At 40.0% G+C, this 72,089-nt stretch overlaps 1 protein-coding gene and 1 pseudogene across 1 annotated transcript; one reads left to right on the forward strand and one right to left on the reverse strand.

Moving 5' to 3' along the window:
* The first annotated feature begins 9,127 nt into the window (after window positions 1–9,127).
* Window positions 9,128–31,354, forward strand: LOC112413296 (ferritin light chain pseudogene; annotated as a pseudogene).
* A 10,898-nt stretch (window positions 31,355–42,252) lies between these two features.
* On the reverse strand, window positions 42,253–55,753 carry CDK1 (cyclin dependent kinase 1). Its single transcript, XM_024765231.1, has 8 exons — window positions 55,662–55,753; window positions 53,519–53,580; window positions 51,046–51,202; window positions 50,102–50,225; window positions 46,971–47,141; window positions 45,631–45,794; window positions 45,379–45,520; window positions 42,253–42,595 (listed from the first exon to the last, which is right to left on the reverse strand). The coding sequence occupies exons 2-8, from the start codon at window positions 53,553–53,555 to the stop codon at window positions 42,497–42,499; spliced, it is 894 nt and encodes a 297-aa protein (XP_024620999.1). The 5' UTR covers window positions 53,556–53,580; window positions 55,662–55,753; the 3' UTR covers window positions 42,253–42,496.
* Window positions 55,754–72,089: the final 16,336 nt, after the last annotated feature.

Here is a 72,089-nt window from a genome sequence, read left to right on the forward strand (position 1 = left end):
AGTCTTTTACACATAGATCTAGATTATTACACACACAAATGGATCCTGATTTAATTCAGTGGCAACTAGAAGAACAATGAACACTAGAATTGTGAGTAGTGTTTTTTAAATTTAATAAGATTAAATTAAAATTTCAAAATTAATTTAAAACTTAAGCTATATTATATATCTTTGATTTATCATTTTTAATATTAACTATAATATGTATTTTTATTTTATTTTAATAGATAATGTTAAAATATTAAAAGCTAAATAACTTTGAAAACATACAAATATTGTTATTTTTTTAATTTACATTTACCTGAATTCTATATTTTTTGATGAAAATATGTTCAAATTTCATTTTTCAATTTATTCAATCATTACTGTCAGTAGAATATAAGTTATGTGAAAACCTTGATAATAAAATAGTGATTTTTGCTGATATAAATAAAAGGAAAATAAAGCTATGGAATAAGTACATAATTTGTGGTGTATGTGTGTGTGTGTGTGTGTTTATTTAATTACTAATTACTTATCTAATCATCACCAGCCCACTAACAAAACACCCAATTATGCTCAGTCAAAATTTAATTCCTTTGTCATTGGGTATTTGACAGTGTTCCATCATATAAAACCCACTGTTTTATGCATTTTGATTCTGTCATAATGAAGGTGTATTTGTCATGGTAGAAGGACAGAATATCTCATTAACCACCTTGGTACCTTGGTTTATAACTTCATCATTTTTAGATGTAAGGCATGACCTTGATCTGTGCCCTTGCCACAGCAGCTCTGCTGTCCGTGGAGGCTCTGCTTCCCAACCCACCAGCTTCCAACACAAGCCACAGCTGAGTCTCTTTGGCTCTGATTGGGTCATGTGACCCTGAACCCCTGAACCATTCTCTCCAACCAATTAAATGCAGTGTAGCATAGGCCAGCCCTCAAACACCTGCCCTTGTAGAGTCTGGAATGGACCCAGCTCCACTTGAATGTCATAAAGTGAGTGTGATAAGAAGGGTGGTTCTCAGAGGCAGATCAAGTTTTGTGAGTTATAACATTTTTTCAACTGGGGGGCAGGGGGAGCTTTCTAAGAAAAAGACAGAAATTACAAACTCAAAACTTCAAAATTAGATATTGAAAGAAAATATTTCAAAGAAGAAAAAACAAACCCCAAATCCCCCAAAACAAAAGAAGGTCACCATTATCACAAAATCCTCCCTAGAATATCTCTATTATTGTTGTTTTTTTTCCTACAGTTTTTGGCTGAATACTCTTCAATCACTTATTCATACAACAATCACTTCAAAATATCTTTCACTGTTGTGGCCTCTCCCGTTGCGGAGTACAGGCTCCGGACGCGCAGGCTCAGCGGCCATGGCTCACGGGCCCAGCCGCTCCTCGGCACGTGGGATCTTCCCAGACCGGGGCACGAACCCGCGTCTGTTGCATCGGCAGGCGGACTCTCAACCACTGTGCCATCAGGGAAGCCCCAAAATATCATTTTTTTAAGGAGAATAGAAAGATAATTCAGTCCTTATTCTACTATGGTAGAATAACATTTTTTGAAATCACTGATAACTTTAAAATGTACTTTCAACTTCATATTGTATTGGTAATTTTCTGTGTATTTTATGCCAAATTATTATTATATTATTATCATTGCCAAATTTGGGACTTTTTTCACATTTCTCCTATGAACGTGCTGGATGATTTCAAGATATTTCCATTTTTCTTCACAAAATTTGACTCATCTTAAATACTCTTCAAATTGACGACACTCATTAACCAGTTTGCTGTCAATGTCCTCTTGTCATATCAGATCAGTCACCGCAGTGGGCAGTAGTGAGTATTCCTGGAAGTCATTAGGAAGACATTAGGATGCCAGCAAACACTGAACTATAATCGAGTGACTATGAACCACATAAATTTATCTGTTGAAGCACAAACTCAACTTCCCCTTAACTGGACTCAAAAATATGCCTTCAGCCCTTCTAATACTTTAAATACAAGGGGAAATGTGAATGAGGAAGGTCAGGGTGGAAAGATAGAGTCATGCCAATGAGAAGCTTGGAGGCTTAGGCTTCGGTAGCTTCACAGTATACCCACCTCTGGTGGTTCCCCAAGGAAAATTCTGAAGCTATTTCCTGAAGAAGGGGGAATGGATTCTGGCAGGCCAAAATAGTAGCTGTCCACTACAATCATGTTGGCTTTTAGTCCTTCCACCACTAAGTCCACTTTTTTCCCCATGAATAAATATACCTTCTACAAAAGATTTTTTGCTGCCCTCAATTAAAATGACACTTTGTTTTTTGCTTTTGCTTTTCTCTCCCTAGAATATCCTGTACCCCATCTTTATTTGACCTAGTCATTCCCATCTTACAGGGCCCAGCCCAAGGGCTGTCTTTTTTACCTCTGATCTCCCTACCCCAGAAGTGTTCTATGGTCAAACATTGGGGAGAAGTTGCATGACTTCTCTCTCTCTCTCTCTTTTTTTTTTATTTCTCACAATTGAATTTTATTATTTTCTTTTTCTAAAAATTTGAAGTATAGTTGATTTACAATGTGGCGTTAGTTTCAGGTGTACAGCAAAGTGATTCAGATATGTATATATATATATTCTTTTTCAGATTCTTTTCCCTAATAGCTTATTACAAAGTACTGAGTATAGCTCCCTGTGCTGTATAGTAGGTCCTTGTTGATAATCTATTTTATATATAGTAGTGTGTATATGTTAATCCCCAAATCCTAATTTCTCTCTCCTCCCCCCATCCCCTTTGGTAACCAAGTTTGTTTTCTACGTCCCTGAGTCTACAAATAAGTTCATTTGTATCATTTTTTTCAGATTCCACATATAAGTGATATCATATGATATTTGTCTTTGTCTGGCTTACTTCGCTTAGTATGATAATCTCCAGGTCCGTCCATGTCGCTGTAAATGGCATTATTTTCTTCTTTTTTGTGGCTGAGTGATATTCCATTGTATGTATATATCACATCTTCTTTATTCCTCTGTCAATATGCCTGTGAGTACTTTGGAACTTGAGAAGTTCCGCTCTACAAGAATAATCATTACTGAGAGCTTACGCTATACCAGGCTGTTCTCATTGCTGTACATGTCGTATCTTATTTAACCCTCCCTACTTACTCTACAGAATACATTGATTTTACTGATGAGGACACTCTAGGGTTAAATAATTTGACCAAAATTGCACTACTGATAAGAGAAAGATCCTGGTTTTCAGCTCAGACACTCTTAGCCATTTTACTATACTGCTCATTTACTTTTGTTTAAGCGGGGCTTCGTAACAAATTTAATCAACAGGCCCCCTCTCTGCACAACCCTTATTAATTCACCCATAAAAATAGGCTACACCCCATGCACCTAAGTTGCACCACTCCTGGGCCCTATCCCCTCTGCATCCTAGCAGAGACATTTGTGTATCCTTCTTATCTCCTCCAGTAAGTCATGAAAACCTCTAAAGGGACCTTCATTTTAATCATTTTATCCCCCAAGTCTCTCACAGTATCTGACACACAGTAGGTATTCAATAAATATTTGTGGACTTAATACATATTGATAGCATTTTAAACTTCCCCAACCTGTATTTAATTTCAAAAAGAAGAAGTAAATCCAATAAATTAAATGCTAGAAAACGGAGACTAGAACGTTTTATACAACTTTTCCAAATCCTTTCATATTTTTCCACTTCTGCTGTTTACTGAGTGAATAAGGAAATTAAAAAGCAGCGGCAGGCTGTTTAAATAGTCAGACAAATTCAATTTGGAATCAACACAAAGATATATTATTTTTGAAGGTCCTTAACTGAAAAGGAATGGAAAATAAATAAAGCTCAGAATCAGTCGTAGCTTGATATGTGCAGCTTTGAAAGAGGAAAAACAACATTCTTAATAATGTCTAATAATTCTCATAGCACAGGGACACAAAAAAATTCATTCTGAATGACAACATGTCAATTCAGCTTCTTGTCCTTCAACCTGGAATAAACAAGGAGCACCCTCTGAATGTCCTATTGTTAAGAGCGACAAATGCAGAAGGGATTTTAATTTCCGAAGATTCAAGTTCAAATCATGAGTCATCTTCTCCATTTCAATCACAATTCTGGTATACTTTTTATTAGCTAAAATGAACATTTCTTACTGCAGGGGAAAAGGAATAGAATCTAAGCAAATTGGCCCACTCACTGTTGAAAACTTAATCCAAACACATTTTGCTACCAACAGAAATAAGCCTCACCCAATTTTGCAGTGTCTTTCAAGACAAAAAAATGGCTTATCTTAAAACTCCCTTAACCATATTATGAATATATCGCATATCACCAATCCTTTTTACATTATTTTGATTCCAATAAGCCAGTCCAAATATTTAATGTGGATAGTTCTGAAGAGCAAAATTCTCTGCAGGTAACAACATGTGGACCAGAGCTGCCTGACAGGTAGGATCCCAGCTGTGAAACCAAATCCGATCCTCCACGTGACCTCCAGAAGTTTCCTGCCCCTGCCTTGCTTTTAGCCATTCAGTGGCTCTCCAGTACCTTCAGAAGAAAGGGTAGACCAGCAAGGCCCTCCAAGACCTGAATTCTTCTTTGCTCTTTAACCTTATTTATCACCACTCCCCATACAGAACCACTTCAAGTTTCCTGCACATGCCTTTTTATTCCATACCTCCATGGTTTTGCTCAAAATGCAAAATACCTTCCAATTCTCACCCTCCTTCTTCCTCCCTCCTCTGACCCTCCCTGCCTCTTCAACCTAAAACCCTAATCTTTCGAAACAGTGCGTAGCCATGCAATTCCACTCCCAGGTATACACACACGAATGTTCATAGCAGCTTTATTCATAATAGCCAAAAAGTGAAAACAACCCAATTGTCCATCAACTGATAAATAGATCAACGAAATAGGGTGTATCCATACAATGGAATATTATTTGGTACTAAAAAGGAATGAAGTAGTAACACATGCTATGACATGGATGAATCTTGAAAACATTATGCTAAATGAAAGAAGCCACATACAAAGGACCACATATTGTATGATTCCATTTATGCTAAATGTCCAGAATAGGCAAATCTATAGAGACAGAAAGTATATTAGTGGCTGCCTAGGGATGGAGGGGTTGGGGGAAATGGGAAGTGATCGCTGATGCATACAGACTTCTTTTTGGGGGGGGGTAACGAAAATGTTCTAAAATTGATTGTGGTGATGGTTGTACAACTCTGTGAACATACTAAAAGCCACTGAATTGTGTACTTCAAATGAGTGCATTATACGGTATATGAATTATCTATCAATAGCTGCTATTAATACAATGCTCAGGGGCTTCCCTGGGCTTCCCTGGGCTTCCCTGCTGGTGCAGTGGTTGGGAATCCGCCTGCCAATGTAGGGGACACGGGTTCGATCTCTGGTCCGGGAAGATCCCACATGTCGTGGAGCAACTAAGCCCGTGCGCCACAACTACTGAGCCCACGTGCTGCAGCTACTGAAGCCTGCGCACCTAGAGCCCGTGCTCCGTAACAAGAGAAGCCACCACAATGAGAAACCTGTGCACTGCAATGAAGACCCAACACAGCCAGAGGAAAAATAAAAAAGGTACATACATATGAACACTAAGACCTTATTAATTTTGATTATCCAATGAAGACTGGAATGGTCCAGTCTGAAACTGACCTATGAATTTTCTCTGAGGGTATATTTTGCCAAGCAAAATAACAGCATAAACAAAACTTGTAGGAGTTTGTTTAACCTACTTAGCAGGAAAGAAAAAAATTAAGGGCTTTATCGACTCTATTATTTCTTTTTTCCTTTTTTTTTTTTAGAAGATGTTGGGGGTAGGAGTTTATTAATTAATTTATTTATTTTTACTGTGTTGGGTCTTCATTTCTGTGCGAGGACTTTCTCTAGTCGTGGCAAGTGGGGGCCACTCTTCATCGCGGTGCACGGGCCTCTCTCTATCGCGGCCTCTCTTGCTGCGGAGCACAAGCTCCAGACGCGCAGGCTCAGTAGTTGTGGCTCACAGGCCTAGTTGCTCCGCGGCATGTGGGATCCTCCCAGACCAGGGCTTGAACCCGTGTCCCCTGCATCGGCAGGCGGACTCTCAACCACTGCGCCACCAGGGAAGCCCTGGTTTCTTTCTTAATTCTTTTGGAGTTAGTATTTTCCTGATTTTTAATAGGGAGCATATATTACTTTTAAAATCAGGACAAATAAATAAAGGTCATTGAAATGAAAACAGTTTTTTTTTTCCTCCAAAACAATTCTTTTTTGAGGCCACAACAGTGAGAGGCCCGTGTACCGCAAAAAAAAAAAAAAGAAAGAAAGAAACCAAATCACCGGGATTGCATCACCAGCTCAGGGCATTTACTTAGAAGCCTCTGTACCCTCAGCTGGAGCTCCCGTAGCATCTGTAGCCCACGGGAGAAGCTGGGTCCTGCCTGGTCCTTTTTGATCAGCTCCCAGAAATTTGTACTCAACCAGGTCACCAGAGTTGGCACTAGAAAAGGCAGTTTTATCTCGTGTAAGCTCAGAGGGCTTTTGGAAGCCCAGACTTATATTTCCACCCCCTCATCACTTAGGGGGTACCACGCCTCCCGTCTGTTTCGAATCCAGTGGCATTTCCTGGAATTCAACTGCCTTCCTCTCTCTACAGAGGAAGTGAACAGTTTAGAAACCTAGGCTCTCCAGAATGGGAACTCAGTTATTGGCATAAATGTCTTTATACTGCTTCCCACGAGTGTAATTGTCAAGTACCTTCTGTTTTGCTTCCGGTTTGTAGTACTTCGTGTCAGACGTTTGACTCAGGTCAAGTTTCTGACCTTTTCCTTTTTTCTTTTTTACACTTTTATTGGCATATAGTTGATTTACAATGTTGTGTTAGTTTCTGCTAACACAGTTATACATATACATATATACATATACATTATACATATACATATATTCAGTTATACATATACATATCTCCACTCTTTTTTAGATTCTTTTCCCATATAGGTCATTACAGAGTATTGAGTAGAGTTCCCTGTGCTCTACAGCAGGTCCTTATTAGTTATCTATTTTATATATAATAGTGTGTATATGTCAGTCCTAATCTCTCTGACCTTTTCTTATATAACTTAGTTTTCCTTGGACTCAGACAGCTTTCAAACTAATTTGTCCTTGGGACACAGTACGGTGCAGTGGCTGTGAGTCTTATGACAGCACGCTGTGTGAGCGCTGCAATGGTGAAATAGGCACTTCGGTACATAGCTGGTGGGGATGGTAAAGGATCCAGGTCTCTTGGAAGGTAATTTGGCACTAGCTATCAAAATTACAAATGCATATAGCCTTCAATTCAGTAATTCCATTTCTGGGAATGTATCCCACAGACAGACCTGCACACAGAGGAAATGAATGGGAGCTTCATCCTCATTGTAGCATTTACACTATTATTATGTTATTTATTATAATTATATATTATAGTACAATAGTATAATTGTATATTACAATATAATAATATAAGTATACATTATACTCTATATTCTATTGATACTATTATTGATATTTATTGTAGCATTCATATTATTATTATATTACTTTGTTATAATCATACATGATAATGGTATATTATATTATGGTATGTTGTATATAAGTGTATATTATTCTATTCTATATTATTATTATTACTATAGCAAAAGATTTAGAAACAACCCAAATATCCATCAGTAAAAGATGGATGGTTAAATAATTACAGTACATCAGCATAATGGAATACTATATAGATGTTTAAAAAGTGAGAAAGTGGGAGTTCCCCAGTGGTCTAGTGGTTGGGTTATGGCGCTTTCACTGCCATGACCTGGGCTCAGTCCCTGGTCGAGGAACTCAGATCTCGCAAGCTGCATGGCACAGCCAAAAAAACCAAAAACAGACAAACAGAAAAGTCTGAAAGCCCTCTATGTACTGATATAGTATATATTTAATTCTATATACAGAAGATACATGATTCATATTATATGAAAGTGAATAGATTTTTTATAATATGTGATCTATATTATATATTCATGATGTATAATACCATATATATGTGTGTACCATATATATATATATATATACTGAGAAAGGCAGCTTGGAGAAAGGTTAAGAGCACAGAGTCTGGAGCCAGAATACCTAAGTCAGAAGCCTGACCCCACCTCTTCCCATCTGTGTGATCTTGGGCAACTCACTTAACCTCTCTGTGTCTTGATATAATCATCTATGAAATGGAGATAATAATAGCACTTCTCTCATAGGGTTGATGAGAGTATTAAGGGAGTTAATATGCATCAAATGCTTAGAACTGGGTGTGGCACATAGCAGAGAAGAGCCATATAAGTGTTAGTTACTTTTATATTCCATGAAGTGAAAAGAGCAAAGTTTGGAGGTGTATAATATGCTACGTTTTGTGTAAGAAATGGGAGAAAATAAGAACCCCTATTTGTATTTGCTTTTCTTTGCACAGAACAGCATTAGAAAAATACTTACAGGAGGAGGGGGTGTGGTGCCAGACATAGATAGGAGAAACTTTTTAAGTGCATTTCTTTGAATGTCCTTTCAACTTTTTGAGCCACATGGATTTAATGCCTTTTCAAAAATATATATATATTGTTAGTTTTTTTTTTTTAAAGAAGTATGAACCTCAGATTCATGAGAGTCTGAACTCTGACTCTACCACTCACTAGCTCCAAAGCCTGGCACAAAATTACAAAATTTATGACTTCTCCGAGGCTGAGATTTCTTTCTGCATAAAAATCATATCCACCAGTAATTGAGATGCACCAGTAACATGTCTGGTGTAGGGCAGGCCCATGACACGTGCTCAGGAAGTGTTAAAGGCCCCTGACTCCACTTGCTCTTCACGTCGCTTTCTTCCAGGTGCCCCCAAAGACACTGATTCTCCTCCTCCAGCTGCTGGCATTCCAGAACCTGAGACCAGATTACCTGGGGATGGGAGAGGAAGGCCAGACTCTGGGATGAAATCAGAGCAGGGTTCAAATCCCAGCCAAGTGGATTATTACCAACAGCATGGACTTGAGCAAGTGGGCTCAGTTCCCTCATTTGTAAAATGAAGACGGTGACAATGTCTCCATCTCGTAGGGTGATGGTAAGAACTAAACATGGTGTTTGTGACGCACAGCTTAGCACAGAGGAGGCGCTGTGTCCGTGGAAGTGACTGTGACACGGAGGGCAGGAGGGGCTGGGAGAGACGGGGAATGGCGTTTGTTCCCAGCTCCCGCTCTCCCAGTGTTGTCAGTGCCTTAACTGCTGAAGGCCGGGTGCTAAGCCTTGCCCTCTTTAGCCTCCTGGGGGAGAGAGAGCGTCTGGGTTAAGAGGACACGTAATCATTCTCAATATGCAAACAAGGCAGATGAGGCCCCAGCTCTCCAAGCATCTACACTCCTGTGGACCGTAAACAAGCGAGCACGGAGAATTAGGATCATGTTTGTGGGCTGCTGCCTGAGTGAGATAGTTATGAAGGTAAATTGGAGAGCTCCAGTGGTTGGTTTAGGGTTTGACTATGCTTTTTTCAGATTGAAGATGTCCTGGTCTCCAGTTTTTTGAAAGATTGAGGACTTCAGACATGATATTCATCTAAGGAGAAGGAGGGGAGACTTCAAAATAGGAGGCAGTTTAAATCCTGTTTCCACCATTCACCTGGGCCTGTTCTCTCAATTGATGGAGTAGCAGTTGGGCTGGAAGGTAGCTAATTCTCCAGGTCCTGACACCAGGATCCGCTGCTTGATTTGGCATCAACCATAATATCTATGTGATGTCATTGCATAATATGATTTTTATGTCTCTGCAGACTTTATTGTTTTACTTTTCCTCTTGCTGAGAGCCATGTGCAGCTGTAAGTGTCATGGAGTCAGGTTTTTACTATCCTGAATGTGAAAGGCCACATTTCTGGCAAGATGTGGATAAGCAAAACCCCATGTGTGTCTATAAAACTAAATAGTAATTCCAAAGTATCTCCTAGTATGAGCCTGGGATGTTACCCAGGTTTTAAAATATATAATTTAAAATCCATGATCCTCTTGAGAAAAAATTCAGGATAGTAAAATAAATCTGCTCTTTTATATACACATGCCTCAGGGAAAACAGAATTTTATGTAAATAGCTGCAGGTGGTGATGTAACAGTATTACAATAGCCCCTATCAATTCTTGGAGTTTTCCAAGTGTGCTCTGAACAAAGGCTCTGAGTCTTTGCAAATTCTGTTCCTTCTCCCTGGAGTACCCTCTCCCTTCCTCCCTACCTGTACCTAATTCGCCTGAAAATTTTCTAATTTTCTTTCAGTTACAACCAAGACAACCCTTTCTCTGGGAAGAGATCTTCCTGTGCTCTCCCCAAAAGTGGGTTAGTTGCCCCTCCTCTGTGCTCTTTCAGCAACCTGAGTCTTTAGCAAATGATTTAAATAATCTTTACCACACTGTTTAAATAAAGTTATTTTTTTGCCCTTGACTTCGTAGGCACAGAATTGGTTGAAAACTAATCCTTGGTTTGTAATGCATTATCATTGCTGGCCTACGCTTGGCCCTGTTTTATAGTTAAGTGTTTTATTTTACCTCTGTATTTATTTGTAACCATATTGCCCAGTAGAAATATAATGGAAGACTCATATGTAGCTTTAAATTTTCTAGTAGACCCATTTTGAAAAGTATAAAGTAACGTATCGAATTAATTTTAACAATATATTTTATTTAACCCAATATAGCCAAAAGATTATTATGTCAATAAATAATATAAACATTATTAATGAGATATTTACATTCATTTTTTTCCATATGAAGCCTTCAAAATCTGGTAATATATTTTACATTTAGAGCATATATTGATTGGGTCTAGTCACATTTCAGATGATCAATAGTCTTATGTGGCCAGTGGCTACCATACTGGACAGCACAGATTTATAATATAGCCAAACTCCATGCACACATGACCAAAAACAAGAACTAAAATACTACCAATAACTTATGTCTACCTATAGATGCTTCCCTCATCCTGCTTCTTGACATCTGCTCTGTTGGCCCAACTAGAGGTCAAGTTCATGGAGGACAGAAGATGTATATTATATAGATGTTTATGTTTCATTATCTTCTCAAAGTGTGGTCCCTAGATGCTGCGAGTCCCTGAGACACTTTTATTTCAAAGTGTTTCTTACAATACTATGAAGCCGTCGTTTGCCTTTTTCATGGGCTGACATTTGCACAAATCACAAAAGCAATGGTGTGTAAAACCACTGGCACCTTACCACGAATCAAGGTAGTAGCCCCATACAGCACTGGTAGTCATTGTAATCGTCAATGCCATGCACTTTCGGTTTTTTTAAAAAAAGAAAGTTGCACTTAAAAAGTCCTTGATTGGGCTTCCCTGGTGGCGCAGTGGTTGAGAGTCCGCCTGCCGATGCAGGGGACGCGGGTTCGTGCCCCGGTCCGCGAAAATCCCACGTGCCACGGAGCGGCTGGGCCCGTGAGCCATGGCCGCTGAGCCTGCGTGTCCGGAGCCTGTGCTCTGCCAACGGGAGAGGCCACAACAGTGAGAGGCCCGCGTACCGCAAAAAAAAAAAAAAGTCCTTGATTAAGCATTAAGATGTATTAATTTTATTAAATCTTGACCCTTGAATGCTCATCTTTTTAATATTCTGCGTGATAAATGGGAACACACATAAAGCACTTCTGCTGCACATCGACGTGCAAGTGTTGTCCCAGAAAAGCATTTGTGCCATTGTTTGAGCTGTGAGCTGAGCCAGTGGCTTTTTTCATGTAACACTGTTTTTACTTGAAAGAACAACTGACAGACAAACCATGATTATTCAGAGTTGGGAATTTAGTGGACATTTTCTCAAAATAAACAAAGTAAACCTGTCGCTTCAAAGAAAACAACTCACAATATTTATTGACAATAATAAAAATTTGAGCTTTCAAGTGAAGACTCAAATTTTGGAAGATGTATATCTACCACTGTGAATTTCACAGCTTCTCAATATCTAAACAATTTTCCGGAGAAGTTGGTGGTGATATTAACAAATGTGAAAAGTGTTTTGGTTGTTACGTAAAGAAGTGGCAACATTTGGAAGATGTGTATAGCTCAGGGAGCCAGTATTTCCCAAATGACCAGTGTATAATGTTAACAAAATCACGCACTCAAAGTGCAGGAGGAAACAGTGGATTTTAACGTAAGAGAGAACAAAGTGTTCACTGATATGGTTTCAAATTTTATGCTGCAACTAACTTTTAGGAAGTTATACTTACTGAGTTTTGGTATAGTATCAAAGATTATCCACAATCATTTGAAAACGCTACCAAGATATCCCTCCCTTTCCCAAATGCGTACGTGTTTTCTTTCTCTTCCTTCATATACTTTAAGCAAAAAACATATTGCAATAGATTGAATCCATATTGCAAGCAGATATGAGGATTCAGCTGCTCTCTATTAAGCCAAAATTAAAGAGGTTTGCAAAAATGTAAAAACAATGACATTCTATTCACTTTTGTTTGGGAAAATATAGTTATTTTTCATAAAACGTATATTATTCATGTTTCTATGTAACAAGTTCAGTATTGTTATTGTTTCTTGTTTTTTTAATAAGTTTGTTTATTTATTTATGGCTGCTTTGGGTCTTCGTTACTGTGCGCGGGCTTTCTCTAGCTGTGGAGAGCGGGGGCCACTCTTCGTTGCAGTGCGCGGGCTTCTCATTGCGGTGGCTTCTCTTTTTGCGGAGCACAGGATCTAGGCATGTGGGCTTCAGTAGTTGTGGCTCGCAGGCTCTAGAGTATAGGCTTGGTAGGTGTGGCACACGGGCTTAGTTGCTCCGCGGCATGTGGGATCTTCCCAGACCAGGGCTCAAACCCGTGTCCCCTGCATTGGCAGGAGGATTCTTGAGCACTGCGCCACCAGGGAAGCCCTGTTATTTTTAAATAAATTAATAAGTTAAAATTTTTTAATTTCTGTTTTAATTTCTAATACAGTAAGTATTGATAAATATAACTAAAATAAACAAAGCTCTGAGACCCTCAATCATTTTTAAGAGTGTAAAGTATTTCTGAGATGAGACCAGAAGTTTAAGAACCACCAGTCTAGCACATTTCCTATTCTATTCTATTCTATTCTATTTTGCTTACACATTGTATTTTGCTTACATATTATATTTTATTTGTATATTATATTTTGCTTACATAATATATGTGTTAATATATAATATATTTTATAGCTTTCATAATATTTTACTATTATCTTAAAAAGCGATCAAAGTCAACATCACCGGTGATGGGACAAATCAACGTCATGTGCTTCCCATATAATGTACTGAGATAGACACAACATCTTTTCTATGGTATTCTTAACAAAAATGCACATCCTGAATCTCATCGTAAAGTAACTTCAGATAAACCCAAACACTGACATCTACCAAATATTTTACTTGTACTTTTAAAAAATGTCAATATATGAAAAAAATACAGGGCTTCCCTGGCGGCGCAGTGGTTAAGAATCCGCCTGGCGCACTGCAACGAACAGTAGCCCCCACTCGCTGCAACTAGAGAAAGCCCGCGTGCAGCAATGAAGACCCAACACAGCCAGAAATAAATAGAAGTAAATAAATTTCAAAAAAAATTAAAAATATATATACAAACAGGGACTTCCCTGGTGGCCCAGTGGTAAAGAATTTGCCTTCCAATGCAGGGGACAAGGGTTCGATCCCTGGTCAAGAAACTAAGATCCCCATGCCGCGGGGCAACTAAGCCTACGTGCCACAACTACTGAGCTCGCACGCCTCAAAGAGAGAGCCCGTGTGCTGAAAACTACAGAACCCATGCGCTCTGGAACCTGCGCGCCACAACGAGAGAGAAGCCTGCACACCACAATGAAGAGCCAGCGCACCACAACAAAAGATCCCACTTGCCTCAGCGAAGATCCCGAGTGTTGCAACTAAGACCCGATGTGGCCAAAAAATAAAGAAAATAAAAATAAATACTAAAAAAGAAGGCAATTAGACAATATCATTTTTTTAAAAATACAAATAAAAACAAAGCAAAACCAAGAAATGGTTTCAGTTTAAACTAGCCTAAAAAGATATGACAATGGAATGCCACCTATCATCTGGGGGTTTTTTACTATAAAATAATATTGGGCTTCCCTGGTGGCACAGTGGTTAAGAATCCGCCTGCCAATGCAGGGGACATGGGTTTGAGCCTTGGACCAGGAAGATTCCCACATGCCCCAGAGCTACTAAGCCTGTGCCCCACAACTACTGAGCCTGCGCTCTAGAGCCCACGAGCCACAACTACTGAGCCCACGTGCCACAGCTACTGAAGCCTGCATGCCTAGAGCCCGTGCTCTGCAACAAGAGAAGCCACCGCAATGAGAAGCCCTCACACCCCAATGAAGAGCAGCTCACGCTCGCCACAACTAGAGAAAGCCTGCACGCAGCAACAAAGACCCAATGCAGCCATAAATAAATGATAATAAATAAAATAAATATAAAAAATATTAATGGCAATTGGAAAAATCTGAATAAAGTCTGTAGATTAGAAAATAATAGTCACTGTTAATTTCTTGATCTGGATCATTGTACAGCGGTTATGTCAGAATGTTCTTGTTTTTAGGGAATACACTGTGAATAGGGGAAAGGTATCATTTCTGTTATTGACTCGGATGTTTCAGAAAACAATATGAGAGAGAGGGGGTCGGAGAGAAAAGAGCAAACATGGTAAAATAATATTTGGAATTTGGGAAAAGGAAGTTCAGAAATTCCTCGCATTATTAGTGTAATTTTTCTTATTCCGAAATTTTCAAAATAAGGAGTTAAAAGGGAGAAAGTTTACTCAACAAATACACGAGTGAATCCTTTTCTAGATACTCCACTTTTTTCAGCTTCTGGATTTAGATGTAAGAAGGATTAAATGGAGGAAAACGAAAAGTCTCTTACAGACATAGAGAACAGACTTGTGGCTGCCAAGGGGGAGGGGAGGTGGGGGAGGAATGGATTGGGAGTTTGGGATTAGCAGATGCAAACTATTATATATAGGTTGGCTAAACAATAAGGTCCTACTGTATAGCACAGGGAACTATCGATATATTCAATACCCTGTGGTAAGCCATATGGAAAATAAAATGAAAATGAATATATATATGAGTCACTTTGCTGTATAGCAGAAATTAACACAACATTGCAAATCAATTATACTTCAATAAAATTTTTTTAAAAAACAAAACCAAAAAGTCTCTTAAGGTTATTATTATATCCTTACATTGCTTTAACAATATGTGTTAAAGTGCCTCCAAAATTTACCTCCCCCTGTCACTTTTCTTAAAAGGGCCTTTAAACCCCAGAAATTGAGGTTTTCATTACATGCACTGCAAATTATTTTGTTCCTACTTTGATGTGGCAGGAAAGAGGATCCTTTGCCAGTCTCTAAGGCAACATGAAGAGGAAAGAGTAATTAGAGAATTACTGTTGGAAGAATTTAGAAAGGCGCTTGCGTCCCATCTTAGCTTTGGCCATCAGGAATTAGGACAGCCGGCAGGGAAGCTTAACCTCAGCGGCTCTCAGTTCCAGGAGGCTCTGGACCGCAGGGCCAGGGGGTGGGACGCCGGATCCGTGAATCTTCGTTCCACTCCTCTGGTCTGGAAGTGCACCGCTTGTGGCTTGACTGCTTTGAGGGTAAAAAAGGAGCTTGGGGCATCTAGGATTGGCTGAAAACGTGTGTGGTTAGGAGTCTAGCCCTGCGGATAATTAGAAGCAGATCCTGGAGAGAGGGAAGGTTTTGTGTTTGTGTTTTTTTTTTTTTTTAAAAACAACACGCCCTCCGTCTTTTCTTAACAATTCAATTCTGCACAGGTCGCCTCGCCCGCCTCCCTCTAGCGGCCCCGAGGAGGATCGTCACAGCCGGAGGAGCCATTGTTTTGACCGTGGCTTCCTTGTTCGGACAAGGGTCGTGAGCATTGGTTTCTTGTTTTAAGAGCTAAAGCCGGGCTTCCCTGGTGGCGCAGTGGTTGAGAGGCCGCCTGCCGATGTAGTGGACACGGGTTCGTTCCCCGATCCGGGAGGATCCCACGTGCCGCGGAGCGGCTGGGCCCGTGAGCCATGGCCGCTGAGCCTGCGCGTCCGGAGCCTGTGCTCCGCAACGGGAGCGGCCACAACAGTGAGAGGCACGCGTACCGCAAGCTACTCCACCGTGGGCTAAGGACGTTTAAATCTAGAGAGATTAACGAAATCTCCCGAGAGCACAGCAAATTATAGGGCTAACCCAGGACAGGCACATCAGTCAACTGACCCCAGTCCTGAGGCCGTCCCAGGAAAACTTGAAGAGGGACCCACTGGCACACACGGAGAATCCCCAAAGCCATACTTAGAAGAAAATACAAAGCCCATATCCCTTTATCACTCAGAGCCTGCAAGCCCTGCACACCCCGCCCAACTTCCTTTCTAACCTGCTCCCAAGCTCTATGGGCTTCCACCACCTGCTTTATTTTTACCGTGTAGCCAGCAACACTTTCTGGCATTAGACTGTGCATCCATGTATCTGTTCATCGTCTGTCTTCCACTCTACAATATAAGCTCCATGAAGGCTGCTTTTTCTTTCTTGCTCTCTCCTCAACACCGATCGCCTGATACGTGTATTGGATTCCCATGACTGACCTAACAAATCGCCACAAACCTGGTGGCTTAAAACAACGGAAAATTATTCTTTTACATTTTTGGAGGGAGAAGTCTGAAATCGGTTTCACCGAGCCAGAATCAAGGTGTTAGCAAAGGCCACACTCCCTCCAGGGCCTGTAGGGGAGAATCGGTTCTTTGCTTCTTGCAGTTTCTGGTGGCTGCTGGCAATTCTGAGCTTGTGGCTGTATCACTCCAGTCTTCAAGGCCACCTTCAAATCTCTCTCTGCCTTTCTCATAAGAATACTTGTGATGGTGTTCACGGCCCACTCAGATAATCCAAGCGAGTCTCTTTGCATATCAGGAAATTGAGGTTCCTAAAGATTAAGTGACTGCCCATGGTCAGACAGGTAGGAGTCTCGTAGACACAGGTTTGAATCCAGGCAGTCTGACTCCAGGGCCCCTCCACTAACCTGTACAGGAGTCTGATGGGCACTTGTGCATTTATGGGTTTTGCTTTATAGATGAGCCCAACTATCTATTCTTTACTAAGTCCTATTCTAGACACCACAGGGATACAAGGAGGTCAAGGATCACGCCTTATCCTCCAGGATGTAGCCATTTATGTGGAAAGAAAAGGCATAAAGTTGGATAGTGGTTACCCGTGTGTGGTAAAGTGACTAAAAGAGCGTGAACGGGCTTCTGGGAGCCTGTAATGTCATTTGTTGACCTAGTGCTGGTTACAGTAGTGCGTGAAACAGTTTGGAAAAATTCATCACTATACACTTGTGATTTATGCGCTTTTCTTTGTGTATATTTTGGAAAAGGCATAAAATTAAGGCATAAAGGCAGGATTCTGGGAATTGCAGGGGCTTCGAGAGAGGCCATAAGGCAGTCTCTCCCACAGCATTGGATGTCTAGCTTTCTGACTAACTGCCTGACTAATAAAGGGTTGTGAAGTAGGAGGTGAGGGAGTGGAATTTTCCAGGGACTTTCCTATCAAAATTCCCAAGGTCAGCCCATCTCAGACTCAAGTTTGGCTGTAAAGCAGAGTTAAACAGACATTTTAAGTAACATTTAAAATGTTGCCAATAAGGATTAACTCCCCCCCGCAAAGAAATCTACTGTCACATAAATTTGGAAAATCCTAGGCTAAACAAATTTTGATCCCTTTCTTTGCTGCAGGACTTGTCAGAGCCTTTAATATATTAACATGACCTCTAAGTCTCCAAAAGAGAGATATATTTTGCATTTTTTCCCCCAAACTTATTTTACTATGGAATACTTTATTTGTTTTCTTAACATTTTCAGGATTAATGTTCTAAGGAACAAATTTTAGGAAGTGCTATTGTAGAATCCTAATTTATAGATCCAATTCACCCAAAAATAATGGAGACCAAAAGTCATCTTTCAAAGCATTCCCTGAGGCCTTTCTAGGTTACTCTCACTGTCCCTCGACAAGCCATAAGAGCTGGTTCAAATGACTAAAATATCCCATAACCTAAATGTCTGGATAAATGATGGGGCTGAGGGGGCACAGAGGACAACTGGGGAGCAGGAGAAGGTTAGGGTGCAAGTAGAAAAAATTAGAATGACTTGAGTTCCAGATTATCCTGGAAAGTCGTAAGAGTGGTCTGGTTGAACAAAATGATTATTTACTATGAGAATGCAGGGCTTTCTCCCACAGCCAAAGAGTGGACTCTGGGACTCAAGGACAAGTTGGGACTGGACACCTGGATGCCACCAAGGCTCCCTCTCTGTCCTAAGTGCCCCCTTCATCCTTCAGTCTCTCAGGAGACCTATGTTTTTGCTTCTTGGCTGGCAAGATGGAAAATATAGTTACCAGCAGTTCCAGAGTTTATGTGTCACTGTCCAGTCATGAGGAGTGAGACTCAACTGACTTAATCCCAAATTCCTGAAAAAGGGATATTGGTCAGGCTGCTAGCCACTGGTGAGAACACTGGGTGAGTCACAGCGCATGCCACAGTCACACCATGACCGTGTTGGGGGAAGGGTGCAGTATGGATGCCCACATCCAGGTGGGGAGCTGGGCAGATCACCCAAAAGATGGCTGTTCCATCTTTTGGAACAAGGATCCATCCTGTGTACAGCTGCTTTGTAAAAGCACTTTCTCACCTTCTATGTACATAAAGAAATACTATTTTTTTTTTTTTTTTTGGATGACTCGGGAACTTTCAGTTCTTCAGAATCATGATGCAGGACAGTGGCTCTCCTCCCCTGACCTGTAGATGTCTCCTGTGGAAGGGACGCTGCAGACTGTGCTAGCCATTTCTGAAAATCATTTCACCCAAGTAACATGAGAGGAGCTTGCATTTTTTAAAGAATGATTTGTTTCTTTCCCCTAAAATTTGAGTCCGTGGAGGGAAATTTGGTTAATTAAAACAATATTTGTTTTGGGAAACTGGTTGTTTAAAGCTTCACTGGGCAAGATTTCAGTTGTTTTCTGCTATTACATCCTCCATATTTAATGCCGTCGTTTTGAAAATGGATTGACTTCAGAAGTATTTTTCTCTTGCTTTGGAGACTTTGCACATTGGCCCAAATGGGGTTTTATTTTCCATTTTAATTTATACAGTATAAATATGATGTTGGACTTCTTTGGAGTTAACAGTTTCACTGTGCAGATGTTTCTTGAAAGCCTTTTCAATTCATAGTGTTGGTTAAAAAAAAAATTTTTTTTTATTTTATTAGCCTGGCTGCCTGCCAGGGGTAGGTGGGGAAACTGTTCCATTTTGCATAAAACTGTAAGATTTTCTTTCCTTGTGCTTTCCCCACCCCCAGCCAGCTACATGATTATTAGGATTAAAGATGCCATAGTGACATCTTGTGGTCAGCTGCCAGAGACACAGCAAACAGTGGTCATGGTGGGATGACAGAAGTGATCTGTTCATTCTCCCACAAGTATTTCTTGATTTATTTTATTTGCTTTTTATTTACCAGTTGGCTCAAATCACCCTAGATTTCCAGGTTGTTTTGCTCTACGGAAAGTACTGAACTTTACCCCCATAGGAAGGATAAACATGCTGTGTTCTGGAAGGGGAAAGGAGGACATAACTCTTACTTTCGGCTTTTTGTTGGACGCCCTCATGAAAACAATGTTGCACAAGTTACTCAGTGATAACTGAAAAATACCCAAATCTTTTCCCTAAAAGGGGACAGGAAAGAGTGATTCTAAATAAGCTCTCATTCTTTATTCTAATTCTCAGCTTTCAGAAACTAACAGGCGGTTTGTTTACTTCACTTGTTTAGTATTTAGATGAAAACGTATAAATAATAACCCTCCAATTTTTATTTCCTCTCCCTAACTAGTGTCAATGGAGATAAAAATCTGCTTGCATAATTCTTGACTTTTAAAAGAAAAATGTAGCAAATATTATGCAGAAATTTTAAAAATTATGTTTACCAGAAATTTTGTAAAACGTAGAAGATATGATGTAATGTTAAAAGAGCAAAACACCAAGTTATATATCAGTTGAGGTCCTATATACATATCAATGTGAAGATCAGCATGGGTGTAGAAGTCTACACAAGTGTGGATGTAAATGTCAATGTCAAGGTCCATGTGGAGGAGGGCATAGATGCAGAAACAAGCCCAGAAAAAACATATATACTAACAAACATTTTCTGTTTCATAGTATTATAACTAATATTTTCTTTCTTATGCTGTTCTCAATTATCTATGTTTTCTTGACTGAACACATATTAAAATCATAATCAGGAAAAATACTTGGCACTTTTTTTTTAAGGATCAATGTTCTGTTTGTTTATATGTAAAATATCTCCATTTCAGGATGACACAGAAACATGAAAAAAATTCCTGCAAAGTGAGACGCATAGCAATGCACTGAGATGAGGGAACCGGAGTGAATCATAGACCAAGATCAAAGTCACTCAGGGAGAGCTAAAATACTTGGCATTCCAGAAACCTAAAGGTCTGTCCTGTCTCTCAGGTGCCTTCCCTGTGGAGCTGAGGATACGGGGTCTCTGGTGTAGGGGGCCACTCTCTGCAGGAGAGGTTTGCCAAGGCCTCCAGAGAAACTGTGAAACAGTTCAAGTTTGTCTTTGGTGCAAAATGTGCATCTCTTTTTTCAGTACTGATGTATACCAGGTGCTTAAATAGAATCTTGACATATGTTAGTACTAAGATTGACAATTCTCCAAGGTATCTATAAAAGTGAGAAAAGTGAGAGTTGGAGAAATTAAGTGCCCCAAATCACACAACTGGTCGGACTGGGATTTGAATTCAGTCTCAGTGGGCTCTAAAGCCCCTCCTCTATACACTACACCTGGCTCTCACCGCCCTTTTCAGCAGATGAAATACTTTACACACACCTTTAGTGTCTCAGATCTCCAGAATCATAAAAGCAAATTCCTTTAGAAGCCATTGAAATATGTCCTGAGGCCCCTGGCAGGTGCCTCAAATTCCACTGTTACGGTGAACACCTTTATCCACATGCTCCTCATGTTTCCATAGGAGAAGAGGTTTTCTTCTCCACTCCCCCCAAAAAAGAGTGGTAAATCCTTCTGGTTGCCTCTCTTCCCCATCACTCACTAGACCCCCTAGGGAGAGGAGTGTGATATTTCAGTGGTGATACTTTTGAGAGTCTAACATCCTTTGGATCACATGAACCAAGGGGCAGGACCCCTGACTGTAAAGGTAACACATATAGCCAACAGTCCCCTCTTCGTTAACCAATGTGTTATACAAAGCCAATAAAATATTAACTTTTCACATTAAATAAGTTAATTCTAAAGTTTAGTTGGAAAAATAAACAGGCAAAAGTAGTCGAGAAAATTCTGAAAAAGAATAATTACCAGATTTTTTCCAAACCAGAAATCAAAGCATAGTATAAAGCTATAGTGATTAAAAATGTATAGTGCTGATACATGAATAGACCAAGAGATCAATGAAAGAGAATAAAAAGTCCATAAATAGACCTAAGAGCATGTGGAAGTTTAGTATGTGGTAAATTTAATATAGCTTAAAGAACAGTATCTCAAATCCATGGAGAAAAGATACGTTTTTCAATTAAAGGCTTTAGGACAACTAGATGGCTATCTAAAATAAAGTTGGATCCCATACCTCACAACTTCACCAGGAAAAATTCCGAGTGGTACAAAAATTTAAATGTAAAAAAGAATAGCATATGACAAGTGACATAAGAAACCATGGGAGAATTATTTAATAATCTCAGAGGGCAGAATATCTTTGCATTTATGACACACACGAAACACAGAAGTCACAACATTCCGCAGAAAAAAATCAAAGACAAATGACAAAACTGGAAGGAAAAAATATTTGTAATAGACACCATGCTAATTTTTCTAAATATATAAAGAATTCCTAAAAATCAACAAGGAACAAACCAATGGCCCAATTAGAAACTAGGCAAATGATTTGCAGCAACATGGATGGACCTAGAGATTATCATACTAAGTGATGTAAGTCAGAAAGAGAAAGACAAATATATCACTTATATGTGAAATCTAAAATAATGATACAAATGAACTGATCTATAAAACAGAAATCGACTCACAGACATAGAAAACAAACTTAAAGTTACCAAAGGGGAAAGTGGGGAGGGATAAATTAGGACCTTGGGATTAACAGATACACACTACTATATACAAAATAGATAAACAACAAGGACCTACTACTGTATATTCAATATCTTGTAATAACATATAATGGAAAAGAATCTGAAAAAGAATGTGTATATATATATATATATATATGTATAAATATATATATATTTATACATATATATATACACACATATGTATAAGTGGATCAATTTGCTGTACACCAGAAACTAACGCAACATTATAAATCAACTATACGTCAATATAAGTAAATACATAAATAAATTTTAAAATAGGCAAATGATATGAACCAACTCTTCCCAGCACAGAAAAGACAGAAGGTTCTTAAAATATCTGAAAAGGGGTTCAACGTCACTCACAATTGGAGAGACGTACTTTACAACTATCAGGTAGCGTCGTTTTGCACCCGGCCCGTTGGCAGACCTGAGACTTTGGTAGGAGACTGTGCTGGTGAGGTTGTGAGGAAAGAGGCCTGCTCCTACACTGCTGGTAGAAGTGGAAATTAGAACAGCCCCTGTGAAGGGCAGTCTGTGAATGCCCATATCCTTTGACACAGCCATTCCACTCCCAGGAATTTATAGAACAAAAGATGCTCCCGTATGCAAAATGACTTAGGTACACGGTCATTCATTGCAGCAATGTTTAAACACCAAAAAGCTGAAAACATCAACCAAATATTGGTTAAGTAAGTTATAATACACCCACCTAAAAGGCTACCACGCAGCTATAAAAGAAGAAAAGGATGACATTCTTTATGTGTGGATATAGATCATCTCCATGAGATATTGTTAAGGTAAAATCCAGGGCTTAAAAGTGCATAGACTGTGCTATCATCTTGTGTTACAAATCAAAAAAGGAACGCACTGAATATACATATCTGCTGATGTTTACATAATCTCTCGCTTGAAGAAGTGCTAACAGTGTTTAGTTAAATAGCCAGAAAGAATGACCTCTGAATGTCTCAGACTCACTCAACATGGTGAGACCTTCGTGATGGTCAGGGCTATGCTCTCCACCCGAAGGTCAGGGGAGACTAATAGCAGAGGCGTGAACAGTACCCTCGGGGAGGCCCAAGCACTCCAACTACTGTGTCCTCCCCAGAATGGGGGGATCTTTTCAAACCACGTGGACACTTTTTTCTTAATTAATTGATACAAATCTGATACATTGATACATTCTCGTCAACAACATATTTACACTCGTTTTAAGATAAAAATAATGATTTATTTTTCCCCAAGGAAGATGCACCATATGGCGCTGAGGTCTCAGATACTCAGATATATTGTGGCCTTCACCCAGTTTTGGCAGCAAGACAGAATCGCTCGGGATCCATGCTCACACCTTTAACTACCCAACATTTTAAGCTTGATCTTTCCTCCTGAATTCCAAATAATAACAAAAATAACAGATTTGTTGCACGCCAGGCATTTTGATTAGATGCTCATGGCAATCCTAGGATGTGAAGATCATTATTATCCTCACTTTGAAAACACAGAAGCTGGACTTCCCTGGTGGTGCAGTGGTTAAGAATCCGCCTGCCAATGCAGGGGACACGGGTTCAAGCCCTGGTGCGGGAAGATCCCACATGCTGCGGAGCAACTAACTCCATGAGCCACAACTACTGAGCCCACGTGCCACAACTACTGAAGCCCATGCGCCTAGAGCCCGTGCTCCACAACAAGAGAAGCCACCGCAATAAGAAGCCCGCGCACCGCAACGAAGAGTAGGTCCCGCTCGCAGCAACTAGAGAAAGCCTGCGCGCAGCAGCGGAGACGCAACGCAGGCAAAAATAAAAAATTAAAATTAATAAATAAATAAAAACGCGGAAGCTGAGGCTCAGAGGGTTAAATGCTTGCACAGCATCACACAAGCTAAAAGGCAGAAAGGCTGAGGTTCCACCACAGATGGATCGGACGCCAAAGTTATTTCTCTTTATCTGTATCAAGCAACTTTCAATTCTTTCTGCACTGTTGTTTTTTGGGGTTTTTTTAAAATTTATTTTTGGCTGTGTTGGGTCTTCGTTGCAGTGCATGGGCTTCTCAGTGTGGTGGCTTCTCTTGTGGAGCATGGTCTCTAGGCGCACAAGCTTCAGTAGTTGTGGCACGTGGGCTCAGTAGTTGTGGCTCACAGGCTCTAGAGCACAGGCTCAGTAGTTGTGGCACACGGGCTTAGTTGCTCCACGGCACGTGGGATCTTCCCGGACCAGGCCTCGAACATGTGTCCCCTGCATTGGCAGGCAGATTTAACCACTGTGCCACCAGGGAAGCCCTGCACTGTTCTTTAATGCCTTCTTTATTTGGTTCTCTTTCTAGTGGTCCTCTATGACATATTAAACCTTATACATTCCTCTGGCTTCAATGTCTACAAATTCTAGTGGCTCTCAATCCGAGCTGCACATTGGACTCTCTCGGAGAGATTTTAAAACACACCCACCAGAACTCACCCACAGATACTTTGTTTTCATTGGTCTGGGATGGGATCTAGGAATCAGTGTTTTCAACCCCTTCCTCCACTCCATGTGTGTTTTATTCAACTTTGCATCCCCGGTGCCTAGTAGGCACTCACTAAATATTTGTTAAATGAATGAATGAATAGATGATGAATGAAAGAAGGAAGGAAGGAACGAACGAACGAACAAACTTCAGGGTAAGGTAGGAGCCAAAATTTTTTTGACAATAAAGCAAGAGCAGTTTTGAAAGCCCTAGGCTAGGTCATAAATGCAGAGTCATTTTGATCTCCTTCTGGGACGCTGGAGAAGAAGGAAGCTGCATCCCTGTAACCCGCTCCATTTCCACACAATGGAAAACTATAAATAGCAGCCCTGAATCACATGAGGGTTATGTAATATAAGGTTCACAGAACAGGCTGCCTTTATCACTCAGGCTTAAGTTGCACTGAAATGGAAACTCAGCTGATGCCCTATGTATTAGTTTCTCCAAAAGATGAAAGTCTCTGGCATTTGCCCAGACCATCTATTTCCATTGCCCAGGTTTGAGGCCAGTTGCCAGGGCCTGTCTTGATAAGGAATTCCTGCTGTCTTTCCAGATAACGAGTAGGCAATTTCAGCAGAATTATTTTTATTTGCAAAGATAAGACCAGAATTTCCCCTGATCAAGTGAAAAGGCCGTGTATATCAGCTTTTCAGACACTTGGGAACACTGGATCATAGCCTCCAGTGAGAAGGTAGATATGCCACACTCGTGTGTACAGTTCCGGAGAGGTCACCCCTGCTTGTTCCCGTAGAGATTTGCTGATCACCTGAAATCCTTTGGTGAGACACTCAAATCCACTGTGTGCCGTTTAGAATGGGTTTGTCATCCTCTATAAAATGATAAGGTGGGCTTTCCTGGTGGCGCAGTGGTTGAGAGTCTGCCTGCCGATGCAGGGGACGCGGGTTCGTGCCCCGGTCCGGGAAGATCCCACATGCCGCGGAGCGGCTGGGCCCGTGACCCATGGCCGCTGGGCCTGCGCGCCCGGAGCCTGTGCTCCGCAACGGGAGAGGCCACAACAGTGAGAGGCCCGCGTACCGCAAAAAAAAAAAAAAAAAAAAAAAAAAAAAAAAAAAAAAAAAAGAGATAAGGTACCTGGCCTGCCTAGGAAAGGGATCCCTGAGCTACTTTTGAATACACAATTGATTCTCACTGGTTAATAAAGGGGGACTTTGGAATAAATGTTTCCATGAGCCAAAGCGTAAGGATGTGGTGGCAGAGATGGGCACCCACATTCTTTTCTTCTTCAATGCCCAACTAGCCCTCATTTCCCATCCTGGCTTGCAGTTAGGTATGGCCATGTGACCGTGTCTTAGATGATGGAATGTGACAAGTGAGGTGTGCCGTGTCCACACTTGGCCAGGCACATTGCTCCGTGTTTTTATCTGCCTCCTGGATGGCTGGTACGGAGACGCCTGCTAGGGCAATTCTGGAAGCCATGGGATGAAGATGCTAGAGCGTCGCCCGTCTGGGTCCCTGAATGACTGCCTATAGGAGAGTCATCCTGTCAACCTTTTCATTACCCAGTGCTCTCATCAGAGCAAGAAATACACTTCTTGGGAATTCCCTGGCGGTCCAGTGGTTAGGACTTGACGCCTCCACTGCAGGGGGCACAAGTTCAATCCCTGGTCGGGGAACTAAGATCCCACAAGCCACGCGGCATAGCCAAATAAAATAAAACTTCTCTTGTGTTTGTGCCATTTTACACTATAGGCAGTGAGCCTTCCCTATCTAATTATAGATGTCATGAACGTGTCATTACACTTTAGCATCAAGGACAGGAATCCCTCATTTGCTTTGGAAGAAAAGATCCCACAGAATGGCTTACTCAAAATGACTCTGCCAGACTGCCTTTGCCCCCATGTGGCCCTGGGAGTTGATAAGCTCAGAATTCTTGTCTGAAACCAGATGGGGCTGTTTGCAGGGATCATCTGGCTTACCTCTAACGTGGATGAGCAATTTTTCCAAATTTCATCTCAAAACACAGACACTCCATGCAAGGACTTTAGCAAAGGCCTGAACTGGAAGAAAGGGATACTTCAAGTAAAATTCACATTGCACAACAGATGGGTCTCTGGAACAGTTGATCAAAATTGAAATTTTTATCAAACTGATCATATGTCAAGAAAATAAAAAAGAATCTTTTAAGACCTTTTTGCAATTCAAATAATCACAATCCACATTCCCCACCTAAGTACTTTTTGAAATATCCTAGACTAGTAATTCTTTTAGTGAAACAACCTATATTTTTCAGAAGCTGTAATGATTTCCACGATATCACTGAAGCGAGAGCGGAGGTGGAGTGGAGAAAGAAGAAAATAGAACACTTAGATGAAAGTGAAAATAATCCTCAGCCCAGAAATCCACTACGGTACAGCAGAAAGGATTCCTGGGCAAGAAAGTAGGCAAAGAGTGTTCGATGCCCAGACACTGGATAAATGAGCAGAACTCGTTGGTGAAGTTGGTAGAATGCTCTAGAATTCCATTCCAGAGATAGAATGATAATGATAGATGATGCTTGCTTGGCATCCTTTGCCAAATGTAAATGTCTGGCAATAGAAGAGAGGGGAACTCGGGCCCCAACCGATTCCCTTCCAACTCCAGATCAGGGGCAGGAGGGAAGGGGGGTGATAAAGCACGGTGCTTACTTGAGAAAATAGGTGAAGACTCACTCTGCAGAAGAGCTCCAACATCAAATAAACATAAAACGAGTTCTCCAAGTATGAGGGGAAAAAGTACACTCTTAAAATTCAAGATCCTGGCAGGAAGGAAGGGATTACTGAGCTAAGAAGAAATCTATCCTTCCTCTGTGTAAGAGAGAAGATCTGGCACAGACTGTAGGACCTCACTCAAACTTTACTGCTCTAGAAACTTTGTATAAGTCTCTCCTCAGCCATCAGGCCAAATCTGAACCCAGTGACTTTGGAAAGCTCCCCAAATGAGCCTTTCAGCGGAGTTTTATATACTGCTGAGAAAGGAGAGGCAGTGTAGCTGTGGCTGTAGAGCAGGGAAACCCAAATTCTTGATTGCCCCCCCCATCGATAAAACACTATTGAGCACATGACATATGTGTAGTTATGGATTCAGAAAGTATATATGTGCACTACTGCATGTAACACTAACATATTGTACATCATGGAAAACATATTCCCAATAAAAGAAATGTTACAAGGATACATCAAAATATTTTCTTTTTGCACCCTATGTGGGTTGTCTTGCACATGTTGGACTCTACCACCTTCAATCTTGGTCCTGGAACAGAGCCCTTATCTTCACAGGGGTGACTATGGTATGAAAAAGAGAATAATGCTGCACTCAAGTCTGTTGCCCAAGTAACTAAAAGAGTCATGTGGAAATGGAACTCCTTAAGGGTCTAACTCATGTTTCATTTCTAGGACTAGCAGGGTGCCCTAGGACACCAAGGACATCCTGGGTCCTCAGTGATGCTTGTTGAATTCAAACATGATCGAGTAAATGACTGAACAATCGAACGAATGCATGACAAACATTTTTAAGCTACAGGAGAAACACAATATTTAAGGTGTAATTCTCACTTGTCAATGAAAAATTTCCATTGCTGGAGGAGTGCACATCTTCTGCCTGGCCTACAGTCTGGAATTCCCAGGACCAGAAATCAGCTAAAGTTCTTTCCAATTTCTCATCAGGAGCTTTTCTTCGAAGGCCTTTGAGGTCTAGGTGGGTACCACAGAGGCCAGAAGAAGACCAAGTAAGGCAACAGGGAGAAGTGATGGAAACTGGCTAAATGAAGGATGATGCAAAGGGCCTGATGAGGGTGATCATATTTGCCTCTGTTAGGCCAGGTGTTTTCTTCTCTGGGTGTCTAATGGTTTTGTGACTCGTCTTATCAGCTACATTGCAAACCTAAACAGGTCTGAGAACATAGGGTGTTTCTTCTTTCTTCTGTCCCCTCCATGGTCTGGTGGAATGAGAACTAGACTTAGAATCCAAACCTACAAGTCTTCTACCCAAGTAGCTAGATGGCCTTAGACAAGACACTTAACCTCTGTGATCCTCAGCTTCCTTATCCAGCCAATAAGAATAGTACTACCTCACTCAACAGGCTGTTCAAAAGAGCAAAGAAGACTTTTGCAAACTGTGGTACTGTATACAAATGTAAGGAATTACTACTATAATTAAAGTAGAGAATAAATACGTGTTGAGACGCCTTGAACTGAGTAGAGAGGTGATGCAATTCTTTACACTAGGCAAAAAATCAATATGTGCCTCTACTTAAGACTCCTTTTAAAAATAACACGTATAGAGAATATATATACACATAGAAAAAAATTTCAATATACATATATAGAGAGCAAGCTAATGCATACATCAACACATCACATTACTGTCACCAATGAATTGGAAATATCGAACGTTTGTGATTTTATGGTAAATAAACAAGCATTGATTAATGTTTTTCCATTTTACAGTTTAAAATATATGTTAGGGCTTCCCTGGTGGCGCAGTGGTTGAGGGTCTGCCTGCCAATGCAGGATGAACACCATAATGGTGATCACTGGAATATTTCTGCTAGTAGAATTACTCTTACATTTTATTTTCTTCTTTGTGCTTTTCTCTATTTTCTAAATTTTCTTTAATAAACACATCACACAACTTTTTTTTCTGATTCTGAAGTATTTAAAAAGAAAAAAAAAAATCACCCTTTTATACCTGACTTACATCTGTCTTGGACTGGTGGGTGACCACAGACTTCTGTAAGAAAATTTGCAAACGATATGATAAGGAGGGAATTCCCTGGCGGTCCAGTGGTCAGGACACCACGCCTAATCTATCTGTATATGCTATTTTGGGGTAAAAACAGAGAGGTATAACAATATACATTCATATTTACTTGCATAAAGAAAATATCAGGGGGGAAGGAGAGGTGGGAACCCAGATGACAAGGGCAAGAAAGAAGCAGGGCTTTTGTGTACTTTTCGTTATACTGCTTGAATTTTTAAAATATCACGTGCAAGTAATAACCAGCCTAAAATGCACATGTTATAAGAGCTCCTGACCTTTGTTCTGGGGAGTCAGGCCTCACAGTGCGTCTGTGCTACAGGCTGCCGTCCCCAATGGAGAGATGGATGTGCGGGCCTGGGCAGTGTGCAGGCGCCAGGCTGGTCCTGGGCTGGCCCTCCTCAGCCTGCTGTGTAGTCGTGCTTAAGATTTATCTGCTTCCTGTGGCAGCGCGAGGCCCCGGCCGCACACTGCCTCTGTTCTCTGCTCCAACCCAGCATGGCTCTTGGTTGCCAGTTGGTCACATTGAACGTAGCTGGCTATGTTTCAGGGACTCACCCTGTTCAATACACTTTCCAAGCCAGGCTCAGTACAAATTAAAAAACAAACAAAAAGAAACACGTTCCCTTTATAGGCTTACGTTCAGCTGAGTCTGAGATACAGTTGGGCTAGAAAAGCCTGGGAGGTGCCCCCAGTGCGGCCAGGCCCCCTCCATGCTCCCAGGTAGGAAGGATCTGCAGCAAATAGAGCCTCAGACTTCCTCTCGGGAGTCCATTTACTCTAATGGGAAATGCTGACATAGGGTTCCTGACCAGCCAACTGCAAGCTGCCTTCTGCACATGCTCTGTCGAGGGGATGTGGGTTGCAGAATTTTGCCAATACAGGTAGGCTGGTCACATCTGGTGGCCCTCATCTGATCAGCAATGTTCTGTGAAACTCAGGGAAACATGAAAACTTTGTGAAAACTACATTACAATTAGAAACGTCTGTCCACGAGAACATACTATTGAAAAAAATGGCAAGACAAGACAAGGAATGGGAGAAGGTATTTACCACACATATAGCCAACAAAGAATTAGTATGTAGAACATAAGTAACTCCTATAAATCAGTAAGAACCAAACAATCAAAAAATAGGCAAACAAGCAGTACGCTCCGTGGTCTCACGGATCTCTCTTGCTGCAACGGCGTTTGGAGGCCACAGACCCAGGGACGCCCCTCGCTCCACCCTCCGACTACCCTCCAACGTTTCTTCCAGTCGCAACCCTCAGAATCAGCAGTTCAGGATCCTTGGCCTCGGGACCCACCAACACCCTTTCTTGAGCTTAACTCCTTATTACGAACCAACTGTGAGCTCCCAAATTGGTCAGAATGATTCCACTGAGGTGGAGGCCATTGTCCACCGACTGGTCAACCTGCATCTGCGGACCTCCTACACCTACCTCTCTCAGGGCTTCTATTTCCACCGCAAGGATGTGGCTCTGGAGGGCGTGGGCCACGTTTTCCGCAAATCAGCCAACGAGGAGCGGGAAGGCTCCCAGTGTCTCTTGAAAATGCAAAACCAGCGCAGTGGCTGCACCCTCTTCCAGACATGCAGAAGGCGCCCCAAGATGAGTGAGGTAAAACCCAGGACACTGTGGAAGCTGCCATGCTCATGGAGAAGAACCTGAGCTAGGCCATTTTGGACCTGCCTGCCCTGGCTTCTGCCCACGCAGACTCCCACCTGTGTGACTTCCAGGAGAGCCCGCGTCCTAGATGAGCAGGTGAAACTCATCGAGAACATGGGCGACCACCTGACCAACCACCGCAGGCTGGCTGGCGCCAGGCTGGGCTGGGCGATTATCTCTTCGAAAGGCTCACCCTCAAGTACCACTAGGAGCCGACCAAAGCCCAGCGACCTTTGAGGAGCCCTCTGGTGTCAGGGCTTCTGCCTGAAGCCCTTTTCTGCAGCCAGTAGGCAGCTTTTTAACTACCCTGGAGCCCTTCCCCAAGCCTTGGACCACGTGGAAACAATAAAGCTTTTTTGCAGAAAAAAAAAAAAAGGCAAACAATTTTATACCTCTTAGGTAGTTAGAGGTGGAATGGCTCAGTCATGTTGCGGTATATTTCCCTTTTTAAGGAACCAACAAATTTTTCTGAAAAATGGTTGCTAGTGTACAGAAATACAATATATTTTTCATACTGATATATTCTGTAGTCTTGTGAAACTCATTTATTAGTTCTAGCTTTTTTTGTAGATTTCATAGGATTATCTATGTTGATGATCATGTTGTATGCAAATAAAGACAGTTTTATTTCTAAAAGGCAAGCAAGCAATTTACCAAAGGAAAACCTGGATGGTCAATAATATATAGAAAGATCCTCAGTCTCAAGGAAAGAAAATTAAAACTTCAGTAAAATATTGTTTCGGACTAATTAGATTAGCAAGATTGTAAAAGTCTGACTATCTTATTTATTTATTTATTTATTTATGGCTGTGTTGGGTCTTCGTTGCTGCACGTGGACTTTCTCTAGTTGCAGTGAGCGGGGGTTACTCTTCGTTGTGGTGCGCAGGCTTCTCATTGCCGGTGGCTTCTCGTTTCAGAGCACGGGCTCTAGGCGCGCGGGCTTCTGTAGTTGTGGCACACGGGCTCAGTAGTTGTGGCTCACGGGCTCTAGAGCGCAGGCTTCAGTACAGTAGTTGTGGCACACAGGCTTAGTTGCTCTGTGGCATGTGGGATCTTCCCGGACCGGGGCTCAAACCCGTGTCCCCTGCATTGGCAGGCGGATTCTTAACCACTGTGTCACCAGGGAAGCCGTGACAATTCTTAATATTGGTTATTAAAACAATGGGAACACATACACTGTTGCTAGAAGCGTTAGTAGGTGTACCCACTTTGGAGAGCAATTTGGACTTGAAGATATGCACAACCTATATATTAGGATGTAACTGGAAAAGAAAATCCATTCCAGGTCTTGAAACAGAAGGAATTTAATCAAAGGAATTGGTGACCTGTGGATTGAAAGAGCTGGGAAGTCAAACAGCAAACGGTGAGGTGACCAGGGACCAGCCATTTCAGGAAATCACTCCCATCTCAGTCTATTGAGACAAAAGACTGAGGCTACAGAAGACCAGGAGTTAGTTGGGGTCTCTGGGCAGAAGCTAGAACCAAGGTGGACCTGTGGAGATGGGAGCCGGAGGTACAGAAGCGACATCATCTGAGCAAGAGGCAGATACGCACTCTGACTTCTCTCTCCCGCCAGCACCTCCCATTGGCTAAGCCCAGAAGCAAGCCAGGGGACACGGGAATCTGGGAAATGCAACCTATGGGGGTCAGGTCCCTGAGATTCACAACAGAGCAGGGGAAGGACACGGAATGGGTCTGTAACCCCTACAAAAAAAGCCCTTGCACACTAGCAGATGGAGACATATATAATAAAACTTATAGCAGCGCTGTTCATAACACCAAAACAGGAGAAACAAGTGTCTATTAATAGAAGAGATGAATAAATTATAGTAGAGTCATACAATGGAATGCTGTAGTAAAAGCAAATGAACTATATATAGCTACATTTATCAACATGGATGAATCTCACAAAGCCAAACAAAATAAATAAATGTCAGAATCTTTAATATTTATGTAAGGCATAAAAGCATGCAATACGCAGATGATGATGAAGATAGATATGTTGTAAAAGTATAAAGAAAAGTTGAAAAAGTGTAAGGAAATACATCTTTTTGAAAAAGAAAGGGAGATGTGGACAGAAAGAGATATGCTGTGGGTTTCACATGTAATAATAATGACACTGGGTAATGGGTACACGGGGCCGCTGTATATTGCTATTGATAGTTACCTTAACTTTACAAAGGGGCCTGGAGGAGTGTGAGTCTGAGTGGCTGTTCTAAATGGCAGGAAGAGACTCTATTAGCTTTGATTGGAGGCAGAGCTTGATGCCATTTGGAGAATGCAGACTGGCCCGAGAAACCCCTTCCAGCTCTCTCCCCATGGACCCAATCCAATTAGGCAAACAACCCTCGACCCCGTGAGCTCTGGCCATGCGGTTTGGTCCCATCCCAGCGGCACCCTCCTGACTGTCCTGCAGATATCGTGGGTAAGAGCTACGCTCCCGGTAAGTCTTCAGTGTTAGCTTCTCAGGCCCCTCCGGTGGGCACTGGTTCTATGTCTCACCATGGCAGGAAACACGTGTCAGCTCTTCAAGGGTCCCTGTGAACCGTCCCCGCCACTAGACTTGGGTTAGTTAGACGGTAGCATTCCCAAGCATAGCCCAGCTCTCCAAAGATCACCATCCCCCAAATCTCTCTTCTCTACTCTAAGCTTTTTCACTTTGTTTCGTTTTTTTGGCTAAAGGATCTAAGCAGGGCCAGCTTCACAGGCATGTGACCTGTGCAGTCACAGGGGCCTCCACACTTGGAAGGGCCTCGGGCCTGGTTTAACGCGCTCTGTTGTTGCTGTCTGGAATTTAATACTTTCACTTTGCCCCAGGCCCTGGAAATGCTGTACCTTTATCCTGGGCCCAAGACTTGTGGGACAGGTTCTTAGAGCCATTTCCTTGTAAATCTGCGTATCAGGTATGGAATTCTGATAACTACTCTGACAACTACCTTACTGGTCAAAAGAGGCAGGAACATCCCATTTATTTACTTGCTTACAATCTGTCTTCCCAACAAGGAGTTGTAAAGTCCATGAAGACAAGACGAGTTGAACACTGTCCTCACGACCTAGTTATGTGGCTCATAAAACGTTTTCAATAAATACTCATTGGAAGAACGAACATTTACAGAATCATTGAACCCGTGCTTGTCCCAGAATTGTTTCCTAACAATAGTTTATATGAAAATCATGTACCAGATTTTAGACAGAGGATATATCCTGGAAGAATGTGCGTAACTCAATACTGATTTTTCCACAGAAGTTAATGGGAGATGCTTCCTCAAAATCCACAACTATTGTACATTTTTGCTTTCATGCTGCTTTTTATTTTCTCAAGATTATCACTAACATTTTACAGGGTCCTCGCTCTAAAATGTGCCACGGGAACTGTTTGTTTGGCCTTCATGACATTAAAGCCAATCTGAAGTTCATTCCAAAATGCCAAATTTTCAGCCTGTTTTTCAGCCCTAGCATTGTCACCCCCACTTAATGAGCGCTCAGGTGAGATTGCCTCAGAAGGTAAAAATATTTCAAATTATAGAACAGTCGATGTGAAAATAAGGAGAGTCAGGACTTTCCTGGCTGTCCAGTGGTTAAGACTCTGCACTTCCAAGGCAGGGGGTACGGGTTCGATCCCTGGTCGGGGAACTGGGATCCCACGTGCCCAGTGGTGTGGCCAAAAAAAAAAGAAAAGGAAGGAAGGAGATTTATCATCACAGGCACCTGCAGGAGCTCTAATTCAGGGAAGCCACAGCCTGGCTGACACAATGCTGACAAAGGGCTGCAGGTATGTCTTCTCTGTCAAAGTGCCAGTCGGCAATGGCATACACCAGTTTTACAGTCCTCTTGGCTTGCCAACCTTCAAACGAACTTTCAAACACTGGTGGTATTTCCATTATTTCAGATTCTATACGTGATCTGACACACACACTTATACTGACATTTGCATAATTAAATCCCCACAAATGCCACCATACTGTGTGTCACTAGGTCACCTGTGTTTCAATGTGTCCATAAACACACTGCTTTACACTCAACAGCAGAACTCGTGGATGGTGAAGCAGCAGAGCGGCAGCGGCTCTGCAGCACCAGACGACCTGAAGTGGTTTGGGCAGCAAAATCAAACACAGGGAAACTTCTTAAATGCCATTTGCTCCACATGGCAACGGATGGAAGAAGTGAAATATCTGACTAACATTTAATTCCTAGACAAAACATTTCAGTGCAAATAGGGAAGTGCTTTATTTACTCTGATCCAAGTCAAAGGTAGCTGGATAATTAGTTTTCTTTAAACAACATTCAGCTTTGCTGACATCTCATTTTCCAAAAGCAGCTGTTAGCCAAATATAGTATTGTTTATTCACTCCCTGGAAGGCTGTTTTTAAAAAGAGCTTCTTCTGGTAAAAATATTGCATCACATAATTGGAGATAACAGGAAAAGTAGGAGCTGATGTTTGTATTTAAGTAAACATCTGCTCAAAAGTCCAGTTTTCTGTTTGTGAATAACTGCTTTATTTTGTGCCATCAGGCACACTGAATGATTGCTGTTTATTCCTTGCTTTTTCAGCCATGCTAGGAAATATTCCAAACATGGTAACACATGAGATATTTCTCTTGAAAAGGGATAAAAGAGATAAAGCTGAGTTCTTTGCCTTTTCCTTTATTATACATACGCCAGCTATTCCAGTGCCAGAGACCATATGAATATGTAATATTAACATCACAATGTTTATTACATGATACATACTTAAATTGCAGTTGGACAGTTTCTTTTTTTGGTTTTTTTTTTTAGAATGTGACTATTTACAAATACCTGTAACATCTGAGTTAAACCCCCCATTACTAACCTCTGAAGGGAAGTAGAGAATGAAAATCGCTATTGCTCTTGCAAGGAACACGCTCAGTACCTCTCACTGACAATGTGCTTGGCTTGCACGTGCTACTTGCATTGTTGGCTATTTCACTTTTAATTTCTACCAACTGAAAATCTACGCAACGTTCTCTGATCTGACTTCTATTTTCTCCTCACTGATTACTTGGGTTCTCTCCTGTCCGCACATTTTACCCTTAAAATACATAATTTCTTTCTTGAAGTCATTGTTGACTCCCAGCTTCACTGTCAGAGGCAATCTAAAACAGAGTAGAAGTCTCTTTAAATTGGAAGTCAGAAAACCTAGGTTCTGTCTCTCACTCTGTTGCTGAAATCTGTAGGTTCCTCCTTGGGAAAATAAGGATTGAACCGAACAATGTCCAAGATCCCATTCAATTCTAAAATTTTATTTCACTAACTTGGAAATGAGATTTGTTGCAAGTGGGTGGGTCACAGAGTGCCAAAATCTGGAGGGAGGGAGGTGAGATGTTGGCTCTTTAAGGTTATCCAAGACGCTAGAACCTTCTGTTGGCATGGGTACCTAAGAGCTCTGAACATATAAATAACATTGCATTTGTCATCCAGTCCGTGTGGCTTCAGATTGATGTTGACTGGTCTAAAATGTTTTGTGCCCACGGGGGAAATTGCAATCTTTCTATGTTCTGAACCATTTTCCATTAGTGCCTATGCATGACAAGTAATTCAAACAAGAAGCCAAAAAGCATTTCTAAAACTATGTTCAAATTCTAGCAAGAAGATTTAAGATGGAGCAAATGTTCTGCTTCCCACTTGGATCTTTGAAGAGTGAATGCAGTTCATGAAGAATAGATTTGTATTTTCTTGCACATAAATATGTCTGTCATGATACCAGAACCATTGAGACAAATGGCTATGGTCGGTTGGGAAATGTATCTTTTCTGTCCATATTATAAAGTATGTTTTATGGTATAATTATTCTTGTGGTTTTATAGTTAAGGGCATTTTTATAGTATAGGAAGCTTCTGTCTATTGAAATAGCATAGGCCACTTAATTACTACAAAGCTCTGTACAAATACAAAAAACTACTAATACTCATTAGGAAACAAATTCTCCCCAAACATTCTGCTTTTGTCATTGCATTATTTCCTTAGCAGAAAAGTATAGCATGGTTTTGAAATCCTATCTCAAGGAAAGGCATGACTGCCCATAGAAATAAAGGCTGCAGATTTTTACTCCTGACTGGTAAAGAGTAGGTACACGTATGCAAGCATTCCTCAAAAGTTTGTAGGTTCTTCGAAAGGTCAATAGGAATACATCTATATCAGTACCATTCTACACAACCAATACTAGAAGCTGCACTGAAAACAATGATTATGAGAAATAAAGTGCTTTTAAAGAAGATATTTATGTAAGGATTTATAACTATGAGGGTCCTTAAAATTCGGGGTTCCTTTAGGATTATTCATCCAAGTGTTATCTTGGTATTGACAGCTGTGGCTCTTGGGGGTTGAAATGACAGAACCCCAACTCAAACAAGATTAAGCAAAAAAGAATAAACAACCCACAACTCTTACCCCTACAAGGGATAGTGGGTAGCTCCAAATGTTAAGGCAGCACCGCCGGAACCAGGGACATCAAACTCCTGAGAATCTTTCTCTATTCACCACTTTCTTGGCTCAGCCAGTTCGGCAGGATGGGGGAGATGCCTCAGGCTTCCAGCCATGTCATCCCAGCTTAGCACTATCAGCAGAAAGACGACTTCATTCTCTCGAGGTTTCTATAGCAAAAAGGACCCTCATGGGCCTTGCTTAGATCGTTTGCCCACCCCTGGACCAATTACTGCTGCTGGGTTATGGTTTACTTGTTGGTTTGTTTATAAAGGTCGGGTCACGGTTTACTGCACTGATCCAATCTGGGTCATCCGTATGAACAAGGAGCCGGAATTAAGCAGCACAAGAGGGCCACGTGGCACCACGTGCAACCTGATAAAAGGAGACAGTGCTGCCTAAAATGGGACAGCAAATGAACTGGACTGAAAGCGATCTCACCTTGGTCCTTTCAGCCTTGAGGTAGAGGTCTCAGGAGCTTCGGCGCTAACGAGGGGCTTGCAGGCCTGTGAGGGCTGGTTTGCACAACCCTGAGCTGGGTACTCCTTGGCATCTGGGCTGCGCTGGCTTTAGTATTTGCCTGCCTTCTTCAGGTTCTTTCTTCTTAAGCTTTAGAAACTAAACACATGTTCACTTTATCGGTTTATTGTGGGAAGCAACATGATGCCATGGAGAGAGAACAGTGTGAAGCCAGAAAGCCCCCAGATCCTCGGTCCAGCGTTTACTAGCCTTGAGACCTTTGGCAAATTATTTATGCTCAACGAATCTTAGTTTCACCATCTCTGTAAGGTAAAGTTGCCCACTCCCTTACAAGGTTGCTGGGAAAGACAGGGAATGTATGTAAAGCACAGTGGCTGCTCACTATAGATGTTCAGTTGTTATTGAAGGAGAGGTGCCATAACCTTTGAGCAACCTTAAAGGGCTGGGATCGTGTCTAATGCTTGAGGTTCTAGACCAAAGGCTGTGAGGATGAAAGAACAAGACACGGCCCCAGCCCTCACTGGACTTAGAATTTAGTAAGGGAGAAAGTAAAAGTGCCAGAAGAGGTAATATAAGAAAAAAGTGCTGACACTTCAAAGGAGAAAGGAATTACCGTGTGCCAGGAACTTTACCCATATTCCCCATCTAGGGCACCTTGTGTTGCCATTTAACAGATTTAAGCACCAATTACTGTGGCAGAAAAATAGCTCTAACTGCCCAACTTTTGTAATGTATTGAAAAAGGAATATTTAGGGCATTCTGACAAGACATGTACTATATAATGCATGCACGATGCCTGGCAGCCCTATCTACATCCCTCACAACAATCCCACAGTCCTACCTATGTATTTATATAAATAAATCCCATTTATTATCTCCATTGTGCAATTGAGGAAATAGATTCAGAGATGTTGAGTGACTTATCCAAGGCTACAGACAGAATTGGCAGAACTGGGAACCAAGTTCCAATATGGCTCTAAAACTGGAATCTTTACATTACACCGTTCACTTTTCTCAATTCTCAACGACAATGGAAGATTTAGGTTCGAATTCCAGTTCAACCTCGAAATGTATGCCTGGCTCTAGGCCAGTTTCTCCTTCTGCACTTCTGTGTTTCCTCTACAAATAAGCTGACCAAATAGCTAGGTTTCTGTTCAGTTCTCTAGAGTTCTGAGAACCACCCAGGCAGTGATTCTCAAAGTGTGGTCCCTGGGCCACCAGCAACATCACCTGGGAACTTGTTAAGAAAGTATATTCGTGGCTACGCAGGATGTACTGGATCACATGCTGGGGATGGTCCAGAAATCTCTTAACAAGCTCTCCAGGAGACCCTAATTCAGCATTCTCAGGAATGCTGGTATTGTGATACCTCTTTTCCTCCTCAACAAGTCTATGACTCTCAATGCATCTCTTCTGAAGCTTTTAAGGCATCTTAGAAACTTGATATTTACATGACAGCATGGGACTAAAAACGTCTAGTCTTGCTTCCAAATACTTCATTAAACTTCACTCCTTTCTCCAAAGGGTCTAAAGTTACAATCCTTGTCAGTACCATTAATATCCCACCTGAGCCTTCTACTAGATGATATTTTTAGGTCGGAAGTACCTCCCTCTTCAGGGACTTTCACCCTTGATCCCTCCATCCCTCGCTTTCCCTTTAATCATTCAATACTCTATCCATCTTGTCCCAGACGTATTTAAACAATGCCCACTACTCTCTTAACTCCATAGCCCACAAACATCTCTAATTGTCTCTACTCTGTCCGCAAAATGTAAAATGATCCTAGGGTCCTATGGAGCCTCACCGACTTCAGTTTGAATATGGCAACATTTAAAAGGCGTGGAACTGAAGTTGACCTATTATGAACTACAGTTTGCTAAAGGCACTAAAGTGGAAGTGTATTCCACCTAGTAGAACTTGCAAGTCTCCTTAAGTACTTTAAAAATTACTTTTTACTAATTAAAAATTATTTTAGTATGTTAATCCAAGTCCCCAAAAGACCTTTTATTAACTCTAAAACACTATCATTTTTTTCAGACATTTAATTCACATACGCCATGTCCACATATAAATTAGTAAGATTTTACTACAAATTACGTATTAACTTCTTTGCACCATTACTGCCTATATGTTTTAACTTTAACAGCAACAACAAAAAAACCCTTCTCTAAAGCCTACGGACAATGAGAGGTAGAGCAATTGTCATAGTATATGGAAGTCTTCTATTGGTGATGCAATATACAACCCCCTCCCCTCACTAAAGAGTACAGCCTGAAACAGAAATAGAACAAGTTAAAGATAATGCAAGGTGACATGAAGTTTTGAGACAACTAAAACTAAATGTCGGCCCAAAGTTGTTAAACTCACCACCAACTGGTGATAACTGGCTACGTCAGAATCACCCTGGGGAAATTTTGAAAAGAGACAAATTTTCAATTTCAGAATTGTTCAGGGTGGGACCAGCATTAGTCTCAGGTGTTTCTAGCACACAACAAATACAAGAACTATTGGCTCAGAGAAAAGATCCACTTTAAAATTAATCAGAAGCACCATGGCACAAGCCAATGTAAAAATATGCACGAGATGAGGACGCAATTCAGTAGCTCTTCACCCAGTCACTGAAGCTGACGTAAACACTTCACATGGGACTACACAGATAGCTGGAGCAGGACGGAAGGGTGGTCACTCATTACAGCAACTGTTGGCAGTGTTCTACTGTCTCATTTCCCTGGTCCACTAAGTAGGTTCTCAATTGATGAATTACTGACTTTTCAAACAATTAGACTGCATGGAACAATAGTAGTGAGGATGCATGCTGCTTCTACCAAGTCCACAAGGCCCCAAACATTGGTGACACCAGTGCATCTATATATTATTGAAACAAAAATACCAAGAAATAATTATATAAGATACACCGGTAGTTTCAGGGTGTGGGGAGGGTATCATTGATTAATGCTGATCCTGAACCGCTAAAGGGCTGCAATGCACAATTTGAAAAGTAGACTCACTTCAGTACTTCACTTCATAGGTCAGAAAACACAATTTTGCAGATACACCATGTCACCATCTCAATTCAATCTTTGGTGTGACCTCTCATTTAACAAATTCCTGCCATGAAATCTCTCCACGGTATGACCTCAAATGACTTCCAAGCTCTGCATTCCCTTACTGCAGGCGGGCTTCCACCAAAGCACCTAAGACAAGGCCACCAAACCTCTCAACTTATAAGCCCTGTTGCCAAAGAAAGTGACCCATCCTTTCTCCTCAAGTGCAAAAATTCTAAGACAACAAGATTAGGTAGATCACCCATTACATGTTCAATCAACTGGATCAGTCACACAAGAATGCCCATTCTAGCCATAGGTAACCAGGAGGAAAAATAGAGTCTATGGGCAGACAATGGATAGATGTACACTAAAAATGATAAAACTATTTTCAGAGACATTTCTCTAGGCTATAACAAATAAATTAGCCTGCTTACAGGTAAAAATCACAACGAGCAGCATTATTAATTAAACAATTCCCAAAGCTAGTGATTTTAGCTAAATAATTTTACATTAGAACCTTCTAAGAAGGCTGCTAATAAACTAGAAGAAGGCTGCTAATAAAACTAAACTATGTCAAAATCTACAAACCGAGTTTTAAAGTCAGGCTTGAAAGCCAAGATAAGCCACTACTCCTTTGTATAATTACCTCTGACCAAGGCACAAGAATTCACTCAGACAAATAACTTTCATAACCTACCTAAAAATAGGATAGCTCATAAATTTTCTAAACTGTTCTTCCCTGCTGTGGACAGCCCTTAATCTCTGACTGTAAAACTTAGCAAACTTTGGCATACGCTAATGTTAGTTTTATAAGTTACTAAAAACCTCTCTAAATTAAGCATCAGTTCTCAAATCTGGATAGTTTTCTCATTTGAATGCCTAAACATTTAGGTCACGAATTGAAATACCAGTAGAAAAATATTCATCTTTGGGCAGGTTGTAGAGTTACCACATGGCAAGAAACTGACAAGAAAATTTAAACATTCAGAGCATAAAAATACTTCAAAGCATTATGAATTTTCAACTTAGCACACTTTCGTAAAGTTTAGTATTTCCAACTACAGGAAAAGCAGACTGCTGTAGGATTTTAGATGATTTAAGCTAACTCAAATTTTTCCCAATTCCTGACATCAGTACTAGATTTATATAGTTTTATTATAGTAACAAATAGTTGTTACGGTGGGATCTACAAACATATACAGAATTATTATATTTAAATTCATATAGAACAGTATTTACATTTTTAAGTTACACTTTTGAAAGATGAGGCACAGCTTAAATTTTACAACAAAGAAAAGAAAAATACACAACACAAAAACAGTTAACAGTAAAAATACAGCTATCTGTTCTCGACACAACACATGGAAACTCTGTCAGAAAGCTACATCTTCTTAATTTGATTGTCCAAATCATTAAAGTATGGATGATTCAGTGCCATTTTGCCAGAAATTCGTTTGGCAGGATCATAGACTAACATTTTCTGTGGGAGGAAAAAGATTTTTTAAAAGGTTAAGAAATAAACCATTTAAAAAAATCTCCAAAAAGCCTTACTTTTCTACCAATAAGCCCTAAGCTGATAATTTTAATGAAAAACTACTAAATGAACATTTCTGTTAGTTTAATACCAAAGCACATAAATGTCTTACTTCACCCCCTAGCTCTAAATAATCTATTCCTTAAATCATAGATATCTTGATAACCTCTTTTTGCTATAAATTATGGTTTAAGACACAAGCATTCAGATAGCTTTAAAACCAAGGCATAAATTGAAGAAAGATTATCTAGTTAATTATATTTACTTTGAGAATTAAATGGCCCTCTGAGTTATTTACAGCGTTGCTGAAGTGGTGGCAATTAACTATAAAGGTTTCTAATGTAGCTTCCAGCAAGTTCCAAATAAAAACAAAACCAGTGTGTTATAAACATAGTTTAAATGAGTCACTAAATGAATTATGGTCAAACAACCTAGTATTAAAGTTTATTTACACATTAACAGAAAAGGCTGAATAAAGTTAAAATTTATCTTAAAGAAATATTATTAATCTTAAAGAAAACTAAATAAATAAGCAGACCCAGAGATACTTTTACTATCTAGTTACCATTTGAGCTCTTATTATATAGCTAGCACTCTATTAAGTGCTTTGTACGTTTCATGTTACTTAATCCTCACAAAAAAAGGTAGGAATTAGTCCCACTTTACAAATAAGAACTTTGAGGCTCAAAGAGGTTAAGGAACCTGCCCAAGTTCATAGAGTTTAAGAGTGATAAAGCTGAAATTTGAAACCAAGACTGACTTATGATGTACAGCAGTGATTGTCAACTTGGTGAGACTTTGCCCCTCAGGGGACATTTGGCAATGTGTGGAGACATCTGGTGTTGTCACAACTGGGAGGAATGTGTTAATGGCATCTATAGGACAGAGGAATGGGATGCTGTTAAATATCTTACAATGTATAGGACAGCCTCCAGCAGCAAAGAATGAGCCAGTCCAAGATGTCAATACTGGCTAGACTAAGGAACCATGATTGACAGTATGATTTTCATTTCATTAACTAAAGTGAAATTCTTCATGTTCAAGAATCACAGAAGTTAAAAAGACAGACTGGGCCAGGAATATAGAAGGCCTTTTACATCATATCATCAATATTAATGTACAAAATATGAGTGGCGGTAAAGGATCTTGGACTGCACTTGTAAGCATTTGGGAACTCTAAGCTGAGTTTGGTGGCATGATTTATAAATTGTGAAGGGGCCCAAAGATCAATTAGAACATGTGTATGATGATATAGCAGTAGATTTTTTCCTTTGTTTGGTAACCTGTCAAAATCTTTTTTTTTTTTTTTTTTTGCAATCACATTACCTGAGATTCATAAAAACTAGTCCCTTCTAAAATCCCAGTATTGGACGTCCCTGGTGGCGCAGTGGCTAAGAATCCGCCTGCCAAGGCAGGGGACACAGGTTCGATCCCTGGTCCGGGAAGATCCCACATGCCGCGGAGCATCTAAGCCCGTGCCCCACAACTACTGAGCCTGTGCTCTAGAGCCCGTGAGCCACAACTACTGAGCCTGTGCTCTAGAGCCAGCGAGCCACAACTACTGAGCCTGCGCACCACAGCTACTGAAGCCCGTGCGACTAGAGCCCGTGCTCTGCAACAAGAGAAGCCGCTGCAATGAGAAGCCCACGCACCGCAATGAAGAGTAACTCCCGCTCACTGCAACTAGAGAAAGCCCGCGTGCAGCAACGAAGACCCAATGCAGCCAAATAATAAATAAAAATAAATTTAAAAATAAGTTTAAAAAGAAAAGAAAAGAAAATCTCAGTATTTAAATACTGTTCTAAAGCAAATTTCCTGAGGCAGGTCTAGGACAATTTTTTATCCTAACAAATTTTTTTTTTGTCTTGTTTTTAAAGAACACAACTGTTTAGTTGGGAACAGCAACGTAACAGAGGGGAAAGGTTTTAAGAACTACATTTGTCCTTCTGCTAACCTGTCTGATGTGGAAACAAGGCAAAGTGAGAAATGGGAATTCATGCAGTAAAGACTTTAAAAACTAAAACGACTGTGTCTAAACTAAAAAGCAGTAAATACTGAGACAAAAAACCTGGAGAGGAAGGCCACTCCAAGTCCACAACTTAAAGGTTTATTAACCTCATCCTCTCCTTCAGAGTATCTACAGCTACCTATCAGATTAAAAACAAGTGAAGAAGGGCTTCCCTGGTGGCGCAGTGGTTAAGAATCCGCCTGCCAATTTAGGGGACACAGGTTCGAGCCCTGGTCCAGGAAGATCCCACATGCTGTGGAGCAACTAAGCCTGTGTGCCACCACTACTGAGCCTGCACTCTAGAGCTCGTGAGCCACAACTACTGAAACCTGTGCGCCTAGAGCCCGAGCTCTGCAACAAAAGAATCCACCACAATGAGAAGCCCGCGCACTGCAACAAAGAGTAGCCCCCTCTCGCCGCAACTAAAGAAAGCCCACGTGAAGCAACGAAGACCCAACGCAGCCAAATAAATAAATAAATAAATCTATATATAAAAAAAAGTGAACAAATGCCACATCCTCCTCTCAAAACCACTAATGTTTTTCGTATCTAAAATGGAGCTAGTAATGTGCTCGCTTTGGCAATAAACATGACAGACATAATAATTATGTGCCTGGCTCAGTATACGGTGGTTTTCTTCCTATTTCCTACGTGAAAGAAAGAATTAAGTACATTCAGAATCATGCACAGTGTTAAAGTCAATATAAAGGGCATTCCTTACCGAGAGCAGATCCAAGCCATTCTCATCCAAGTTTTTGACATGGGATGCTAAGCTTCCTGGTTTCCACTTGGGAAATGTATTCTTATAGTCCTGTAAAGATTCCACTTCTGGCCACACTTCATTATTGGGAGTACCCAAAGCTCTAAAAAGCCACAGCAAAACAAAAACTTATGGTTAAAGTATAAACATAACTCTTGTTATATACATGTTAATTTAAAAGCTCTTAGTAGCTCAAGTATAAAACAAAAATACCTGAAAATTCTGAAGAGTTGATCGATTTCTGAATCCCCATGGAAAAGTGGTTTCTTAGTTGCTAATTCAGCAAATATGGTACCTATACTCCAAATGTCAACTGGAGTTGAGTAGCGAGCTGACCCCAGCAATACTTCTGGAGATCTATACCAGAGTGTTACTACCTATTACAAAGAAAATATCTTACTTGGAATAAATGTGGCGCGTTATATTACCTAAATGTAAACATTTCTGTTTCATTAGAACTGTCCTTTAGAATGCTGCTTGATTGCCTCTGATAATAGTGTTTAAAAGTCAATTAACTATACACAATACTAAATGTTAGATAAATAATGAAGTATTTCTAAGTTATATTCATTAGGGAGAAAAAGAAAAAAGCATACCAAGTCTTTTCAAATCATTAAAATGCGAGGAACAAAATAGTCAAGATAGCCTTCACTTACAAAAAAAAAAAAGCCCAATGATAATGGATTTGGGGTTGACACTGTACAAGTGCATGTAGTGATTACATGCTAAAATCAAAACTAAGTCAAACAACAGTTTATTAGTAGTCTAGCACCCATCTACTATTTTAGCATATCTAATTTATCACATTGGAGGTCAGTGGCATATGTTTAAGCCAATGGAAACCAAATAATCTTTATTTATAGAGCCATGGGAAAAATGATAAAAAGGAATAATTAAAAGAAGCCAAGACATCTGACCAGATCAGCACTGTCATTAAGTTTTGATCTGGAGGAAGTCTTTGGGCAGAAGGGTAGACAACTCCACAGAAGACAAGGTTTCCCAATAATCCTTAACTATGTGAGTCAACATTCCCTTTCCCTCCAGAAATAGCAAACAAAATGCCAAGTCATCAATATAACACAGACAAAACTTGGTTATATTTAGAAGCTTCTAAATACATCTGAAACAGTAGCACTTAAGCAACAAAACCTGTCTTTTAACCAATCTTCTTGTTTCAAGAGAGGATCCAATCAACAGACAGAAATCTCATGGTAATTTGAATGGGGAAAGTTTACTGTAAAAGATTAGTAACTATAACAGAGGATTGGAAGATTTAGATTGACTAGTAAGAATAACGACTCCTTCCTGTAATGCCTCTCCAGCACCCTCTACTGTCAAAGCGTAACATCACAGCAACTGGCAAAAGAAAAATACTCAAAAGGTTCCAGATACATTTTCACATAGCAGGCAATGAAGGATGACTTTGGAGCAGAGGCAATAAACTGATACTGGCACAGAGCGGAAATCTTTCTGATTGAGTATTTCTTTCTTGACTTAAAGAATATAGAAAACAATCCAGCAATCACACTTAACAAAAGCACCAAAAAACATACCTCATGTGTATATACTCTAATAGGTATTCCAAAAGCTCTGGCAAGGCCAAAATCTGCAAGTTTAATTGTTCCTTTATCATCAATCAATAGATTTTGAGGTTTTAAGTCTCTGTGTAGAACTCTTCTAGAGTGACAAAACACAATCCCTTGTAGGATTTGGTACAAATAACTCTGGAAGAAGGAACCACAAGTTAGAAACTTAACCGTACCATTTAACAATTTTCTAAATAATCTTGGTGGCTTTCTTTCAAAGACATGAGAAATTATAATGCGGAGAAATAAACAATTTACAAAAAAAGTTCTCAGGGGCTTCCCTGGTGGCGCAGTGGTTGAGAGTCTGCCTGCTAATGCAGGGGACACGGGTTCGAGCCCTGGTCTGGGAGGATCCCACATGCTGCGGAGCAACTAGGCCCGTGAGCCACAACTACTGAGCCTGCGCGTCTGGAGCCTGTGCTCTGCAACAACAGAGGCTGCGATAGTGAGAGGCCCGTGCACCGCGATGAAGAGTGGCCCCCGCTTGCCACAACTAGAGAAAGCCCTCACACAGAAACGAAGACCCAACACAGCAAAAATAAGTAAATAAAAATTTTTTAAAAGTTCTCAGGCAATTTGAGACTAACAGGAAGTATTTGGGGGTGGGAAGCCCATTTATATAAGGTAGTCATGTTTGTATACCTATGACAAAGATATTCACCTTATGGGCACATGTTTATGAACTCACTTCTTTTACTTATTTTGGCCCCTAATTCTTAAGTTAGTTTTCTATATAGAAATTTTCTTAAACTTTTGTTTTATATAATTATAGCAACTCTATTTCTACCTTGAATAAGGTTAGTCTTTTCCATTTCAGCCTTTTATCTTTACATATTCATTTCCTCTTTGGAGACATTGGTCACAGACTCCAAAAGAAACAACAAAGAGAATATTATGACTGTGTATTTAAAGAGACACAATTATCGCAAAATCCTGTTTGGTAAGTTCAGAGAAGTGTTTTATAAGATACTTGTTGCCAAGACAATGTAATTGACATTTGAAGCAACATGGATATTACAGAAATAGAAAATATACATAGTTATAGTATTGACTTATAAAGTTCAAAATTATAAAATACATAAAATCAATCAGTTGGAACAACTGGCTAGCCATTTGGAAAAAAATTAAGAACCCTCGTTCTTACACCAAAATAAACCTTTGATCCATCTAGAATTTAAGACAAAAGCAGGGGGTGGGGGTAATCTACTAGAACTACTAGAAAAACATTGTCATGTAGTGTTCTAATACATGTGATCTTTGAGTGAGAAAGACTTAAATAAGACATAAAAAATCTCAAAGTCCAAAAGTCATGTATAAGATTGTTAAATTATAAAAATTACTAACGGTGTACTCCATTAACAAATCAAAAGACCAAAAAAAGGAATAAAAGAACTATTATCAACATGTTACTGATAAGAGGCTCTTAGAAACCAGTGGAAAAAATATCCTAACAGGATCATCAGTGAAGAATATGTATAGGCTGTTTATAAAATGGCTAAGAAATGAAAAAATGTTAAATGACATGCAAAATGATATTAGTCTTTTTCACATAATAGATTATCAAAAAGATTGATAAAAACAAGTTTCAACAGTGAGGTATTAAAAGAAAATACACACCATGATGTTTAAGAGTAAATTGCTCTAATTTTTTAGAGGGCAAATGGCACTCTCTATCAAGATTTTAAGTGTAAATAAACATCTTCAACCCATTGATTCCACCTGTGAGAATCCATCCTATGAAGATGTATATGAAGATATAAAGATATTCACTGCAGCACTGACCATAAGGGCATGAATCACCAAGCTGGAAAACAATTTCAATGTCCACCAGTGTGGAACTGGTTTACATAACTGTATCAAAAATTAGGAAGACTCTTGAACAAAATGGAATTGAAGAAAAAATCATAGTGGGGATTTCCCTACGAGGTGATATTACAAGGAATACTCATTACAGTTATGTTAAGATATAGATGGATGTCAAAAATAAATGTTTCTGAGTAAAAAAAAAAAATTAGAAAGACAGGTAGACCTATGGTCGAATAATGTTTTACACAGAAAAGGGAAAGTAATGCATATATATATATATATATATATATATATATATATAAAAATATATATAATCCCATTTTTATAAAAACAGTATATGTATATACACATACAAAGTTGACATATAAGTATCTCTAAGATTACTAATAAAACAATGGCTACACAGGGAGATCAGCTCCGTGCTTTGTGACCACCTAGAGGGGTAGGATAAGAGGGAGACGCAAGAGGGAGGGGATATGGGGATATATGTATACGTATAGCTGATTCACTTTGTTATACAGCAGAAACTAACACAGCAATGTAAAGCAATTATACTCCAATAAAGATATTTAAAAAAAAAAAAAGAATGCCTACCTCTAAGGAGAGGTTTGGTAGAGATGGTGTAAGGATAATTATACATTTAAAATTTAAATGAAATTTAATGTCTAAAATAAATTAACCAAAATATATTTAAAACCAGAATAAAATGAAACCGCCTGCCACCATCACCCTGCCCCAGGCTTTTGCTACTTTGTTTTACACATACCTAACTGCCAAATAAAGACCAGAATATCCTAGCTTCCAACAATGTAATATGTACTTATTACTTTTGTTATCTCAGGCACTACTTTTCACTTTACAGCTAGAAGCACTATCTAGTAATAAAATGGGTAACCATTAACAACCTAACCCATAGACTAACTGTGTGGGAGAAAACAAAATATTCTTTTCTTCCTTGTTCTACTTTCTTTTTTTTTTTTTTGCGGTACGCGGGCCTCTCACTGTTGTGGCCTCTCCAGTTGCGGAGCACAGGCGCCGGACACGCAGGCTCAGTGGCCATGGCTCATGGGCCTAGCCACTCCACGCCATGTGGGATCTTCCCGAACCGGGGCATGAACCCGTGTCCCCTGCATCGGCAGGCGGACTCTCAACCACTGCACCACCAGGGAAGCCCTGTTCTACTTTCTAACACCTTTTCCAAGCACATTTTCATGAAACACAGGGACTTCTACAGAGTAAACACTTTACATTCACAGTGGAAAAATACTAATAAAATTAGGCAAGATTCTTACCTTAACAAGTGAAGGATCCATGAACTGACCAGGAGGGATAGAATCCAAGTATTTCTTGAGATCCATGGAAAGGAATTCAAAGATGAGATATAACCTGGAATCCTGCATAAGCACATCTTGAAGACTGAAGAATAAAATAATTATATGAAAATTTAAAACACTAACATTTTTGACCTCTCACAAAATAAAACTATTTCTATACATTTCACAGTTGCTGTTACAAAAAGTAGGGCCATAAGAAATTGTACTATACTGCTTTGGGAAAGAAGAGGTGGTAGCTTCCCTAGTTGTGAAAACCGTAGCACTAACCTAGAATTTGAGAAAGGAAGCTCAGGGCAGCAATTGAAAATTAAGTCATATTACATTAGGCGCTAACTGGCAAGCGGCTTCTACTCCAGAAGAACGTTTCTAGGCTGACTGCTTGTTGCTCAGAGCTTGTCTTTCCATTGAGGTAAATAATAGAAACAAACCTTAGAGTACTATCTGACCTTACTAGTTGCTCTCTATCTCTAGCCCCAGAAAAATGCAGTTAAATCCTGATTTGGAAAGATGCCAGTCCAAATACTTGGAAAGAAAAACTTTTTCTTCATCTGACCTATCTACCTGTCTCAGGTCTCTGATTAAGGAGTCTTTAAGGATCAGAGCTCTCAGAGTGGGAGCAGTGTCAAAGCTTTGTGAAAAAGACTTCCTTTTCTCCCTTGACCAGTTTACCCTGATTTTCCAGCCCCCACTACTAATCTTCATCACCAAGCTCCTTTAACTCTGTTCCTGCTTTACCAGCCTTTTTTTCTATGCCCAGCATTCTCAATGAACAAAAATAGTAGGGTTCTAGTCAGCTCAGCAAGGTTAGACCAGAAATTAAGCAAATGTAAAAGTTTCCACAATGAAATTCATATTTGAAATAGTATGCGGAAAATGATTCAAATTCAGATATTACACCATACCTGACTATATTTGGATGACGAAGTTCTTTTAATAGAGATATTTCCCGAATTGCAGTACTAGGAACTCCTTCCTCTTCACTTTCTAGTCTGATTTTCTTCATGGCTACCACTTGACCTGTAGTTTTGTGTCTACCCTTATACACAACTCCATAGGTACCTGAAATAGACAAAGTGTCTGCTATGTGACAACCTCCACAAACTAAAAAAGATTTTAAAAATGACTGAATCCCATAAGGTATCACATGATAGAAATGTCTGCTGTGGCCAGATAGGAAGCATCTTAGTCATAATTATACCCTCATCACTTCCAAAACACTGAAGGTAACTAAAACCTATCATGGCTGTAGTTTAGAGAATTCATATAGTCATCACAGGTTTCCCATACATTTAAATTACCAGTAATTTTCCAGCACATTTTAGAAAAAAAGGATCGTTTGCAGATTGGAATGTATCTCCTGTCAAATATCCTATCTGGCAACAAGGTAGGCATAAAATACAGTGTAAAGATTTGGGCTCAGAAAATATTACTAACAGGAGTCACTGTGACACTTTCAAAAAACTTCATATAGAGTGCTTCATATATTTCAAATATACAGTCAACAATCCTCATCTAGAAAAGAATGAGGATAAAATATTTTATTAAATATTTGATCTATTCAAGCTCATATCATCTACTATATAGCAGAAAGCCTCACATCCATTTGGAAGTTGAGAACACTGATTCTGATATATGGGCTTCAGATAATGAGTAACAATGTCAATATTGACATTGACAGGGATCCTGGAGCAGACCCCACTCAGGAAGATCAGTCATTTGCATAATATAGTCAAATACACTGTTAATGGTAAATTCAGAGCTTTTTTTTTTAAGTATGCTTACCTCTCCCTCAAGTGTACAACATTCACCTGGTCCTAAAATTTACTCATAACAACCACTGATAAACTTATAGCAAACACTAGATATGCATTTTAAAATATGTATTTATTTATTTGGTTGCACTGGGTCTTAGTTTTAGCTTGCTGGTTCCTTAGTTGCGGCACGCGGGCTCCTTAGTTGTGGCTTGCAAACTCTCAGTTGAGGCATGCATGTGTGATCTAGTCCCCTGACCAGGGATCGAACCCAGGCCCCCCACATTGGGAGCGCAGAGTCTTAACCACTGTGCCACCGGTTAGGTTCCTTGATATGTACTGAATTGAGTTTTAGACATCACAAGTGCTCTATGTCTCTCTTCTGACTCTTTTTGAACCATATCACTTCTCAATGAACTACTGGAATAGAGCGCTAGTTAAACAGAGCAGTGATTCCACTGGTTAATTACCAAAAATTATTTGTGACATACAAGGTATGGGCTCTGAAATGAACTAAGCATTATAAAATTTTAAAATGTTCAATATGGACAAGTTATGGAGACTGAACAGTAAAGAGAAAAACCTTTGATCAACAAATGTTTACAGAGTGCCTACTAAATGCCAACTAAGGTTCCACATCATGGATATAGCTATGTTCTCTACAATCTAAAAAGACATTTCCTTAAGACAGGAAGGAGTTCCAAGACTAATGTAACAACACTCAGATTTTTATTATTCAGAAGAAACCAGAGAACAACTTTGTAATAATTGAAATAAGAAAAGTCTGGATATATTTAAGAAATGAATTGGGCTGTCAAAAACTCAATGTCAAAGGGGAAAAGTCAGGGGGACAATTCTAAATCAGAAGACATTAAGGAGACATTAACCACCAAATGAAATACATGACCCTGACTAGAACTTCAAGTATATATGCAGAAGTATTTAGAAGTAAAGCACATAATTCCACTGCCCTAACACCCTTCCCAACACACCTACAAGATATCAATAGTGTTTTCAAAATACAAATATTGCTTTAAGCATTTAGTATTAGAAGGATGTAAGATTATTGGAAGGGGGCTGTTGGGGAGACATGTCACAATAATTTCAATTCTCCTGAAATGTGAACATTTTTGTGTTTTATTATGTAGAGAACATATGTATTAATGCACTAATATACTGTTAGACGTACCTGAAAGATTGGATTTTAAAAAACTAACTAATTAATTTTTTTATTTTTGGCTGCATTGGGTCTTCATTGCTGCGCACAAGCTTTCTCTCTAGTTGGGGCGAGCAGGGGCTGCTCTTCGTTGCAGTGCGCGGGCTTCTCTTGTTGCAGAGCACGGGCTCTAGGCGCACGGGCTTCAGTAGTTGTGGCTCGTGGGCTCTAGAGCGCAGGCTCAGTAGTGGCGCACGGGCTTAGTTGCTCCACGGCCTGTGGGATCATCCCAGACCAGGGCTCGAATCCGTGTCCCCTGCATTGGCAGGCGGATTCTTAACCACTGCGCCACCAGGGAAGTCCCAAAGATTAGATTTTAATGAATATTTACATGTCTTCATGTCAAGGACATTACAGCATCATTAAATCATTTTTTAAAAATCCTTTTATATTATTAAAACCACTCACCTTCTCCAATTTTCTCTATTTTGGTATAGTCTTCCATAGTTAATCAATGGGTATTGTAGATCCTAAAATGAGAGGAAAAGCTGATTTGATTACATGTCACTAACTCAAAGCGTGCTTTTACGTTATTAATGAGATACTATAAGTAAAGCATTTCCCACAGTGCCTAGTGCAGTATTAATTTTCCATGAATATTAGCTATTATATTAGAACAATAGTTAGAAGGGAAAGAACTCAAAGACTCTCCCACCCTTCTTAGTTTCTGAAACATTGGAAATATTTGTATATCCTATACCAGTGTAACATTTAGCCTCTTCCAAATTAACCCTCAAATTCACACATGGACTTACCTATTCTTCCCAAACACATCCCAGATGTTCTCTTTATGTAACCCTTCTAAGGAGCACCAGTGTGTGCCAGTTACACCCAAATATTTTAACAAGGTTATTTGACTGAATTTGTACAGCTTTATACTTTTATGAAGATAATTAAAAAAAATTTTTTGAAAGACATGAGTAGGGAGCTAAAATGTGGTCACACTGCTCACCCATTAGAGGGTTTAAAGCAGCGAAAAGTATGTGTTTCAACTTGCTCAAGTAACATTTTTATCTTTCTCCTGTTGTCAGCAGTCACATAACACAAACATGACAAAAAGTTTCAAGGTACTTTTTGTAAGGTAGGAAAGATCACTAAGCACTCTAAAAGAAAAAGTGCAATTCCACACATAAAATCTAATTATATCCCACACAAATGTCCAGAACAAAGTAAAAAGCCATATACTTGAATCACAAAGAATGGTAAAAAAAAAAATAAGTAAATAAAAGAGCTGAAATGACAACCAGTTACTCAAGACTTCCTGGTAAGTCTTGGCTGGTAAGTTTGCAATGAAACAATAGCTCCGGCAGCCCAAATCAGCATCATTTTATAATACATCACCGATGAAACCATATATAAAGGTCACTGAGCCTGAGGTTATATTGACCCTTAAGTTATGTTTCTCACATTCTTCTTCAAAATCATTCCAGAAATAAGTAGAGATAAATCTTTTTAAATGAACAAAATTGCACTACCCTGGCCATCTTAAAAACGGTTAATTTTACAAATGACAGTGGACGATTAGGATAATTATCTTTTCTTCAATATCCAGATATAATATACCTAAAGCACAATGAAATTGCTGAGCTCACTTTAGACAAATAACTGAAAACCAACACAATTTCAAAGCTTACTCTTCCACCCTTTCCTGGTTGTAACTATTTTAAATAAAGGATGCGGCCTCAGCATAGCTTTTGAAAGCCCCTTGTACGTGGCAGTATGTAAAATACCAGCGGCTTAATCCACCCAGAGACCTCCAGGTCTTTAGAGGAAGCAAGACGTGCACATTGGTAACTTTAGTATTAAATAAAAATTGATTATTGACTCTAATCAAGAGTTTCTAACTCTCGGCATTTCTTAGATTTCCACTTTTTGCCAATTCCATAGAATATAACCACCACCAAGCATAAAATAAAAACGACGACGACGACAACAAAAAATCCAAGTCCTCTAGTGTTCTATGCCTTGGCTAAGTGTTCTTAAAAGCTCTAGGAGGGCTAGGGTCATGGGCACAGAGGCAAGCCTGAGAAGGCCCACAAGGTAGTTCATCCGATCGGTTTTCCGGGACAGCCTGTGATTGGGAACGGGCTCGGGTACCTGGCCCAGGTGCGGTCTTGCTTTCCACCCCCGGAGGCGAGGGCAGGACGCACCGCGGACGGGCGGGAGCTGCAGGGCCGAGGGCCGAGCCTGGCACTCCGCAAGCGCTCGGCGTCGTCCAACCAAGGGACGGATTTGGCTTCAATCAGGACCCGGGAGCCTCCTCAGCCACCCTCGTGACCCCAGACTGCAACTCCAAGGCCAGGGCAACCCCAGCCCTGCCGGAGTAACCCCGCCGGGGCTGGACTCCCACAAGCCTCCCGCTAGAGCCGGCCGGCGTCGCTCCCACGCCCAGGCCCCGGACCCCAGGTGAAGGCCCGGCCTGGCCGCACGCAGACCCCAGCCGCCTAATTATCACCCGGCTCCGTAATACACCCCCTCCGAGGCCCGCGAGTCGACGCCAGCCTGCCGAGTCGACGCCCCATAGGCATGACCCTGACCCCGGCAACTCTACCCGGCTTATTATCCCCCGGCGAAAGCGGCGGCGGCTATCACGTCAGCGTCACTCTCCCCTAACTTCGAAGCGCCAGCTTTGAAGAGAAGTGCGAGCAGTTTCAAACTCACCGCGCTAAAGGGTCCTGGATCCACCAATCAGGTATCCCGTAGACTTTCAAAGAAGCCAATCAGGGCCCAGCTTCCCTTAGGCTGGGCTTTCCGGGTGGCTAGAGCGCGAAAGGCGGAGGAAACGGCGGCTGCAGAAAAAGCAGGAGGGCGGGCGCTCACTGAGTCTGAGCGCAAGCGCCGTCTTTCATTCCAAGAAAGTGTCGTCTTACTGTTTCTAGTCATCAGAAACCTGCTGTTCGCTGTGGGTTGGTTTTTTCCCCCCTCCCAATATTGGCACAATTAAAATTTATTGTAATCAAATAGCTCATCACAAAAGCGATACTACACGCAATCCAAATCCCATTACTTTCACTTCTAATACTTAAAGCTAGTGTATATTTATTTTTTTCTAAATTAATGATTCTCAGGCTGGGCCAAAGGAGCACATTTCGGTTACCTGAAGGAGGAGATAACAGAAAGCTAGGAAAGATGTCCTCAATAATGTAAAGAAAAATTTCCTATATATATAGATAGAGGACTTAGATACCTTTTTTCTACATTACACACACATATATATGGCTGTGCTATGTTTTTACCTCACTTTTTTATTTAAAAATTTTAATCTATTTAACATTTTATTTAAAAATTAAAAACAAAATTTTTCTTTTTTAAAATTTTAAAATATTCTCACATCAGAATTTTAAATGTTCTTTAAAACACAAAAATTTGCACTTCTGCGGGGGAAGAAAAAGAGATCTAAATTACACTTTAAATAATCCAGTATCCCCAAATTCTTTCGTTGCCCTCCACTGTATCCTAAAGAGAGATTACTGCACTTGGTCATCATTGTGAAGTCTTTAAGAAAATAAAAAAGTAGGGCTTTCCTGGTGGTGCAGTGGTTGAGAGTCCGCCTGCCGATGCAGGGGACGTGGGTTCGTGCCCCTGTCCGGAGGATCCCACATGCTGCGGAGCAGCTGGACCCGTGAGCCATGGCCACTGAGCCTGCGCGTCCGCAACCTGTGCTCTGCAACGGGAGAGGCCACAACAGTGAGAGGCCCCCGTACCGCAAAAAAAGAAAAGAAAAGAAAAAAGTAAAATAGAACTGGAGATAATAAGAGTCTTTGCACTGACTCTAAGGGACCTAGAACAAAGATTGATTACCATGACCGCTACAATTACATATTAGATGACCCAGATTAGGATAAGCAATGGAACTAGCACATCACATGCATTTAAGTGTTTAATACCTTGTTACACAAGGAGCAGCATCTGTCATCTGGCCGTATATGTGGCACAAACCCTCAGCCTTGGCAATTTTGTGCTACTGGGTAACAGAAGCAGAGCATTTGGGATTCAGGGTGGAAGTAGGGGATTGGGAAATCTTGGCCTGAACCTAATAACTTTTAAAACTTATTTTTAAAATCACAAATTCACATTTTAAATAAAAACTGCCCCAGAGAAGTGCTCTACAGAAGACTCTTCTCTGCTAGTCTAGGATATTACTTTTAACTAATTTTAACAAATAAATATATATATAGCTTTCTCTCTGGGAGGCCCAAGCAAGGGATTCAATTTATATCATCTAAAAACAGCTAGCAATTCATTATATACATTTTACATTCAACATAAAGAAGACCACAAGCTTCCATAGCTCTGACGCTAGATTTTTATTTAAATTTAACTCAGGAGGAATTTCTTGGCGATCCAGTGGTTAGGACTCTGCACTTTCACTACGGTGGACCTGGGTTCAATCCCTGGTCGGGGAACTGAGGTCCTACAAGTCCAGTGACAAAGCCAAAAAAAAAATTTAGCTCCGTTATCTCTCTTTTTTGCGTGTGTGACTTGTCTTTTTTTGTTTGTTTTTTGTTTTGGCTGTCTTTCTTTTTAAAGTTTCGGGGTTATTGTAAGTTCAGGCTATCATCTTAGCAAATACAGTTTATTGTACATTGGGCCAACTTCTATTCAGTGTCACAAAAAAATAAGTCAGATACTTCTGCTCTAGGTGTTGGGGGTGGGAGAACACAACCATCACTTATAATTTGCTTCTAGCACTGAGGTTGTACGTTCTACTATAAGCCGATATGAAAACACCAACCAGGAAATTACTAATTCAAGCAGAGGATGTGACATTTGAAGGAACACTGGAGAAGGAATTGTGGAGTGAGCCTTCCACACAGAGGAAGTTGCATGAGTAAAGCACTGAAGTCTGCCCGAGTTATTCAGGGTGCCTGCATCAGAGGGTGTAGGGCTCTTTAGGTGATAAACAGGGAAGGGAAATCGGAGTCAGAATCTTGAAGAGCCCTGAATATTGTTGTAAGGGGCTGCTCAGGAGACCTACAGCCTTGGCACAATATCTTAGACCAATTCTGGAAGTGGCGTGCAAAAAAACTAAAAAGGAGAGGATGGAAAGGCATATGCTCCCCAAAGTTCCATATTTATATTTTGGCAACCTCCATTTAGAAGGGGAAAAATAAAAGATCCATTGGTACTGCACCTAAGTTTTGTTTTCTTTTGAGATATGTGTTACTGTGAACTGAATTATGTTTCTCTCCACTACCCCTTCCCTCCCATCCATATCTTGCAGCCTCTGGCTCAGTGTGATGTTATTTAGAGATGGCGCCTTGGGGAAGAAATTAAATAAGACAGTGAGTGTGGAGCCCTCACTGTGGGATTAGTGTTCTTCTAAGAAGAGACACCAAAGAGCTTGGTCGCTCTATTTCCTCCACGGGAGGACACTGCTAGAACGAGGCACCATCTGCAAGCCAGGAAGAGAGCTCTCACCAGATTCTGACCATGCCAACACCTCGATCCAGCCTCCAGAGCTGTGTGAAATAAATATCTGTTTACCCCACCTGACCTATGGTCTTTTGTTATGGCAGCCTGAGCTAAGACAAGTATTTTTTCAGATAAAAAATTTGAGAAACGTACTTTTAAATACCTAAAATACCCTGGAAGGAGATGCAACAAACTAATAACAATGCGCTTGTGTGGAGTGGAATAGTGCCTGGGGCACAGAGGTGGGAGGGAGGCTTTGGTAGCTTTTGAATTTTGAACCATGTGAGTGTATGGTTCAAAACTCAAAAGCTAGTCTCCTTAGTCCAAAAATGATTGAAAGAGTAAATGGATGAATGTATGAAGGGACGCATGCATGAATGAATCTTGCCAAGGCTTCTTTTGCTCCTGGATACAATTCATAGAAGTTGCTAAAATAAACATATCCAAAAGGAAAAGACTGTTCTTTTACATTAATTCAGAAAGTAAAACAGTGGAAAAAAGCAAGACACATAGTTTCAAGACCTTTTAATCACAACTGAAAACACTGAACTCTCATGGCTGTTCCTCAGACATTTCTCTGATAACAAAATAATGGGTTTTTTTAATAAATGTTTCAAACAATTCCATAATAAAAGTGTGTCACATATCATACAGAGCGAAGTAAGTCAGAAAGAGAAAAACAAATATCGTATATTAACGCACACATGTGGAACCTAGAAAAATGGTACAGATGAACCGGTTTGTAGGGCAGCAACTGAGACACAGATTCAGAGAACAAATGTATGGACACCAGGGGGGGAACGTGGCGGGGCACAGGTGGTGGTGGGATGAATTGGGAGATTGGGATTGACGTGTATACACTGATGTGGATAAAATGGTAAACTAATAAGAACCTGCTGTATAAAAAAATAAATTAAATTAAAAAAAAAAAAGAAAAGTGTGTCACATACAATCTCCGTGCCTCCACCCTCACTTCCTCAACAAAAGACAGACAGAGGGATCACTGCTAACATTTTGGTACTTTCTTTTTTTTAATTTTTAATTTTTTTAAATTTCCCTCACCTATTTCACTCATCCTCGCACCTCCCTCCCCTCTGGCAATCACCTGCTTGTTCTCTGTATTTATGACTCTTTCTGCTTTATTGTATTTGTTCATTTGTTTTTAAGATTTTTCATACAACTGAAATTGTACAGTGTTTTTCTTCCTCTGTCTGACTTATTTCACTTAGCATAATACCCTGTAGGTCCATCCATGTTGTCGCAAATGGCAAGATTTTATTTTTTACGGCTAATATTCCATTGTACACATATACCACATCTTCTTTATCCACTTATTTCAAGATGGGCACTTAGGTTACTTCCATATCTTGCCTATTTTGAATAATGCCGCATGAACATAGGGGTGCATATATTTTTTCGAATTAGTGTTTTTGTTTTCTTTGGAAACTTACCCAGAGGTGGAATTGCTGGATCATATGGCAGTTCTACTTTTAATTTTTTGAGGACCCTCCATAAAAGTTTTCCTTAGTAACTGCCCCAATTTACATTCCTACCAACCGTGCAGGAGGGTTCACTTTTCTCCACGTCCTCACCAAGACGTGTTATTTGTTGTCATTTTGATAATATTCATTCTGATATCTCACTGTGGTTTTGATTTGCATTTCTCTGATGGTTAGTAATGTTGAGCATCTTTTCATGTGCCTGCTGGCCATCTGTAGGTCTTCTTTGGAAAGATGTCTATTCAGGTTCTCTGCCCATTTTTCAATGGCATTGTTTTTTGTTTTGGGGGGTTTTTTAAATCAAGTTTCTTTCACATATGAGCTGTTTGTACTAATACTCTGAGTTTATGCCCTACAAACACAGCAATTGTGGAAGATTCTAATTTACGGGATTCTAAATATTCCAGATCCCAAAAACTGTCTGATGCATTTATAATTGTTCATGCTGTGTTAACGAGCGTGTTCCTAATACAAGAAAAGTTCATTTTAGAGGAGGTAACAATATACTACAGTATCGAAAACTCTCTCTTTCATTGCTTCCACTATATCCTTAAGAGAGATTTCTGCTCTTGAACATCATTCTTAAGTCTTTAAGAAAATAAAAGAGTGAAACAGAGCTGAGGATAATAAGAGTCGTCTGGTAAGGTTTTCTCTGTGCACTGATGGGATATGTAGATATAACTTTACACATCTGATAATTGGAAGAATTTTCCACAGATTAGCTTTTCCCCTATTACCCACTACCCACTTATTTCCAGTTCAGATAACATGTCTTGCCCTATATCTTCATTTCGAGATGCCTGGAGGGTGAGCAGAATGGATGCAAGGAGTTGTCCCAGAAGCTTTTCTTATATTAGGACTGCTGGGAGTAACTTGAAGTGTGAGATACCACTCATCCTAAACTCAATATATCCTTTGTTTGTTTGTTTGTTTTTGTTTTTGTTTTTCTGCGGTACGCGGGCCTCTCACTGTTGTGGCCTCTCCTGTTGCGGAGCACAGGCTCCAGATGCGTGGGCTCAGCGGCCATGGCTCACGGGCTCAGCCGCTCCGCGGCATGTGGGATCTTCCCGGACCGGGGCACGAACCCGCGTCCCCTGCATCGGCAGGCAGACTCTCAACCACTGCGCCACCAGGGAAGCCCTCAAAATATCCTTAATTCAACATCTCCTGAGCTGAATCTCAACAGTGTTCATGGTCATGCCAGTGTCACTGGACAGGTGGAGAAGTGTGACTGACTGGAAGTTGAAGTGGAAAGAAACAGCAGCCTTAACAAACTGTGTTCAAGATATCTTACTTCATACATTTTACAAAGACATGACCATGTGAACACCTCTCTCAGAGTCCTGGAAGGGGCCTGTGCAAAGACAGGATCCTGATATGTAAGTTTCATGAGATTCATGGTGATCTGCTTCATGTGACATGCTTACTATCACCGACAGATTCCAAAGAGCGAAGTTACAGTTACCCTTTCTTACTGATAAAATGATACGGAAACATAATTTACTCTATCTTTAAAAAACAAGACAGGCACTTCAGAGCCTTGTAGCACCCGAGGGCCTCCCCAAGAACATCAGCTGTCTGGCTTTTGCTCGTGCATCAGTTTATACCTGACGTGAGAGTGAAGTACGACAGCAAATTAAACTCTATCGGCTCCACTCACCAAATATTTGAGTTTCTGCTGTTTGTCTGGAATTATTCGGTGGCTACTAAAGATACAAAGATGGATTAGATATCTGTTCTTCTTGAGCTTGACAGGAGGGGCCGAGATAAGAAAAATGCACCAAACGATGGTACTTCTTGTATGCTAATTAATTAAATACTTTCCTTCTGGCTGAGTACTGAGGGAATACAAGTACAAGGGAATACAAGATAAAGTGATTTACATTCGAACAAGGCAAAAAGAGAAAGATATCCACTGTTTCAATAACATTTGACAACTTTATGGAGGCCTTATTGTGTCCCAAGCACTAGCTTAAGTAATGGGCATACAAACAAGAATCAAATGCAAGCCCCCGAACTTCAGATTCCAGATGGGGAAACATATAAAATGAAAAAATTTCAAAGAGGAAAAGTAGAGCCTTCTATTCAACAAGACAAAACAAAACCTTTTTCCTACCCCAGGAATCAGTTTCGATTTCTTCCACAGCCAATCCCAAACCAAACATCCAAAATGAAAAGTAGGAGGAAAGCCATTCAAGAGACACTGTCCTGACCAAGAGCCCTTCTGGAATGGCTGTGCCATCACAGTTAAAAAGCTCAGGGTCCCAATGTCCGTAGCAGCACTATTCACAATAGGCAAGACACGGAAGCAACCTAAATGTCCACCGATAGATGAATGGCTGGAGAAGATGTGGAATATATATACAATGGAACATTACTCAGTCATAAAAGGAGAATAAAATACTGCCATTTGCAGCAACATGGATGCACCTAGAGATTATCATACTAAGTAAAGTAAGTCAGACAGAGAAAGACAACTATCATATGATATCACTCATAGGTGTAATCTAAAAAAAGATACAAATGAACTTATTTACAAGACAGAAATAGACTCACAGACCTAGAAAACAAACTTATGGTTACCGACGGGGATAGCAGGGGTGGTGGTGGGGAAATAAATGAGAAGCTGGAGCTTTACATACACTCACTACTATATACAAAATAGGTAAGCAACAAGGACCTACAGTATAGCATAGGGAACTATACTCAATATCATGTAATAATCTATAATGGAAAAGAATCTAAAAAATAAAAGATATGTATATGTATAACTGAATCACTTTGCTGTACATCTGAAACTAACACAACTTTGTAAATTAACTATACTTCTATTAAAAAATAAAGCTCAGGGTCCAAAGGTCACCTGGGCTCAAATCCTTTTAAATCCTGACTGCTTCCCTTAACGTCTCTGTGGCTTTGGGCAAGTCACTTCAATTCTCTGTGCCTCATTTACTCAAATGATGAGAGTAATAGTACCCAGTTGTGTCGTTCTGAGCGTGAAATGAGGTAATCCATGAAATGTCTAGTTAGATCAACGCCTCGCCCACAGTAAGGATTTCACACATAGGATTTTCCTTGATTGTATTGATCACTGTCTCTCACAAAATTAGCTCTGGTGGTAGACACTGGAACAGAGACTTGAGTAAATTGCTATGGGGTCACAGGAGAGACGGGAGAAAACAAAACTGGGGGAGGCAGATCAGGCTTCATTAAATGACATGACCCTTGCATTGGGTTGGGGAGGAAAGCTGATGTCAGTTTACATGGAAACTGAAGGGGAGGAGCCTGCGGAGAACATCTAGGCAAAGGGAACAGTATATGCAATAGACGGCATAGTGTCAGAGGTACCCGGCTTACGTGAAATTGGTGAAGGGAGCTTGATGATGCTGAATAAAAGCACATTTGAAAGAAGTCGTGAAATATGAGCACAATTCTGGCAAATAGAAACGAAAGAAGGAAGGTTGGTGGGGTGGAGATGACTACACAGGTGGCAAGGTAGGCAGAAAGGAAAATCATAGGGCAGGCGTGGAGAACACGCAGCAGTGAGATTTGGCTGGAAGGTGGGGTGTGACAGGAGGTAAAGGGATAGGAGAGGGGAAAGGAGAGTTGGATTCATATTGTGAAGACTTTTGGAAGTCACTGTGGGGAAGTTTACCAGCAGCACTTCAAATAGCTCAAAGGGAAGGAAGGACTGAAGGTTTTTTCATTCATTTGAGCAGGGGAGTGATAGGATTTCCCCTTTAAACAGACTAATCTGGCAGTATTTTTCACAAAGGATTAGTGTGGGAAGAGAGAGGAGCAAGAATGTCAGTTAAAACTGACATTAGGGCTTTCCTGGTGGCGCAGTGGTTGAGAGTCCGCCTGCCGATGCGGGGGACGCGGGTTCGTGCCCCGGTCCGGGAAGATCCCACATGCCGCGGAGCAGCTGGGCCCGTGAGCCATGGCCGCTGAGCCTGAGCGTCCAGAGCCTGTGCTCTGCGACGGGAGAGGCCACAACAGTGAGAGGCCCGCGTACCGCAAAAAGAACCCCAAAAAACCCAAAAAACGAAACTAAACTAAACTGACGTTAAAACTTATAACTCGTTCCAGGAGTTCATCATATCTAAGGCTGGGACCAACTGTGTAAAGCTGAAATTTATAAATCTGTGTGTGTGTGTGTGTGTGTGTGTGTGTGTGTGTGTGTGTGTAATCTGGAAGCAATGCTGTAAGGATATTATGACTATGGTTCCACTAGAGGGTAGTAGAGACAAACTGGTAAAGTAGATGAAGCTGTTTCCATCTCTACCTGTTACCAGCCAAGTGTTTTTCTTCTTGTCTATATTTTGTAATGGTTGTAAGCTTAATTCAGTCATTCGGTGGCTAAGAAATATATGACAAGTACATTTAGTAGGTTGTAGCTCTAGATAAGTTAGTAAATTCAAGGTACCCAATTTTTAGAAGGTGATATAGCTGGGTTAGGAAGACCAGAAAACCAGTTGGTATTTAGTTAGCCTCTTCACAACAGCCAATATCTCATTATGACCTTGAAAAGAAACTTTTTTAAAAAAAAAAACTGAACCAAAAATATTTTATCCAAGTCTTTTATTGATTATAGTAAAGGAAAAAGAAGGAAAAGGAGAAGAAGAGGAAGAAGAAAGAGGAAGAGGAGAAAAGAAGAAGAAAAGAAAACTTGGTACAAGTTAATTCTGGTGTGTTCTCTTAGATAATTGAAGTTGGAAGAAGCATATTTTTAATATACTCATTTATAGATAATGTCTTAAAATATATATTGTTATGTTGTATATATTGCTATATTTTATACACATACCCACACCCTTTTGGAAACTAATATAGCACTGAAGAGCTATAATACCCATACTCTTTTTTTTTTTTTGGTAAACTTAGTATTTCCTCCAACATTATTTTATCATAAGTAAAACTTTTTAAATGAATAAAAGTCATATATTTGAAAAAGCTTATTACAATATTTTCTATAATAACAAAAATTTAGAGCCAACCTAGAAGTCTAATAGGCAAATAGTTAAATAAGCGAATTATTATATTCCCCCCTTAAGCAAATACCACACACCCAAACACATACATTATGATTGCAAGTTTATAAAAGCATGAATTTATTGTAGAATAAAAAAGACACAGAATTGTTCTCTTAGTGTGATGGAATGTGTGGTCATTTAAACACATTTCCATCCAACTAGTTTTATGGTGTTTTTACAATGACCACACACTAAAAGGAAATGTACTGCCACTAACATTTTACTTACAATTTCAAGATTTTGTCATTTAACTTACATTTTTCAAGGCTGCACCGTGCAAATATCACTATATATTAAACTTCTCATCACAATAACTCTCTTCAATGACCTTACCTTGTTTAAAAAAAAAAAAAAAGGAAGGAAGGTACGGAGGAAAGGAAGAAACTAAATTGAGGCACCTAGAATGAATATGTCTACAATCAATATATCTCTGGAGTAAAATATACTATTTGAGAAGATTTATAAATACCTTCCCCAGCAACTTAAGAAAAGGAAGGCAAAGAAGCCAGCAGAGCAAACAGTAACTTCAAATGAAATGAGTTGGTATTGCAGCAGTACTGTGTGTTACTAAATATCAAATAGGCACGTCCTAGTGTAGGAGTAGATGCTTCCGTAAACTTGTTCAGTCATGAAAATGTCTGTGTTGACCACCCTCTTCCATCGGTAAAAACATGATAAAACTCCAAACCTACAAATAAACTCACCTTCATTTCAATGCCTTCTAAACACTTGCAAAGGCAATGATCATAGAGTTTATAAGATAATAAAATGTTAAAGCTGTGGAGCCTTAGAGATCATCTTATGAGGAACGAAGAGAGTGTTAAGGAGATAAGTTTTTACATTTCCCCTATTTTCAGAGCTCCACGGACTTATTTGTATTGTTATTTAAGTTCCAGATAATAAACAGTGTAACTTTGTTAGTAAGCAGGAAATAATGCAAACATGTATTAATATATGTATATGTGTGCATAGTAAAATAGATAAAATAAATCAGTTTAAATGTTTTGGTACGCTAATAATAGCTACCTTTTATAACATTTAGACTTATGCTATGAATTGTGCTAAGAACTTTACATGGTCTATCTTTAAAAATGCAACAGTCCTATTGGTGCAGATTCAGCTTCAAAGGAGGAAACTAAGATCTAGAGAGGGTAAATAATTTGTCCAGTGTCAGCTGACAAGAGGTAGAATGGAGCCTTGAACCCAGGATTTTCTGACTCCAAAGCCCAACTTCTCCACTACCATGCAATCTTCCACTTACGTGTGATAAAATAAATATGACCCTCTAAGATGATAAATTATTGGAAATGTTATTAACACTAATTTTGGTAAATAGGAATTATACGTTTATCCCTTATACTGCATATCTTAAGGACAATTTCATTCTCACTAGTGTCTCCTTAAAGAACAGTAGAAGTGTATCATTTTCTTTAAATAAGAATATGATTAAACAAGGTTGAATCATAGGTTAATAGTAGAGTATTTAAAATAGTTGTTCATTATTCTTGGAACACCACATGATTAGTTTCAGATGAAAGGGATGAAAAAATTCAGAACTCATTCTCAAATAGCTGTTGGTCCAGCTTTTCTCTCATTACTAGAATTTTCCACTCAGGATATCTGGTTATTTTCACTGTTTTTGTGGGTGTAGGCTGGTGGTACCTTAAGAACACAGAAGTGAATTAATGGTTTGTGACACACTTTCATCATTGGTGCATTTTTGACCACCTTTATTCATACAATTATTAGTTTATAGAACTAATATAATAAGCACCCACGAAACCATAACCCAACATCAAAACTGGGACCTTAACAATAGCTTACATGTGTATGATCCTTTTTGTACCATATCATTCCACAATCACCCCCAACCTCGGGTAACTGCTATCCTGAATCATCATTCCTTTGCTTGTATTTTTGTGTAATTTTACCTTACCTGTACAGTCTTAAAGAGTGTGTGTGTATATGTTACCCTTCAACTTTTTATTAAAAAAATGTTTAACCTACCAAAAAGTTGACAGTAATAACAATAAAACCACTATGCCTTCACCTAGATTCACTGATTATCACCATTTTGCCAAACTTGTTTTATCTTGTCTTCTCCCTCCCTTCACCCCTACCTCCCTCCATCCTTAGACTATGTAACTGAGCCCAGGAAATGTCAAGGGGAGGAGTGGGGAAGCACCAGTCAAGACTTGCTGGTCTGGGGACTTCCCTGGTGGTCCAGTGGTTAAGACTCTGAGCTTCCACTGCAGAGGCACAGGTTCAATCCCTGGTCGGGGAACTAGGATCCCGCATGCCAAAAAAAGAAGACTTGTTGGTCTGTGGTTGTTTTCCCTGCCCTTCACCTGCACAGCTTTCCCATGTCGTCCTCTGGTCCAGCAATTTCTGTCAGTCTCCTAGTGACTTCCAGTTGTTTAGTTTAAGATGACAAGAATGCAAACTATGTGGGCCTGGAGGCAGAGACTGGTTATCTCTGGCCCCACAGGTACTGGACAGGGTTTAGCACATGGTAATGGTCCAATAAATAATTCTGTAGTGAAATAGTGATAAATGAGATGAGGGTGGGACAACAATGGTATTTACATATTGATGACAAACACATATTGGCTATTTAACAATATCGAAGGTAAGGGTATATAAAGAATTTGAAAAAAAAGGTAAGTTCATTGGGTTATTTTACAGAAGTAAAAATTATTTGGTTTGTTATTCATACAGATAGAAAAGTCAGACAAGAAGCATTTATTTGCTATACGTACATAAGTTTGTATGAACTCTATGAGGCGTTCAGTATTTTTGCAAAACTTTGTCTTTCGAAACTCTGTTTTCGAAGACACATCTTTCAGAAATAAATGAAATAAAATAAAAAAATAAAAGGCACATCTTTCTCAATACCAGCCTCTCTTGTGGTTTTCCTCTTACCACTGGTTTCTGCTTCCCAGTCTCCTTCACTGGCTGATTTTCTTTCTCTCCACCATGATTGCCAAGATTCCACCCTGGGTGTTCACTTCTCACTCTATTCTCTTTCCTTGCATAGACCGTCTCATTGAACCCCAAGGTGATAGCTACCATCTATAGAACGGTGATGACTAAATGCTTATTTCCAATCCTCACCTCTCTTTTGAGCTCCAGGGTTACTCCTCCTGGATTTCCCACTGGCATCTTAACCTCTAATATCTTCCCCAACCAAATATAGTCTCTCCATTTCACCCACTCCCGGAGTTGCACTGGTCCACTGTTCTCCCCAACCACTCCTAATCTGATACGTCCATTCTACCTTTTCTTTTCTTTCCATTCCAACTGCTACTCCTGTAGTTTGTCATCATCACTTCTTGGTTACGGTTTCAATAACTGCCTACCTGGTTGTCCTCCCTTCAGTGTCTCCTCAATCTCTACAGCCATGTTAGTACTTTCTTTAAAAGTATTCAGTCGCTCTCCATCACAGAGATAATAGAGCCTAAGCCGATTAGCATGGCTTTCTCCTTTCTTTACAGTACAATTCTATCTAACCTATCACATCTCCTTATAGCCCTGACGCTTCATTCTGTGCTACATCCAGTAGCTTCAAACAACTTGTGATTCTTTAGTCACATCATATTGCATTGTCTCTCTCTGGAATGACTATCTGCTTTATCTGTACTTTGTTGAGTGAATTGGTCTGTAATTTTCTGGCTAAGAGGAAGAGAAAGGCCTCAATTTTAGCTGGTAGTGAAGAAATGAATTCAGTAATTTCAAGAGAAATTGAAGGTCAGCCAGAACACAAGAGGCAGCAGCCTCAGAGAGTGGAAAGCAAAACAAGGAGAGGAAACAGAACTATTATGTAAAGTTTCATTGTCCATTATCAGGTTCTGGTTTACCTTGGCTGTGGGATCATCATTTTACAGTAATTATACCATAACAAGAAAACCTACGTGCAAAAAAAGTAAATAGTCATTAGGGATCTTGGCCTAGTAAGCATTCCTTGGAAGAAAGTCAGGGGATGATTTTGGGAGATGTCTGTGCTATAAAGAAAGAATGAAGTCACGGAGGGGAGGGAAATGTTTACGTATTTACAGGATTAACCTGAGCCCGTGCTTGGGAGAGCTTCCTGGTACCATACACTTGTGTTTTCCCCACTGTTTTTGTCAGTCAGTGTAAACGAATAAAGCATGTGGTTATAAATGTCTCTCATAGTCTATTCACCTGTTTCTGTTTGGAAGGAAACCCTAGAAATCAAGAAGCTAGACTGGAGAAATGGTGGACACTTGCTGTCTCCCAAAGGTTTGGAACAATTTAGGCGGTTTGGGCATTGGCTTGCCCTTCTGGTCCTGCCATTACTAAATGAGGAAGGTGGGGAGGGGTGTAGAGGGCAAAGACAAATTTATCCAAACCTATCCTGGGGATTAGAGTAAGGAGACAATCTATAAGGAGCTTGTTAAATAAATGATATCTCCCCAAATTGTAATCCTAAACTATTAAGAAAAAAGAAGCCTAGGGCTTCCCTGGTGGCGCAGTGGTTGGTTGAGAGTCCGCCTGCTGATGCAGGGGACACGGGTTCGTGCTCCAGTCCGGAAAGATCCCACATGCCGCGGAGCGGCTGGGCCCGTGAGCCATGGCCGCTGAGCCTGAGTGTCCGGAGCCTGTGCTCCACAACGGGAGAGGCCACAATAGTGAGAGGCTCGCGTATCAAAAAAATAAATAAATAAATAAAAAGAAGCCTAAGAGGGAAGAGTGTGGAAAAGAGATAGTTTCTTATGTATCAACATGGTATCATCTCCAATATACAGATAAATAAAAAAAAAAAAAGATGCAGAACATGAGTATACTATGCTAGCTTTTGGGTAAGAAATGGGAAAAATAAGAATATACATGCAGCATTTGTTAATATTTGCATAACAACACTATAAACTTACATAATAACCTAATAAAAATGGTTTTCTATGGTGGGAAAAATTAGGAAACAAGATGGAGAGTGTTAGCAAGGTATCTTAATTATGATTTTTTATATTGTTTTGATATTTAAAATATGCAAATGTTTTATCTACTGAAAATAAAAGATGATAAAAGTAAGTTTATGGAACTTATGGTTACCAGTGGGGGAAGAGGGAGGAAGGGATAGACTGGAAGTTTGGAATTGACATGTACCTACTGCTATATTTAAAACAGATAACCAACAAGGACCTATTGTAACAAAAATAAATTGAAAAATTACAAAAAACATAAAATAAAATAAAAGAGAAAAAAGATATAATAAAGAACTCACAATTTGGTTCCAGCAAAAAAAAAAAAAAAAGATCAAAATGCCCGACACAAGTTTGCTTCTGCCTCTGCCCGCCTCTGTACTTGTCATTATATTTAAGAATTTTCTCATTAAAAAAAAGAACTCTAAGTTTAACTGTTGATGAGTTTTTGCTACCTTCTAGAAATGAGTCAGAAAGAAATTATCAGATGACTATTAGACAATTGACAGGGAGAGATAGAGAGGGAGAGATGTTCATCACGGTGTCGATTCTAATAGAAGCAAAAGAACTCTGACAGGCAATCGACTGAACACAATAGCATGCAATTATGTAATGAATACAGGGAGCTATAAATTATGATATAGATGCATTATTGAGAGTAAGAGTGGGAAAATATGATACCAAATAGTATGTGTAGTATGATCTCTCTATATGGAAATAAAAAACTGTGGAACGATATGCACCAAAGTGTTCATTTGAGAATACAGGTGACTTTTGTTTAATCTCTGTTTTCTAATGTGGTTAAGTAATGAGTTAATTTTTTATGTATTAAAGAGGGGGGAGAGATAAATTAGGAATTTGGGATTAACATATACACACTACCATATATAAAATAGGTAAACAACAAGGGCGTACTGTATAGCACAGGGAACTCTACTCAATATCTGGTAATAACTGATAATGGAAAAGAATCTGAGAAAGAATAGATACATGCATATGTATAACTGAATCACTTTGCTGTACACTAACAAAATATTATAGATTAAGTATACTTCAGTTTAAATAAGTAAAGTTGACAAATAAAAACATTTTATTATGTATTAAATAAATAAAAGTTTAAAAAATACCACCTCTCACTGTCCCTCTCTCTACTTATTAAGTAGGGCATTCTTTCATATTTTGTACTATTAAAGAAGTGGCAGTAGAAGCACTGACATTTACTGGGTGTTCCCCAAGTCCCAGGCATTGCTGTAAGTGCTTTATAAGGATTATATAGGTTAATAGTCAAAACATCATTATAAGGTTCTGAAGTATGAGTTATTATATTTCCATTCTACAGGCAAGGATCCTGAGGCTTAGTGAGGGTAAGTCCCTAGCCCAAGTCACATTGATAATAATCAGTGGTGAGGGTCTTGAACTTAGTCTGACTCTAGAGCTTATGACCTCATCATTGTGCTATTACATTATCTATACCTTTGTTGGGCTCTTATCTCACTTTGTTATAACCGTACAATCTTGACTCCCCAAGATTTCTTTTACCTTTCCGTCCCTACAAAGCAGCTCAGCTCCAGGCTTTTAACACACAACTAAGTGTTTGTTGGCTGAAGGAATGAATTGGTTTTAAGCCAGAGTAGAAGTCGTTCAGCTTAGCACGTCTCTGGGTATTACAGAGTGTGCTGGTTCCAAATCATATTGGTTGGTTGCTTCTCAGGAATATCTCTCTATCCAGACACATCACTGTGAATTCCATGTTTCTGATAGTCATGCATTCCTGTACTGTGTAGCTGAGGAGTAATTTTTTCATTCTATCAATAAGCCTGTCGAGGAAAATTGATAAAACATGTACTGGGTACCTAGTAAGTAACAGGCTTGGTCCTGAGCACCAGATGTACAAAGATAATTTAAAAAGTCTGCTGTCAGAGAAAGACAAACATCATATGATATCACTTATATGTGGAATCTAAAAATATGATACAAATGAACTTATTTATAAAACAGAAATAGACTCACAGACATAGAAAACAAACTTATGGTTTTCAAAGGAGTGGGAGGAGGAGGGATAAATTAGGAGTTTGGGATTAACATATACACA

This window comes from Neophocaena asiaeorientalis, unplaced genomic scaffold, assembly GCF_003031525.2.
Source record: "Neophocaena asiaeorientalis asiaeorientalis breed wild unplaced genomic scaffold, Neophocaena_asiaeorientalis_V1.1 scaffold183, whole genome shotgun sequence".
NCBI lineage: Eukaryota > Metazoa > Chordata > Mammalia > Artiodactyla > Phocoenidae > Neophocaena > Neophocaena asiaeorientalis.

Coding starts and splice junctions, on each gene's coding strand:
- CDK1 (XM_024765231.1), bottom strand. CDS start 53,555: ATGGAAGACTATACCAAAATAGAGAAAATTGGAGAAG. Junction 51,203..53,518: donor AATAGAGAAAATTGGAGAAG/GTGAGTGGTTTT, acceptor TGTCTATTTCAG/GTACCTATGGAGTTGTGTAT. Junction 45,521..45,630: donor CAACTCTTCAGAATTTTCAG/GTATTTTTGTTT, acceptor GTGGCTTTTTAG/AGCTTTGGGTACTCCCAATA.